Here is a 68,870-nt window from a genome sequence, read left to right as displayed (position 1 = left end):
AGCCCCATCACTTTTACTAAAATGTGAATCTTGGCTTCTTATGCCAATTTGAGAATTTAATTCTCTATTCACACATTTTGGGAGGGGGCTCTACACCCATGGCTCAAAAATCTTAGTATTCATTTCATATCTTTTATAAGCTCTAATTGGGTTGTCATCAATCACCAAAAAGGAGAGATCGAAAGTGCAATCAAGCCCTAATTGTGGGTTTTGGTGATAATGACCACATAATTAGAGAACCAATGAGATTTATCGAGATGACAAGCAGGGAATTTATATTCAAGAATGTTATACAAAACGGAGGAGCCCCCAATTATAAATGTTGATGGCTTAGAACTCAAAGAAAGTTTAAATTCTTTTATATTTTAAATTTGAGTATAAGAAAAGTCGTACTATAAAGGGGGACACAATGCTTAAGTTAACATATGCTACCAAGTGCTCAATCTTATACATACATCCTCAGTTACTCAGCCAAGACAGCCAACACTTCATTCTTACCCCTGCTGTCTTGCCTGGTGCGACAGTGTCGCACCTGGAGAGAGGCACTGCCGCACTTGAGCCATGACACTGTCGCGACTTAAGTGACCGTTGGGGCTAGGGGTACTTGTACCTTTCCTCTTCCTTTCCAACATCTCTCTTCTACTCCCACTCATTCAGCTCGTCCAAGAACAGAAGAGTGCCCTTCTCTCTCCTCCATTGGTGACCTTGAGCTTACAAGCATTCTTCCTTGATTTTCCCATCAATCCTTGAGAGAAAAAGGTCCCAAACTCAATCTGAGAGCAGATCCTTTGATTCCCCAACTCAAAAGAGCACTTAGTTCATGTTTTTACCGATGTTTGTGTTTATTACTCTTGGAGCTTTGCTCCTAGCCGGCTAGAGCGTCGGTCGTGGAGCTTGCCAACTTGTGTGACAGCCCGGGAGGTTTGTAACCACCTCTTGAAGCCAGTAAACTCACCCCTCATCTCAAGAGTTGAGTCTCTTGACTTGAGAACGAGGAAGAGTTGCAAAGCCCTAAGCCTTTGTGGCTCACCTCAACAACATGGACGTAGGCAAGCCTTGGTGGCGAGCTGAACCACGGATTAAATCATCGTGTCATCTTGTGCTTGATTTACATCATTTGCATTTTATATTGTTGTTGAGGTGATTTTTAGGATTTGTGGTCGATCTACTTGTGTGTTGTGTTCCCACCACTTCTAACTCTCGATCTGTGAATCTCATACCTGTAGAAAGCTAAGAAATTTCTCTGATTCAAAGTTTTCATTCACTGATTTTGAACTGTGACTCGAAGTTATCTGTAGGTGCGGCAGTGCCGCTGTTCTGGCCCGGCAGTGCCGCAGGTTGAATTTGATGAAAGTTTGAGTGTTTGTGTTGACAAGCCTATTCAACCCCCCCCCCCCCCCCCCCCACCACCACCACCCAGGTTAACCAGAGATCATACAGTACTGTAGCTTTACCCTACTAGTTCTTTAAGTAAAATTTAGTGTCCTTGCCTCTCTTTTTTTATAATAGTGTCCCTGCCTTGCCGGACCCTTTTTTTTGGGGGGGGGGGGGGGGTTCCTGCATTCTGCTGGGTTCTCATTTATAGCTATACGTGATATGTTTCTTTTGTTTGCATTCAATATATTGCTGCTATGTTTTCTTCACTTGATTCGGTAGTTACTAGTTATTGTTCAGCTATTTCTACAATCCAAACTTTCTTTCGTTGTGTCTACATTTCATCTATTTCAACCTTGTCTTGTGAATTGTGAAGTCTTCTGCCTTACAACAACAACAACAAAGTCTTTTGGTCCCAAATAAGTTGAGCCCCTAGTCACACTTCAATAACATATTTTTCTGTTTTGTATGCTCTTGTGGCCTTTTATCCTTTCACCATTTTTCTGGTGTTTCTGGATCAGAAATTTTGCAGTAAAAGGAGCGAAGATTTCACACAGCTTCATGAATGTTATTTGTCGTATTTTCTGATGGAAAGTCCTGTGCATTGTGCAACAACCGCCTAATTCAAGTGTTCATGGTAGATGATATTGGAAGCAGAGCTGATTTTGGAATTTTGGGTCAACTGATAAGTGATAAGTTGATCACAGATTATGTGAAAGCTGCTCCTCCTTTCTTTCACGTGTCCATCGATATTTCTGGTCTTGCATCTTACAATTTGCTGGTCAGTTTATGTAAGATTCCTAATGTTGTTTCTACATGTGTTGCACAATATATTGATCTTTCTTGCCATGTACTCCTTCCGTTTCTTCTAATTGTAAATCATTTTGGCTTTTCTAGATATATTTGGAACGGAGGGAGTACACCATTTTCTTCTTGTTTGACTACCCACGTTTCTTTAATGTCATTTTTTTATTGTATTATTGGCTTCAGACAGATTACCATGTCATAATTTCTTTCTTTTCCATCAGTGCTCAGGAAACCGGCTCCCACCGGTAGCTGTTGCATTGTCTTTTGTTGAACTACAGAAGATGGATTATTGTCTGTCCACGAATGCGGTATTATCCTTGGAGATAGTCTACTACCGCAAATGTGTTTGCCAAAATACTTGATTTGGAAAGGTATTTAATGGTTACTCTGTCACTCTAATTGCAATTAGGCCCTGTTTGGTTTCAAATAAGTCACCTACTTATAAGTTAAAAAATGAAAAAAGTGACTTATTTTGCCAAACACCACCAACTTATAAGTCACCTCTGCTTATAAGTTTTAAGTTGGTTCACCCCGGCTTAAAACTTATAAGTCACCCTTTTTCACGTGGAGCCCACACCTTTAATGAGCTTATAAGTCATCTACAACCAAACAAACATGACTTATAAGTCACTGGTTTTTAGTCACCTGACTTAATAAGTCACTTGACTTATGGAAACTAAACAGGGCCTTAGTCCTCTCTGGCAAGTGAGCAGCCAGAATCTTCTGCCACTGTTTTGTTTTCTCCTGCTACGCACAAAAATTCTGCGGTGCTAACCCTTCAATCAGTTCAAGAGCCATATGAACAGGTGAGCCACCCAACATCGCACCACAGCAATTCCTTCTCCCGGCCCTTTTCGCCTAGTGATGTTGCTTTCTCAGTACTTTAATGATAGAACATTACAATGCATCTCCCTCTCAAAACCTCTAATCTTTGTAACATCACCCTCGCCGCCAAAGTTTACACCCTCCAGCACCAGTTGAGACCTCAAAATCCGGTGAACTGGTTCTGCTGGTGGTGGTGCAGGGCTTGCAGTTCCGTTGCTGTGGGGCTGAGGCTCTCTGTCACGATGAAGTTGCTGTTACACGAGAAATGCATACCATTATTAGCCATGTCCATCTCTGACTTTTCCATATTATGAAATCTGAAAACAAGTGATTCTATCTTTTCAAAAACTAAGGAATACATGTAATTCAGACATGGTCAGGAACAGCCACAGTGCAGATGATCAACAAGAGAGTCTACTATTTGCAGTTGATCAAGTGTGAATCTTACTCGAGGGGACGGGAAGCCCAGAGGTTGCTGAGAGCTCTGAGGCGGCTGTAGTACTCCCCGATGGAGAGGAAGCACCGCGCAGCCTGCCGAGTGGTCAGGATCCGGCGCATCTGATGCAACGTCTGCTGCCTTAGATTGTCGGCCTGCAGTTGGAACAGCACAAACACATGAAAAGAAAGGTGAGATGTCACATTAGTGTTGTTTCTTGTCTTGGCTATGCATGCACATCTTGAATGACAGGGCATTCCCGGATCATGCAGATGCATCTATTCTACTGTCTTTCTGTCTTGTCCCAGATATATTCTAGTCTGGACAATTGCTGAAAGTTCCCATCTGCTGCTTAAGCTTTAATCTAATGAAATGTTGTTTTCAGAAAAATTTGGACTTTATATAGTGTAGCAATTTTTTCATACTGATGGTGTATTGTCCTTATCGTTTCCTTGTAGTTTTACATACTTCCAGAGCATGAAAAGAAATCTAATAGCAATAAGCAGCCTCTATCATGAAAAGAGAGAAAAAAAGGAGGGTGGTATATCATCTGTGATCGAGTTTATTGAAGTCTTTTTTTCATATGCATCATTATTGCAAGGCTTTGTGTGAAATGATTGCTCCAATCATGAATCTAGTAAATATACTCCCCCATCCTAAAATAAGTGCATTTCTATAATGTTTTGGAAACATCAACGCTACTATAAAATTACATATATATCTCTATCAAAAGTTGTTTCAATATGTAATAATTACAGTTCAGAAATAGAGAGTAGTAAAACCAACTAAAACTAGGTGGCCCATGATCTGAAGTGTACATATTCTGGAACAAATTTTAGCTGCTAAAAGTAAACTTATTTTACATCTGCCTTGTAGCAAGTTCTGTCTACAAAAGGAATCAAAGCTCAGGAAAGTTGAAAACAACCTAACAAAATGGAGGTCGCAATCAGCTTTTAACCCCCTGAGAGAGAAGATAATCCATAGAAAGGCATGATCATTTCTTTAACAACTTCTGATGGAACGGCAAGCCCCATCTTTATTTAGGCTTCTTGTTTGGCCATGGGACTGAATTTTAGGTGTCTGTGTCCTTTCCCTGACCACTATGCATGGATTGAACCTTGCAACTTTTGCAAGGCATGGAATGGAACACCATGAATGAGGCCTCTAGTAGTCTAGTATTTTGGCTGTGGGCCCTCTGTTCTGCAGAGGCACCAGCAAACAGAGAAGGGAGAGAATAAAAAGGACTTTTTTCTAAAAAAATGGAATAAAAAGGAGATGGCCGGCCCAGAGAAGACATACAAGGGGCATTATTTATGCACAGTGCCAACTGTAAGTATCCGGCCATTGACTTCCTGTAGAAAGATACAGGTGTGTACGTGTATGTACTGCCAGTACACATGTGTGGCCAGGAACAATGCCTCGCCAAATCTTCACTTAAAAAAAAGGTTCAAAGCCTTGCCCTCTTTGGTCCCTACCAACACATAGAAAACATACAATAATTGTCGCCCAGCAGCATTAGCCAGCCTGTTATTTGTTGTTTAATCACAAGCTAATTATGCGTGGTGGAAAGTGGTAATGATGCTTATCTGTTTATCTGCAGGTTTAAGCTAGCTTTCTGACAAAAGGTTGGCCTGCCTTCCACGGAGAAACAGCCTGTTCGCTTGGTTGTATTTGGCTTATAAGGCATAGCTTATCAACCAACGAATATTATTTTTTCTCACACCAAATCAGCCAATCGTACTTTCAGCCATGTCTTACCAGACGAGCCCAAACTATTAGGGCGAAAGCAGGACAGGACCCTGTAGCTTGGAGGACGAGGAACACCTGCATTGCTACTGTTACGTTGCTGTGCAGTTCTGACAGGGAAGGACTAGCGTACTTGAAAGTTTAAGCTAGCTTTTCCTCGCCGTGTAATTCTTTTTTTGGTTAAAAAAAGATTTACTGACCATGATCATGATCTACAGTACGAATACGATCTTAAGGGTGGCGGTGAATGATGCAGGAAATGGAGGAGAGTAAAAAGACGGTGACCTGTTGATAGAAGTTTTCGAGGCTGGCAAGCTTGTCAAGTGCGACGGCCATGATGTTCATGTAGTTGGGGGCGGCGGCGCCGTCGTTGAGCGTGCCGGCGGCGACTGTGTCGGCCAGGGACCGGTGCAGCTGATGCAGGCCCTGGGCGAGCGCCTCCTCCGCCTGATCCGACGACTGCTGCAGGTTGCAGATCCCGAGCAGCTGCTGCTCCGTTAGCGGGTCCAGCTGCGGTATCAGGATCTGCATGCCAAAGAAAAAGAGAAAGAGGCTCAGTACGGCGCGCGCCGCCTCTGACTGGGCGGGCTTGCACGGACGGACGCCATGGCAATGGCACGCAGTGGTACCGTACATACCTTGAGCAGCTCAGACGGGCGGAAGCCGCCCATCCAGAAGAAGCAGCGCTCGGCAGGGGTGGCCCAGGCGCCGGTGAGGAGGTGGAAGACATCGGAGCGCGCGAGCGCCGCCTTGAGCTCGAACAGCTCGTTGTAGTGCTGCATGCACTCCTCCACGATGAGTCCCAGGTTGCCGTCCAGCAACTGCGCCTGCAGCCCGGCCCGGAGCTCCGCCAGCCGCTTGCTGTCGTCGTCCAGCCACCGCGCGTACTCCATGTCGAACATGGCGGCGCCTGCATGCATGGGTACGTCGTACGGTAAAAACGGAGTTACTGGCTGGCAGGACACGTTTTTTCACGCCACTCGAGGCCGGCCGGCCGGCCATGCATCATCTCGGTGACTGCGCCTGAGCCGTGGCCTGCGGCGGCAGCTACAGCCTACAGGCCACAGCTGCTGCATGGCACGGTTAAAAAGCTCGAAGCTTTGGAGCAGTGGTACTATGAATGGAGAAAGCGGACGGCCGGTGCTGCATTACCAGAGCTCATGTCCCCGGCGGCGCTGCACCCTCCAACGAAAAGGCCCTGGACCACGGTAAACCCATGTCATATCAAAGCTCTGAATGATACGAACTTGGATCCGATGCAGACGTTTTGGAGTTCGGACTGGAACGAACCTGTGACCGTGCTCTCTGGAGCTCATGCTCGACCTGCTGAAGCCTGATCCTGCTAGTCTCGAGCTGCTGCACGTAAGCCTGCAGTGAAAGGACGAGTAGGTTACTCTCAGCAATCCCAGGACCATTCATTCATGCATGCGTTCTTTTCGCTGATTGATTGAAACAAAACAAAAATCACTGAGTTCATGGGTGGCACTGGCAGTGATTCTAGTGACGCACCTTCTTCCTCAGCCTGCTCTTCCTCGCAGCCTCTCTGTTCTGCGCCAGCCGCCGTTCCGTCTGCAAGGAAGGATTCACAGCGATTCGACTCAAATACTCGATGTTGAGTGGCAGCAAAACGAAACAGATAGATGCAGGTCCATGCAAACACCCTTTTCACTGGTTGGTTTCTGCTAGGCTTATTTAACTAGCCAACAATGTTTTCCTCTCACAACAAATCAGTACCAGCTAGTCTAAACCTAACCCAGAAACCAACCAGCGAACAAGCCGAAAGTGATGGAGTGGCCATGCATGCAAAGGGCAGAGAGCTATATATCCTACCTTGGCATCTACCAACCTGCCATCTTTTCTTGTGGATCCATGCTTCCTCTGTGCAAAGGACACCACGAAAAAGCCAGCGGAGTTAGAGCATGCGTGCACTGGTATAGTAGTATCCCCTATCCGTTCTCTTCTCCTACACATCAACACAGTGCACACCATCCATCTCGCCATCCAACTAAAGGCAACTACTACAGGGACGGCACAGAAAGAAACAAACCGCACGATGGAGCCAAAGCTCCTGTCGTCCATCGTCGACGGATGCAACAGCACCAGCGCTGCCACTGTCCATCTTCTCCAAGCACAAATACTAGCTTTTGGCTGTAGCTGTCCCCGAAAGCTCAGTGTGCCGGACAGACGCTGCTGTTGGCAGCCACGGCTCTGTTGCGGCAAGGTGCAGGGAGATAAGACGGATGGGGTTATGCTATCCATCCACCCAGCAGGGAGAGACAAAAGGGAGGTTAGGGATGACCCTGTTCATCGTTTAGCGTCCTCTCCGTAGGATTGACCAGCTGTCACTAGTCCAATCATCCAGGACTGCCTGGTTAATTTCCCCCAAGCATCAAGCAATAATGGACATGTCTGGCTTTCTATTCAGAGGCCACATGACATCTCCCGCGCAAGGAACACGCATGCATGGAGTGGAATGCCGTTGTGTTTAGAGGCAGGCCTGGCCCAGTGGGCCTCAACTATACTGTAAGATACTATGGCCATGAGGTAAGCTGCAGCAGAGTGGCTGCTGGGGTGTGGGGGTACCGTACACCACAGTGCTGGCTTTGCCGTACGTGCATCGCCTCGGCCGGCGTTGGTGTGTGTGTGTGTGACATGAAAGAACAGCATGTTTCGTACCACAGTGCGTACCGCGAGTTTTTCAACGATTCGACAGCAATATTCTGAAGAGACTGGTGAGTCGTGTTGGATTGGAGCTCTTCTCTCTCGGCGGCTGTAGGTTGGATGGAGCTGGGGTACTGGAACTAGCCGTCTACTCTACCTAGTAGGACTGTAGGAGGGGACGCTAGTACTACGGACGGGTGCATGCTGTGCCAGGAAAAGCCGAAGGGTGTGGCGCTGCGGTGCGCTGTGCTGTGGTGTGGTGCACTGGACACACTGGTGCGGCAGGGCAGGGCCAGCCGGCCAGGGCAAGTCAGGCAGAGGAGGACGCAGTAGTACCTTGTCATGGTCTCCCCCTCCGTCTCCGTGCAGCTGCAGCGGGAGCGGGTGGTGCTGCTGAAAGCTCGGCGGGGCGGCAGCAGCGGGCGCAGCGGCGAGGCCTGGCTTGTAGCTGTAATCATCAGTGGTCACCATCATGACCTCCTGCCGCGGCGCAGAGGAGGCTGGGGACACCAGCTCCATCTGAGACATTATTGTAGTCTTCTGAGCTGAGCTCGAGTCAGTGGTGCTCCCTACTGACTGCGAATTCCCCTGTTCAGCAATTACACAGCAACAGTGAGCGGCGGGTAAAAGGATTTATTATATTATGCCATGTCTGCTGCTAGCTAGTGCTGCTGCGGTAAAATCAAAAAACCGATTGGCAGCCAACAATTAACGGGCATCGCTCGCTCTCTGCCTCTCTCTCGTCTTCATCCTCTTTTACCACCCCTGGCTCGGCTCGGCTCGGCTCGCCTCGCCTCGCCTCCTCGTGGCTGCTGGCTGCAGCCTGCAGGTGCAGACCACATACAGAGAGCGAATCGCCAAAGAAACAGCCACATCTTTTCTTGGGTTCAGCGACGATCACGAGCCAGAGCCCACAGGAGAGCGAGAGGAGACGACGAGAGAAGCGAGGCGATGAGTGAATGAATGCGTGCGTGCATGCTGCATGCATGAATCACAGTGATCATGGGAGATTGGGAGGAGAGGAGGCGGGGCCTTTACACTGTGTAGCTGCTGTCGATGCCTCATTGGCCACGAAGGGAAGATCTCTAGCGTGGGGGGCCTGCCGGCGCCCGCGAGATATCCTGCCGCTGCTGCATGCATACATACAAAGAGAATTAACACGGGGGCCTTACCGAGTGTCGATTCCTTCCCTGTTCATGCATCTCTCTCTCCTCTCCCTCTCTCCATCCTCCTCCATGAGCTTGCACAGAAAGAGAGGGAGAGAGGAGAGGAGCTAAGGCTAGAGGAATGCAAACAGTAGGCGAGGAGAGTAAACGAGATCTTTCCATGATTGTGGCATCGGCATCGGGGCATCTCACCACTATATGCAGGTGCAGCTGCTGCATATGCACACTGTTTGCATAGGAATGGAAACCGGCAGGAACACAAAAGGCGAGGCATGTCTCTCCCTGTGCGGCGCTGTGCCCGTGCGCAGCCGAGCAAGAAACGAACGCGCCTTTTTGGCAAGTAGAGCCCAGGTCTGGACTCCGGAGACAGAACGAAGACGAAGAAAAAAAAGCTTACACTTCGCCTGCGCGACGTCGTTCTTGATGATCACGCCGGGATCGACGCCGCCGGCGTTGACAGCGCCGCCTCCGCCATGGATGAGGGCCTCCTCCAGCTCCCCGAACCCGAAGTAGGCAGCGGCTGCGGCCGCAGGCTGGAAGTCCCTGCCCAAGCAGTTAGGGCACACAGAACCCATCAGTCATCGCCCGCCCGGCCCCCTAAGCTTTAGCCCGCGACAGGCGAGGCGAAGGCGAAGCTAGTAGCAGATAAAAACTTTTCAAGAATGGAAAGGCCGAGACTGCGTAAAGCACGAGGCTTGTTGTAGCTGTGGATGTGGCTGGGGCGGCAGGCAGCAGATAAGGATGACAAGCCCAAAAGATGGTGCCGATCGATCTCGGTGCCCAAACAAATCACTCGCACTCGCAGGATTATTCAGGCCTTGAGCATTAAGAAAAAATTTGGTGCGTGGGCAGAGGTGTAATCCAACCAAAGTGGCACGGCATAAGCTTGTGGAATCGGTCTGTTATAAAGACGGATAAAAGGAGGGCGAAAAATACTTTAAACAAGTTGCGCACTCAAACATTTGAAAACACGGCAAGTGCTGGGAGCGGAGCGAGCTAGTTGCGAGTCTTGCGACGCGGAAAAGGTTGCAGGCAGCGGCAGAGCTCTGGTGGTCTTGCATGCGGCCGGTGGCTTCTTGGAATTGGGTTGGGTGAGGCGAGGTAGAAGACGACTGACAGATGGATCAAAGACAAACCGCGAAGTAACAAGTTGAGGGAAGAGAGAGAGAGAGAGAGAGAGGCTGAGAGGCAGTACAGGAAGCAGGTCGGCGGTGCAGCGGCGGTGGCGTGGGCTTGGACTCCATACGCGATCGCCTGGTTGAGAGGCAGCGCTGCCCTCTCCATCCTCCAAGAACTCTCCTCTCCTTGCACCATGGCCAGTGCTAGCTCTACGACCAACAAGGGACCAGCAGGAAGAGCTGTGAGCGGTGGCGATGGACAATATAAAAGAGAAGAAGGGAAGCAGACTGGCAGAGAGCAAGAGAAAGGAGATAGATGCTGCGTGCATACCATCCTTCTAGCAAAAGCATGCAAGCACAGAAGAGAGGAGAGCCCTCCTCTTTGTTTGTTTCTCTTCTCAGCTCTCCTCTCACACACTGCTTTCCCTTGTTTGAAGCACTGGCGAATTGAATCAACCTTGGAGTTTCATTCACTGTACTGCAAAGAAGATCTTGTCCTTTTGAACACGTCCTGCCGTCTCTTTTTTTTCACAGGCTTGTAACAGCTAGCTGTTGGGGACGGAGGGGAGATGCAGAGGGAAGGAGGGAGAGAGATGCAGAGAGAGCCGAGAGGGGTGGTAGGGCTTTTCTGTCAGCATTTCTGTCTCCTACTCCACTCCTTGTAACCACCTTTCACCTCTCATTGGCCGCCTTCTGAGACGGCAAGTACTCAACAAAAGGAGCATTGAATAGAGAGAAGATAGGCAGGGAAGAAAGGGGGGAAAAGAAAAGAGAATAGAGGGAGAAAGGAACACAAGCTTAAAAAGAAGGGGGTTGGGGGGCTTGAGAAGTTGGTCTACACTTCCATCCATCTCCTCTTCTCCTATCATGCGTGTTAAGAAGAGCGGATCAGAGAGGGAGGAAACGTTGCTAGGACTAGGAGAGACAGGGAAGTCGATTAGATTCGTCAAACTCTATGCCCTCACTCCATAATACATGCATGCATCTATAATTGCCACAAGCAACTATAGCTTTGTTTAGTCAGAAGCCAACCCTAACCAAAGCACCACAAAAATATGATATGGATACAACCTACAGTGTGAAAATATAAAATCCTAGGGGTATGGAACATACATAATTCTAGTAGGTGCTTGGAAATGGGCGTGTTTGGGATTATCCCTGTCTGCATGGGTCAACATCAGTGCATTGTCATTCACCAAATATTAAAAACGGTATTTCCTCAGGAAATTAATTCTTGGAGAAGCCCTCACTCTGGACTCTTGGCTGCCATCCCCCCCTCCTGAATCATGAGGTTATCCAGCCTGTTCGTTTCGGCTGGATTGCTCATATCTGGCTTATAATCCATGGTTTGAACATTATTTTTCTCTCACGCCAAACCAGTCAACAGTACTTTCAGTCATGGCTTATAAGCCAATCCAGCCGAAAACGAATAGGCTGATCGTGGATAAAATGCAGATATGGATCACACTAAACACATTGTGTGAGTTCTGGCCAAGTTACTGACTGGTCATTAGTGCCTAATCCTTTGCCTAAGTAGGGCCTCAAGCGCATCATAAACTACTCCAAAAGAAGTTGCATTTATACTCGCTGGCCAACTCCTCAGGTCACTTCACCAAATTGCTTAGGACCCGTTTGGAGGAGCTCCTAGAGGCTCCGGCTCCGACTTTTCATGCACTGTAGCACAGAGCCGGCGGAGCTCGAAATTGTGGCTTCGCCGGCTCCTCCTCTTTTCGGCTTCTTTTCAGTTCATTTTGCGCCTTGATTTCCGAAACGGCTCCTGCTACATTGTTGCTACAGTACCTCGAGGTGAGGAGCCGGAGCCGCCAGGAGCAGCGCCAAACGGGTCCTTAATAATCCATGCATGATCCGCAAAAGCCAAACCAAGCTCATTCTTCTCTCACTACCAGCAGTAGTTTCTTTATCACCTGTTTCTCTCCCTAGCAAGTCTTTGTTCAACCGGGTTCGGTCAAGGCCGGGCCTGTTTGGAACGCAGGAATCAAAAACACGGGAATCGGAAAAAAACGTAGGAATGGGGTGAGTGTGTAGTGGTAAAACAGAGGAAAGAAAAAACGTGGGAAATAACTATAGAAGGGGTGTTTGGAACACATGAATCTATAACATAGGAAAAACGCAGGAAATAACATTATTTTTTGTTTCTTTTCTCTTGCTCTCTCGGCTTTGCCTCGGGCTTCCGCCAAAACTTCAACTTGGGCTGGATTCTTTTATTCCTACGTTTTATGGACAGATGCCTTCCTTTCGAATGGAGAGCTGTGTTCCTAAGTTCCAAACGCATCTACAGTGTTCCTTTCCATAGGAATGCCAATCCTCCACAGTTCCTTTAGAAATCCTCCATTCCAAACATGGCCTTAAGCTAGAAAAGGCTTACCTGTTCATGTGCCGAATGCCAGACTCTTCAGGGAATCATTGAACAGTACGTACGGAGAAAGGGCCGCAGGAGGGGAAAAAATACTATACTGTACAGTGTTACCCCAGCCAGTGCCAGTAGAAGGTCGCCGGTCTAATTCGTTGTTCAGAGATTCGGTAGATTTTGCAAATCTTTTGGCAAGAATAGGCCTGCGCTGTACAGTCTCGTCTCCAGTTTTTTTCCTTTTTTTATTGGGCAGAGAACATTGGGGAATCAGCAAGTGAGCTACACGCAAGAAGAGGGGAGATGGACATGAAGTTCTGGCGAATCGTTCTCTGCCGTGTGCCGTCCAACAATGGCAAATTACAAGAGCGAAAACGAGAGATGGTAATTTTCAGTTATTATATATATGACATCACAGTTCGCAGCGACATCATAGTCTTGGATTGCACCACTTACATCTCGTTCTTTGTCTCCTAAATTTCCCTGGAACCTTTTTGTTTTGACATGACTTGCCAGTTGGAATTTCACGCTCAGTGGCCGGAATATGGATTAATCCAAATGCTTCCACGGCTTGCATCCTCTCTTTTTTATTTTTTCATCCACTAGACTTTGAGAGGGAAAAGAAAGATTTTGTGCTAGTGTGTTACTGGCTGATGCCAATGCCACTACGAAATTCTCGCCTCTAAACTTGTATAGCAAAGCAACTGCCGCAGAAAAAGTCAACAGTTTGAACTTTCAGATCAACACTGTGAGTTGTCTCATCATATTTTATGGAACAGGTGACAGGTCAACAGGGGAGGGGGGATCATATTTCAATAGAACGATTAGCATGAGATTCTCGTAATAGCAGCCAACGGATTAGTTTAGCAACGGTGTCGGTGCAAAAAGTGACCAATAAGTAAATATTTGTCGTTTTACCGTACGTTGTGATCGGATGTGGCCTACCCTCAATGACATAGGGTTTATACTGGTTCAGGCTACGTCCCCTACATCCAGTTTGAGTCGGTCGGTGACTTTATTCCTGAGTCCAGGTACTCGAAGTTTACTGTGGGGTTACAAACGAATGGGAATAAGATAGGGGTGTTAGAGGTCCGATCGGACTCTGGACTGAAGGGCTAAGAGTGACGGGAGCTCCTACGTGCGTTAAATATCGGAACGTACGCTCTATGTAGCTTTAGAGTTCTAGAGCCGTGGAGCTGTTCGAGTGCTCAGAACGTCTAAAGCTAGTAGAGAGAGAGAGAGAGGGAATGACCGTCTTTTTTGGAGAGGGCGCATCCCCTTTTATAGATGAAGGGGACGGCCTTACAAGTTCAAGAGAGAGAGAGAGAGTGTGTCCTAGTCTTGTTGCCCACGCCGTCGGGTACAAGACAGTTTGTCGGCGTCCACAATACTGTTGACACCTAGATGCATGTGGCAGGCTCTATCGTGTTCTTCTGGTATGGCAAATGTCGGCGCCTACCATAATGTAGGATAAATGTCGGTGCCTACAACACTGTTTATGTTCTGACATGTCTAGAAGGCTGTAAAGTACCCTTCTGGCATGGCCCGACAGTACTGCCCCGCAGGTGTGTAGGGTACGGTCCTCGGTATTGCGGTTGACTTGAGCGCCTTACCTTATCTGCTCCGCCTGATTTCTTGGGTCCTCACTGAGCGGACGTCCTCGGCCGGTCGTTCCCAGTCGGCTCCGACCACGTCGGTCGGAGAAGGGCCGTAAGCAGAGGTTCGGTGTATTCTCGGTCGGAGAAGTGGGTCGGAGTCAGAAGCGAGCATCGTCCCCTCCTTGGCCAGGCTATAGCACCTCTGGTGTTTTAAGCACTAAAATATGCCATGGCGTCATATGCATTACACATCATTCTTGTCTTAGTGAAAACTTTGATATGCATTCACTAAAATAAGTTTACTTTTATGATTATATGTGTTGATTTGTATAGATGAATCAAGTTCATAACCTTAGTGTTAAATTTGAATCCCAAAACCTTAATTTCCAGCATTTAAATTCTACCCTGGAAAATCTAATTCAAAATCTAAGCACATTTTGGGGTTGAGCCTAAAAGAAAAAGTGTAGAGCTTGTCAATGTGTACAAAGTTGGTTTTAGAGTTTTCAAAGTTGTTATATAAAATTTGAAGTAATTTGAAAGGGGGTAAATTCTTAAAGTGTCCCCTTTTGATTTCAAACTTACATTTTCAAATCTAGATAGAATTTGGGTATAGTTATTAAAGCAAAGTTGTAGAACTTTGAATTTGGAACAACTTTTATTTTTGAAGATTTTTGAGTTTCCATACAAATTTGAGAGTAATTTGAGAAATGAAGCGAATGGCAATTCGGTAAATACCTTGAACAGTGCAAGCAGGCACACTCATTGTCGGCGAGCTTCCACCGGCTTCCACGCGCGTCTGCGAGCGCCACCTCCAGCTTCGACGTGTTTGTGTTGCCGTAACGTGTCAAGCGCACCTCTCACCGCCGCTCTTCGCTCGCCGATAAGACTGATAAGCTTCCTCCTATCGCCCTCTCCTTCCTCTATTTTTCTTGTCATCGTCGTCCTGATCCGTCAAGCTCACGCCGGAGTCACAGAGCTCCCCCAGCCTCAATTGAGCATGTCACCGCTCCGCCTGAATTCGCCGGGAGACGCTGCGCGTCGTCTTTCTTCTTCGCAACCGGCCGCAACGCTGCCGACCTCGTCTCTCCGTGGCCAGCACTCTACGGTGCGTCTCTGCCCTTGCTTAGCATAGCTCCATCTTCTCCGTGTTGTCGTGATGCTCTGTGTCTTGTTGGTTGATCTGTTCATCCACTACAGCCACCGGAACGTCGTGCTTGCCATTGCCGCCGTCGCCATCAACGCTGACAGACGCGCCCTTTGTTGCTCGCAGTCAACCAAGCGCTCTAGCCCGATATAGGTGAGCCTCTGCTGCTATTCGAGTAGTTAAATGAAGCTCTAGCGAACTCTAGCATCTAGAATGCCATCGCGCCGCCATGCACGGCTCGGCCAAGCCGCCATGGCCAGCGTCGAGCTTGGACCAAGCCGTACTTGGTTCAACTAGTACCACCAACCGACGCGCCGTGAGGTGGGGAACATGATGGTACCCTCGCCGTCGCCGGCAACCTCACCGGCGGCGAGATATCAATGGTCAAACCCGCGGTCATCGCTGTTGAGCGTGGGGGTACTGTGCCGACATGGGTGACCCACATGTCAGTGGCCGTTTAAATGAAAATGAATTTTTCTATTTTGCATAAATGGTTAAATAGTGTTGTGATTTGTTTATTTTGTGTAGAAATAAATAGAGCTCCAACAATTATGAAAATTTTTGTGTGACCTCTCTGAGATGTGAACTATTTAGGAAAAATATTAAATGTTACTTTTCAGTACATTTTGAATGTGATAAAAATTGCTCAATGTAATTAATAAATGGGATTCCATGATTTTTCTAGGCTTAAATAATTATCCAAAAATTATGAAAATTATTTTTCCACTTAGTTATCATGTTATGAGTCTTCACAAAAATTTGGAGCTCATTTGGAAAAGGTTGATTTATTTCATAATTTTGAATTAATTAATTAATTAATTAAAATAGATAGTAAACCTTAATGACTTAAGTTTTGTTTGAATTTGGGATTGAGTGATGACCTCGGGTCATTAGCATAAAATGATCCTTGGCACTTTAAATAAGTGGTTGAGTTTATGATCAAGTTGTGATTAAGAAAGGTTAATCTAAGTAAACCCTAGAGAAGGTTTATTTAGTTGTTAGTTTGTAACTATATCGCGAAGGAAATTTGTATTCAAGCTATTAACTTTTGCATCCATCGTCAAGCATCATGCTTTATATTTCGCATTATATTAAACATGGCATTATTACCATGTATAGTGAACGAAAGTGAGAACGTGGTAGCCAATCAAGTTGTTGAGGAAGTCAACCCACCTGTTGAGGTCGGGTTTGATATCTATGGAACATCTCTAGAACCTGACTATTCCGACAATCAAGGCAAGCCCCGGATGCATTTAAACATACCTTGTGTTTTACAAATTATATCGCTTTTGTTTTTAAATGTTGCATTAAGTGATTATGAGTTGAGTGGAACCTAATTGGTGCATTACCAACCTTGTTTTTCTATATCAACCTTATTACCAGTTTCAATTCAAGAATGTCTAATTATGCTTAGCCATGCTTAGACCGATAAAAGTCGGGTGATTACCTGTTACCTGTGAGATATAAATGGATTTTTGGATACGATTGGTTATTTATGTTATCATGAGATATAATTGTGGAGTAACAAATCTAGACCGGGCGGACTCACTGTATGAGAGCCACAAGACATGAATGTCTTGTGAGCGGGTTCTTTCCGTCTGTGTCGGTTAAGAACCATCCGTTGTTGAATTGCATGAGGTGAGACTTTATAGTACTAGACACATACTCCGGTAAACCTAGACTCGGCTATTCTATTACAAGAATGGCTACTCACGCACTGAGAGTGAAGAGATAGCGAGAGTAGCGTGTACCCACGTGGCAATGGGCTAGATTGGTAGAGTAATGTGCTCTCAGGTGGCGCAAACCCGTTCTTGTTTTACAGAATCTGAGGGTAGGTTGGTATATGTAGGTCAGAGACCTGTATATGTTATGTGGTTGGGAACCCCCAGCTGGGTTATAATCGGTTCGAATCATCATTGCTCCTCGGTTATGGAGACTCAACTCACTGTTCATCATCGTAGTTAACAAATGAAACTTGAGTAGGATTTGAGAAAGAGTTTGATATGAAGTTCATGATCTCAATATGGATCATGTCAGCTTCATATATGATCTGTATGAAGATCTAAATGTTGAAAGAAAGAATCTTATTAGAGAGCTTTTACGCAAAAGAACTTTGATTCTTGCTAAAGCCTTACCTTGAATCCCCGAGCCCGCATTCCTGAGTTTTCTCCATTTTTACGTCGGTTAAGTCTTGTTGAGTACTTTGTACTCAGGGTTCTTTAACCCTTGTTGCAGGTGAGCCTCATGAGCAGGTCTGCTTTGGACCGTGCTGCATGATGGTTGTTCAAATTGAAGATGACAAGTAAATGTGTGGCCCTTGGGCAGGGCACTTTATTTGTGTGTTTTGTTTTATGTTACTAAAACTACTCCACTACTATGGTTTGTAATAATAATTGTACTTAGTTTGTAAGACTTGAAACAACTATTTTGTAACTAAGTATTGTAAGACTTCCGCTATGTCACTCTGATGTAAATTACTAAATAAACTGGTGTAATACTACAATGACTCTGTAATGGATCCTGCTCGAAAGAAATCATGGATGATTCAGGTTTCCTGAGGACACCCGACAGGCTTCTTAAGTTACCAGGAACATATGCATAGTCGTCAAGGGTCATTGGACAACGACAGGTGCATGTGGGCCCTATAATTTAGGAGGTTCTACCACACAGGCCTTCTGGTCGGAGAAGCGGGTCAGAGTCGAAAGCGAGCGTCGTACCCTCCTTGGCCAGGCCTTCCGGTCGGAGACTGGATCACTCTTCCGGCCTATCGTTAGGTATCTGGGCCGGCCCAGGAGTTGTGTGTCATTCGTAATGTCGTCTACCGGGCCGAGCTCTTGCTGGGAAGCGGGCGCATTAGGGACCCCGGGTTTATAAACCCGACAAAAGCCACCGAGCCCCCGGGCGATTTAGGTAGAATATTCTGGGGGATTTTTTGTTTTGCCAGCGGGTGCGTGCGAGCACACCCGATGGGTGTAGCCCCTGAGCCCCTGGACAATTTGGGTAGAATCGTCTGGGGGATTTTTCAACTTGGCAGAGGGTGCACGCGAGCGTACCCAGTGGGTGTAGCCCCCGAGCCTGCATCCAACTGGTGAGTTGGTTGGAGGCTGAGTATCTTGGTATTCTTTCCTAGGGCCACAGACTCCTGTGTTTCTATCGTTTGGGGTGTTTGTCCGTGTTTGTCCCACCCGCGACCTACGCGGTCGGTTGATTTCTCGAGTCGGCATCGGGCGACCTGAGCCCCTAAGCCCCGTTGGGTTCGGTAGGGGTTGGTCTAGTTCTATACATTATCCCATCCACGGTTTCCGCAATCGGAGGGGCTGAGCTAACATCGCTTGCCTCGATGGCTCGAGTGACACGCTCGGTGAGCTCACTAACGGGCACGTTCAAGCAGACTCTAGGTCTGTCGTTAGTAACGGGGTCAGCATAGCCCTCATGTGGCATTCCACTGCTCCTTAACCTGCCTCCCTGTAGATGCCCGGGTCGTTCCGAAGACCGACTCAGGTGGCCCGCTGGCCTCCCCTCGATGGAGATTCTGTGGGTATGGCTCGAGGTTAGGATCGAACAAGAAGGACGAGATAACCCTGTCTGCTTCTGAGCATATCGGGCGTGGGCCGCTAGGGCTCATCTGTGTTTTCTTTCCTAGTTCTGTTTGATGCGAGGCGGCCTCAAGCCCTCCGCAGGCCGGCCTTTGAACCCCGGTCGGTCGTTGCTCATGTTGAATGAGGCAACTACCGCTTCGTGACGCAACATGAAACGTTGTGATGCATTAATTGGATATGCGATGCTTTGGATGTATGGGATGAATGAATGTGTGAATGCGTGTATGAGAAAGGATGAATAAATGATCATGCATCAGAAAATAAAGTAAGAAGGTTTGGTAAAGATACCTTGATGACTCGAGTGATGGGTTTGAGGAGCTCTTATCGGATATGTCCGAATGGGATTCATGTTCATCGTTCGTGATGGAGTTGGCGTAGCCCGTATGGGGCATCCCACTGCCCCTTACCTATCTCTCGGCAGTCGCCTGAGCCATCCAATTGACTCAGGTAGCCCATTGGTCTCTCCTCAATAGAGATCCTATCGGTGGGCCCTTCTAAACCCTGCCTAGGAAGGCGGAGGGTCATTTGCATGCGATTGTGCCTTATTTCCTATGCCTAGGTTGTGGTAGTGGTGGGCCCAACCCAGGCCATGTCCCGCTTTAATCGGGTGACGTTTCGTTTAGGTAGGGTGCATCCCATCAGTCAGGACGCGTCCCATCGCATGCCTATTTGCATTTAAATAGGGGAAGGGAGAGGGTTTTCCTCCCATTCCTTTGCCTTTCTCCATCTGTCGCCTCTCCTCCTCCTTCGTTCTTGCCAAGCGCATTCATACACCGTGGCGGTTTCTAAGAGAGAGGATAAAGCGAGGGAGAGGAGAACTCATAGATCCGTTCGTGAGTCCGAAGCACGATGTCGAACTAGAGGCCATCCAACGTAGATGAGGCGGTGCTGGCCGCCTTCATCGAGAAGGGGCTGCTTCCATCGAAGGAGGTGGTGCGCTGGAGGGCTCCTACGCTAGGGGAAGCCATTCCGCGACCTCGGGCCGATGAGGTTGTCTCCTTCCTTGCCTTCCATGAGCACAGGCTAGGATATCCCACGCACTGGTTCTTGCGTGGGCTCCTCAACGACTGGGGCCTGGAGCTGCAGCACCTCAATCTGACTGGGCTGCTGCACATTGCCAGGTTCATCACCGTCTACGAGGCCTTCCTCGGGATAGAGCCGCACGTGGATCTATTCCAACAGATCTTCACCGGGAGAGCCTTGTTAGAGGGGAAGCCACCCAGGACCACACCGGTTGGGGGCTTCGCCTTGCAGAAGAAGCCAAGGCCATCGGGTCCTACCCCACATACTCCCCCTACAACTCCAATCAGCGGTGGCATGGGGAGTGGTTCTACATTAGGAACCCAGCGGAGGCGTCGTTCCCACCGTTCACCAAAAGAAGGCTGGAGAAGAAGGAGAGCTGATCGTGGGGTCCCTCTAGTCGATAGAACAAACTGGAGGTCATCGAGGAGAAGCTCTAGAAGCTGGTGCAGCATGACCTCGATGGGCGGCGGGTGTTCCACACCTTCTTCTACCATCGAGTCACCCCACTGACGGAGAGGAGGCGGCCGATGTGGAACTACTCTGGCCCAATAGATCCTGACCACGCGTTGTCGGAGGAGTTGGCGAAGGATGAGGTCTAGAGCCAACTCAACTGGGTGCTGCAACTGAGGGATAAGGAGTCCCTCGAAGGAAAGCCCGGACCTATCCATGCCGCGAAGCTATCTAATTTGGTACGCTCACCTCTCCTTATTCTGTGACCTTTTTTCTCTTGCTTTCCTTTGTTTTGACTTCGAGTTGTCCATTTCGTAGGGACTCTCTGGTTATAAGTCCCGGCCATATCTTCCGAGGGGGCTAGAGGGCATAGCTTGGCAAGCCGCTCTGAAAGAGGTAGTGGTTGCCAAAAAGAAGAGGAGAGCTGAGAAGGCTCGGAGGAGGAATGAGAAGGAGAAGGAGATCGCCCGGTGGGTGTGGCCTGGTGAAAACTAGAGCGATGTGGAGGTGGAGCTCGAGTCGGAGGAGGCCATAGAGATGGGTGGCAATGTGAGCACCTCTAAGGATGACAGAGATAGGGGTGTCGTCGTGACCTCGATGGAGCGTCGTGTGCCTACGGCCACGTTCGTCGGTGATGGGCAGGATATTGAGAGGCGTGGCGATGTTCCTACATCAAGAAAGCACGCCGTGGGCTTAGACGCCGCCGTTGAGCGAGAGGTGAAGCGAGCGCGGCCGCTACGCCCTTCGAAGGCATCGTTGGCTTCGCCCTCCTGCTCCGAGCATGGCAGGGCATGCTGGCTGGTCAGAGGAACGTGCTCATACCCCCGCGTCTTCGGGGTCGGTGCATGCGTGCAACCCACAACGGGGAGATGCCCTGTTAGTTGCCCCGGTGGGTGCGCCATAAGCCGGTGATCGCGGTGACTTGTGGGTCAATCGGGAACTGGCTGGGTCGGCTCCTCCCTCGGTCGATGTGAGGGAGCGTGGGTCACAATCTGTGAGCAGTCCTCGTCTAGCGGGCTTGTCGCTATCTGGTCGGGGCTTCAAAGCTCTGCCGCTTTCATCTAGGTATGCATCTTTGTTTGTTTTCGATCTCACAGTTGAGTTTTTTGAGCGCGACTGGCCTGTACTTTTTTTATAGCACCTAGGGCTGGGCATCGCCCCACCTCCCATGCGGAAGGAGTGGAGGCCCAGCCTGCAGCAAGTCACGACGAGTGGTGGGGAATCTAGACTAGCGGCGGTGCGACCTTCCCTTCTAGGGTTGCACCCTCTCGGCCGACCACGAGTACGATGGTGATACCTGTGGCAATGGCGGAGGTTGGGTCAGAGGTGACCCTTGTGATCCCTCCCACAACAGCCATAGTGGAAGAGAGGAGGGAGACCAGGCTCCCTGCCTCACCTGGTGGAGGAACACACGGCTCGCCCTCCTGGTCAGAGCTAGAGGGGTCAGGAGGAGACGCAGCCAGGCCAGAGGCAGAACATCCATTGGTGGGCCACGTAGTCGAGATAGTGGAGATACCATGCTCTAGTGAGGCAGGCGCTAGGGTGGAGCCGCCGACCATCCTGCCGTCGTAGGAGCTAGCGGTGGTCCGGTCATCGCACAATGTTGTGGCAGCTAGATCTTCCAGCGGGTTGGGGGTGACCCACAAGCTAGTGTGGCCCTACCCCAGTGACCCGAGAAAGGCTCGGTTCATCCTTCACGACGGGGAGGAGGTGGCGCTCTAGCACTTTCTGGAGGAGAGAGGACCGTCGATGGAGTCCGACCTTGCCCAAACCAAGGCAAAGCTCAAGGAGGCCTTAGAGCGGGTTGAGCTCGTCCATCAGGCGGTCTCAGTCGACCTACCACGTGTTGTTGTGGTAAGCCTTCTGTGTTTTTAGTGTTTGTCCTCAACTCCTTGGTCTTCCACTGGTTGTCTCAGTGTGCTTGCTTCTTGCTTTACAGGAGTTAGAGGCGACGTCGATCTGTAAGTCCCGTTTCCTTCGGGAGGAACATGGTCGGATGGAGCGGGAAGCCGCGATGTCGCGGCGGGTCGACAAGCTTGAGCGCTAGCTGGAATCCGCTCACCACGAGTCCCAAGACTAGGCAACCAAGGCGACGGGAGCGTGGGCGGTGGAACTGCTCATTGTGGAACGGGTGACTGCTGCCAAGCGGGGACTCAACGCAGCAAAGGTCCACCTGGTAGAGACCGAGGTGGCGCTCTAGAAGTCTTTGGTGGCTCTAGAGATGAAGCAGAAGGCTCGGTCGGAGGCTGATCGAGAAGTGCTCGAGCACCGAGGGCAGGTGCTTGGGGTGGAGGAGTCGAACGCCTGACTGCTCGAGAAGGTCACCCAGCAAGAGGAAGGGCTCTCCATCCCTGAAGGCACCTACCTTGGTATGTATATGTTCTGCCTTTGGTTGATGTCTTGGTTTTTCCTTTCCCTTGCTTCTGAGCTTGTCGTCTTTTTTTTAGAACTAGGTAGAAAAGTTCGTTCTCTAGAGCGGGAGCGGGAGATAGCCAAGGCGGTGATTGGTCAGAGCATGGAGGCGCTAGCCAAGTCTCTCGAAGAGCGATGTGCTCTCAAGGGGGAGCTCGACCAGATCTGCAATGTCGCCCAGGTGGTTGTTTTCGAGGTGTTCGGGTCAGCGCCGAGCACCAGCACGCCCGCTGTCCAGCTAGCGGAGGTCCCAAATGAGGTTTGGGCGCTCATCTCCGATGGGATATTCTACACGACATCGGGGGTGCTGACCTCAGTGGCGAGGGTACGCCGACGACTAGAGCATGGATGCCATCCATGTACTCGGGGAGAGCTTGGTGCCATACGCACAGTTGGTTGCCGAGCAAGTTTCCACGCAGTAGGTGATGGAGGCTCGCTGTTCGAGCATGGCTGAAGGCGGGCACCAAGAAGACGTCATCCAGCATGCAGACGGAGTGGAGACCGGGTCAGGAGCGAGTGTTGTTCCACCTCCGACTGAGCCAAACGTCGTCCTATCGGAAGGCGATCAGCCCCTATCCTCATCGATCGAGCCATTAGCCAATGCCACCGGGCAGCCACAATAGTTTTTTAGAGTAGAAGCAGTTAGTACATGTAAAAGTTAAGTTCATGGGGAAGCCCTCGTATGAATAGTTTTTTGTATTCATGAATACTTTGATTTTGTTTTGTGATGGAATCACTTCGTAGGGGAAGCTTGTCCCATCCATTCCTTGTCTTTTCCCTAGCATAGCTTTGTTTTTTATCCTTTCTTTTTTGCACCTGCCTGTTTGACCCATAGGCTGCAACCTTAAGAACCCGGGCGTGGCCCGCGAGGCTCAGCTGCTCGTAACCGTAGGTCATGGCGGGGTGTGATCGGTTGAGAGTTTAAAACAAAGTTATGTAGGGTAATTAAAGGTACAGACTACCATTTTGTTTGGGTAAACAGTATTTACTATATGATAGTAAAAAAGAGAGGTGGTATCGCATCGTCGTGGAGCCCCCAAGCGACCCAGGCCAAGAGTGCTCGGATTAGGGTGCTTGTAGGAGCAAACGTTGAATGAAACAAAGCGGTAAGACTGAATTTTTAGGGGAACAAACGACGTAATTGTTCGATGTTTCAAGTGTTGGTGAGAATGTTGTCGTTGTCATCCTTCAGTCAGTAGGCGCCTGATCGGATCACCTCGGTCACCGTATAGGGTCCTTCCCATGGTGGAGAGAGTTTATATTTCTCCCTAGTTGGTTGGGTTCTTCAGAGTATGAGGTCTCCGACCTCGAGGATCCTCCCTCTGATTTTTCTTTCATGGTACATGCGGAGAGTTTGCTGGTAGCGAGCGGAGCGGATGATGGTCGTCTTGTGAGCCTCCTCGAGTAGGTCAACCATGTCCTACTGAGCCTCCATGGCTCGGTCATGGTCAAAGGCCTTTAATCTTGGGGCGTTGTGGTCGAGGTCATAGGGTAGCACCGCTTCAGCTTCGTAGGGCAAGAAGAAAGGTGTGAATCCTATGGATCGATTTGGGGTCGTTCTTAGGCTCTAGAGGATCGCTGGGACCTCTGCAACCCATCACCCGGCATACTTATTGAGTCGGTCAAAGATGCGTGGCTTGTGTGCTTGGAGGACCATGCCATTGGCCCGCTCAACCTGACCGTTAGTACATGGATGTCCGACCGAGGCCCAGTTGATCCTGATGCCGTATCCATCATAGAAGTCCAGGAACTTCTTCCCGGTGAAGTTAGTTCTGTGGTCAGTGATGATGCAGTTAGGAACACAAAAAATAGTAGATGATGTCAAGGAAGAACTTTACCGCCTCTTCTGAGCAAATGTTGATGATGGGCTTCGCCTCTATCCACTTACTGAATTTGTCCATCGCTACGAGTAGGTGAGTGAAGCCGCTCGGACCTTTTTTAAGGGGTCCTACCATGTCGAGGCCCTAGACCACGAATGGCTAGGTGATGGGGATGGTTTGGAGCTCCTGTGCCAACAAATGAGTTTGCCAAGCGTAGAACTGGCATCCCTCACACCTATGGACGATCTCCTCTACCTCTCATAGCACAGTAGGATAGTAAAAACCTTGTCAAAAGGCTTTTCTAACCAGTGACCTCGGGGCCACGTGATGTCCATAGATTCCGGCATGGACCTCGAGGAGGAGATGTTTCCCTTGGTCGGTAGGGCTGCACTTCATGAGTATTCCTGATGGACTTTGCTTGTAAAGTTTGTTACCGAATGTGACAAACATCTTAGCATGTCGAGCGATCCGTCGCGCTTTAGTCCTTTTGGGTGGGAGAATCTCCTTGAGGAGGTAGGTGAGTAGCGGCGCTCGATAGTCAACTTGATCGAGTGCTACCACGGTGATGCCGACGGGCGACGTTGTCATGGAGGCACCGAGGTCGGAGCCCCCGAGCGCCAGGTTGACATCAGGGCGTGTCTAGATCGGACCTTCCAGCATGTGGGCGAACAGCTCGTGAAGGTCGTTGATGAAGACCCTATCTGGAGACGAAACCCGCCTGGCAACCAATTTTACGAGAAAATCGGTTGCATCGTTGTCCTTTCGAGGGAACATGATGTAGTTCGATCCCCTAAAATTTGTCCTCAAGCATGCGCATCTCCTGGCAGTATGCTGCTATGAGGGGGCTTTTGCAAGAGGACTCCTTCATGACTTGGTCGACAACCAACTCTGAGTCGTCATGGACGTACAGTCACATAGCACCGAGCTCGATGGCGATGCGCAGTCCGTTGATGAGGGCCTCGTATTCCACAGCATTGTTTGAGGCCAAAAAAGTGGAGAGGATTGCGTAGCGGAGCCTGCTCCCATCTAGGGAGATCAAAACCACTCTAGCCCCCGAGCCGAGCGCCATCACTGACCCGTCGAAGTACATCCTCCGGTACTTGTGGGTGATGTCTGGGGTCAGAAGCTAGACCTTCGTCCATTCAGTGATAAAGTCTATGAGAGCCTGAGACTTAATAGCAGTGCGGGGGATATACCTGATGTCATGGCCCATCAGCTCGAGTGCCCACTTGGAGATTTGTCCCACGACATCGTAGTTGCGGATGATGTCTCCCAGCGGGTATGAAGTGACGACCAAGACTTTGTGGTCAGTGAAGTAGTGTAGGAGCCTCTGGGTCACCATCAGCACGGCGTATAGAAGTTTCTGCACCTAGGGGTACCAAACCTTGGCATCGGTGAGTACCTCCCCAACGAAGTATACGGGTCGTTGGACCTTAAGGTGGTGTCCCGGCTCCTCCCTTTCAATGACTAGGGCGGCGCTCACCACGTGGTTGCTTGACGCGACATACAGGAGGAGGGGTTCTCCCCGTTCAGGAGTGACGAGGATCAGAGCCAATGTCAGTGACGCTTTGAGGCTCTCCAAAGCCTGCTGTGCTTCCTCAGTCCACACGAACGCGTTCGTCTTTTTGAAAAGCTTGTAGAGAGGCATCCCCCGCTCGCTTAGCCGAGAGATGAACCGGCTCAGGGCGGCCAAACAGTCGGTGAGCCTTTGTATGCCCTTGACATTGCGTATAGGGCCCATGTTGGAGATGGCCGTGATTTTTTGGGATTGGCCTCAATGCCACGTTCGGACATGATGTATCCAAGCAACTTCCCTTTTGGAACCCCGAAAACACATTTTTTTGGGATTCAATTTGATGTTGAACCTTCAGAGGTTCGCGAACGTTGCGGCCAAGTTCACGATCAGGTCGCAAGCTTGAGCCATTTTGACCACTATGTCATCAACATAGACGGTGCTTGTTGGTTTTGGCCGCTCGACTTCATCAGGCTGGTTGAGCGGGTCAATTTGATCGGTGAAGCATTGCTGCATGCACCGTTGATAGGTGGCGCCAGCGTTCTTCAGACCAAAAGGCATGGTTACGTAACAGTACGAACCATACGGGTTGATGAATGAGGTTGCAAGCTGGTCGAACTCTTTCATCGTAATCTAGTGATAGCCTAAGTAGGCATCCAGAAAGGAGAGGATTTTGCATCCTAAGGTGGAGTCAACTATCTGGTCTATACGTGGCAAAGGAAAATGGTCCTTCAGGCATGCCTTGTTGAGGCCAGTATAATCAACGCACATTCTCTATTTCCCAATTTTCTTTTTAACAAGAACAGGATTGGCTAGCCAGTCGAAGTGGTATACCTCCTTGATGAATCCGGCTGCCAGGAGTTTAGCGACCTTCTTGCCTATGGCCCTACGCCTCTCGCCGTCAAAGTGATGCAGGCGTTGCTTGGCGGGCTTTGAGCCTGGGATGAGGCGTAATGCATGCTCGGTGACCTCTTGTGGTATGCCTAGCATGTCAGAAGGTTTCCATGCAAAGACATCACAATTGGTGCATAGAAAGTCGGCGAGCTCGCATTCCTATTTGGCCAGGAGCTAGGTCCTGATCCGCACCATTTTGGTTGGGTCGATGGGGTCGATCCCCACTGCCATAGTTTCCTCGAGTGAGTCGAAGGCAGAAGAGGAGGTTAGCTTGTTGCAGTCCAGGACTGCTGGGGTCATTGATTCTTCAAGCCGAGGGAGCTCGGCTGAGTTGATGATGGCAGTGACAAGCTCGTAATGCTCGTAGTCGCACGTGTAGGTGTGCGAAAAGGTGCTACCCACAGTGATGACACCGTTTGGTCTCGTCATCTTCAACTTGAGGTTGACGAGCTCGTAATGCTCGCAGTCACATGTGTAGGTGTGTGAAAAGGTGCTACCCATAGTGATGACGCCGTTCGGTCTCATCATCTTCAACTTGAGGTTGGTGTAGTTGGGGATGGCCTTGAACTTGGTGTAGCATGGCCGCCCCAAGATGGCGTGGTAGGACCCTGGGAAGTCCACCACCTCGAAGGTGAGGACCTTCGAGCGGAAGTTGGCTCGGTCGACAAACGTGATGGGCAGGTCGATCTGTCCGAGCGGGTATGCCTGCATTCCCGGGATCACGCCGTGGAAGGGAGAGCTCACTGGGCGGAGCTCCAACCGGGGGATGCGCATGGCGTTGACGGTGTCGATGTAGAGGATGTTGAGGCCGCTACCTCCGTCCATTAGCACCTTGGTGAGGCGCTTCTTGCGGACAATGGGGTCAACGATGAGCGGGTAGCGACCCGGTCTACTGATGTGAGAAGGATGGTCCCTCTGATCGAAAGTGATCGGAGATTCTGAATAGCTAAGGAAGGAGGGGACGACCGTTTCAGCGACGTATGCCTCTCTGTAGCGCACTTTGTGCTGGCGCTTGGAGTAGATTGCATCAGATCCCCCAAAGATGATGAGGCATTCCTTAGGATTAGGAAAGTCGTCCCCATCGTTGCCTGCCATGCCTCCTTTCTTGGTCACTGCCTCCTTGCCCTTTCCTTCTTTTGGTCCACCGGCCTGTCGCAGAAAGCGCTTAAGGAGTTTGCAGTCCTTATAGAGATGCTTGATAGGGTAGGCGTGGTTGGTGCATGGACTCTCCATGAGCTTGTCGAAGTGGTCAGGCCAACCCTGCTAGGGCTGCTTGCCTACATGATCGGCCGCGGTGACCAAAGCAGAGTTGGCCGGTCGGTGATGATCCTTCTTGTTCTTTTTGCCCCTTTGCGTGGAGGGGCCATCGTCTTGGTCCTCGCGCTTGGGCTTGCCCTTGTCCTGGCCTCCACTAAAGACTGCTCCAAACACCTCCTCACCGGAGGCGTGGTTCATGGCGACATCGAGCAGGTCACGGGTGGTCTAGGGCTTCAGACAACCGAGCTTGTGGATCAAGGACCCACAGGTTGTCCTAGAGAGGAACGCGCTGATGATGTCCGCGTGAACGGCATCAGGAAGGTAGTTGTATCGTTTTGAGAACCTACAGATGTAATCCTACAGGGACTCGTTGGGCTCCTACTGGTAGCTCTTGAGGTCCTAGGAATTCCTAGGACGAACATACATCCCCTGGAAATTCCCGATGAAGATCCTCTTGAGATCCGCCCAGTTACGGATGCTGTTAGGCGGGAGGAATTCGAGCCATGCTCGAACATGTTTCCCCACACAAATGGGGGTATTGAATGATGAAATGGTCATCATCCACTCCTCCGACTCGATAGGTGAGTCGAAAGTCTTCGAGCCATATACCGAAATTCGTTTCAGCGATGTATTTGGCGATGTTGGTAGGCGGTCAGAAGCGCTCTGGGAACGACGCTTTCTGGATGCGACGACCAAAGGCCTATGGTCTCGGGCCATTTGGGCTAGGACTCCAGTCGTCTGGTCGGCGACCATGCCTGGGGTGTGTTTCCCCGCTCCCCTCGATGGTTCAGGCGGGGCCCGTGCCGCCTGCTCTCACCGCCCCATGATGGACATCATCATCACGCCGGGCTTGACGCTGATTGTTGATGACGTTGTGAGCATCCCGGTTAACCCGAGGCATTCGCGCACAGGTGGTCGGTGTGGAGCGAGCGCTGGGTCAGGCCGTGGTGCAGCTACGGCCTCCTATTCCACGCTCGATGACTGTAGTGGTGAGCGGATGGAGTGATTCGACTGGTGCGCCCCCATTCCCCCAGTAGGGAGAGAGGCCGCGAGTCGGTGTCGTGACGTGGAGCTCTCCGCCTATTCAACGGCGCCGATTTCTACCAGCGCCCGGAGGTTCTGGTGGATCGCCTGCTCCTAGGGGTCAACAGGCTCTGGAAGGCCGCGCAGAAGCATCGCCGCAGCGGCGATGTTCTGGCCAGCCCGAGTGAACTGTGGGGGATCGTTCCTCCGTCAATGATGTTGCGCTGGACCTGGCGGGAGCGACCCCGGGCACTACTCATCGGGTTACGCGTGTGTGGCTTTGCCGTCTTTGTCGTAACTCCTCGCCGTGCTCCTGTGCACGTGCGAGGGCCTCCGCACGAGGGTCCAGAGGGGTGTGAGTTTGTAGGGACTTTGCTACCACCGACGGCTATCCCGGAGCATCCGCCATAGCGCACTCCCGGGACAGAGGGTGGCTAGGTGCCACGATGTCGTCGATGCTGGAGCCATCGCTTTCAACCTCATCATTCATGAGGTTGTAGAAAGAGGCGGGAGCGTAGTCCGCCATCCCCACGAATTTGGATGTGAGAGGGGGCAGCGTCAGCATCTTTTGGAGCCCCCGTGCGTCCACGTCCGCGGGGTACGCGAGGCCGTAGGGGAATCGGTCGCATGGCGGTCGCGGTGGGGACAACGGGGTCCCTCTGGAGAGCCGGCGGAAGATATTAAATAGCGAGTAAAGAACAATATGTACGTTACTCACAGTGGGGTTTGAGCCCAGCGTGGGCTCAGAGCGAAGGGCAGGTGTCTCGTCGATGAGGCCGCTGGGTGGCCCGGAGCCGACGGAGAGCACTCCTCCTCCGACAGGCGCCGGGACAAGTGCCTCCTCTCGAAGGCGAAGCACGCCGAGCTGGTCGGCGATGAAGTGCAGGCTTCCGAAGAGGAAGGTCTAAGACGGCTCGAAGACGGGAGGAACCCACATCCCAACAGGTGGGAGCATGGGAAACTCCAGCGAGCCAAAGCGAGTCGTATCGCTTGAGCCCATCATGATGAAGATGGCAGAATGGTGGGCCATCCGATGACCAAAAGCGTGAACGTACAACGTTCTCCCCACGGACGGCGCCAACAGTCGGTGTGAAAAGTGACCAAGTAAATATTTGTCGTTTTGCCATACGTTGTGATCGGATGTGGCCTAGCACTTAATGACACAGGTTTTATACTGGTTCCGGCAACGTGCCATACGTCCAGTTTGAGTCGGTCGGTGACTTTATTCCTGAGCCCAGGTGCTCAAAGTTTGCTGTGGGGTTACAAATGAGTGGGAATAAGATGAGGGTGTTAGAGGTCCGGTCGGACTCTGGACTGAAGAGCCAAGAGTGACGGGAGCTCCTACGTGCGCTAAGTATTGAAACGTACGCTCTGTGTAGCTTTAGAGTTCTAGAGCTGTGGAGCTGTTCGAGTGCTCAGAACGTCTAAAGCTAGTAGAGAGAGAGCCGGAATGACCGTCTTTTTTTGGAGAGGGCGTATCCCCTTTTATAGATGAATAGGACGGCCTTACAAGTTCGAGAGATAGAGAGTGTGTCCTAGTCTTGTTGCCCACGCCGTTGGGTACAAGACAGTTTGTCGACGCCTATAATACTGTTGATGCCCAGATGCATATGGCAGGCTCCATCGTGTTTTTCTGGTATGACAAATGTCGGCACCTACCATACTGTAGGACAAATATCGACGCCTACAACACTGTTTGTGTTCTGACATGTCTGGAAGGCTGCAAAGTACCCTTCTGGCATGGCCTGACAGTACTGTCCCGTAGGTGTGCAGGGTACGGTCCTTGGTATTGCGGTTGACTTGAGCGCCTTACCTTATCTGCTCCGCCTGATTTCTTGGGTCCTCACCGAGCGGGCGTCCCCGGCCGGTCGTTTCCAATCGGCTCCGACCGCACCGGTCAGAGAAGAGCCATAAGCAGATGTTCGGTGTATTCTCGGTCGGAAAAGTGGGTCGGAGTCGGAAGCGAGCGTCGTTCCCTCCTTGGCCAGGCCTTCTGGTCAGAGACTAGATCACTCTTCCGGCCTGTCGTTAGGTATCTGGGCCAGCCCAGGAGTTGTGCGTCGTTCGTAATGCCGTCTGCCGGGCCGAGCTCTTGCTGAGAAGCGGGCCCATTAGGGACCCCGGGTTTATGAACCCGACAAATGAAGAGCAGATCAGGGTGGAACAGAACTTAAGCAGTCCATGTAGAATGATAGTAGAACTGATTCTACCCAAATAAATCAGGAACATAATGGTGCAACAGAGATTTTGTCAACCCAACCCAACCCAAACAAATCCAGCATTCATCTAATGTTGCAACTTGTTAAATGAAAATTCGTGAATAGCAAGTGAACCTGCATCAATAGTAAGAAGCATCTATTGGCAGGCCAGAGCGGACCCATAAATTCGATATGATCCGCCATGGAACATGTTCTGTTATAAACAACTGTAAAACGAAAGTTCAAATAGAATAACTGCACAAACACTGATCCTAGATTTCATAACAAACCCTATCTTGGATAACTAGGATTAGGCAGTGATGCTGCCATGTGGGGTAATTATCAATTTAGCATGGAATCCCTTGGAGTGGAATGTCAAGGTAAAAAGTGGCAATGGTGAATGCCGAATTTCCCAGGGGAATCAACCATACACTTTACTGCGAGCATGAAGTTGTCAATTTACACTTTTTCTAAATAAAATACTTTACAGTATTTGAAAGAATTTTGATTCAAAATTAGTCTCACGAATAGATTAAAAGGTTTTGACATCATGTGGCATGGGGCAATAAATCTCAACATAAGCAATCCATTCTAGTTGATATAATGTAGAAAGGGGAGGATTTTGTTCCAGAAAAGGAGAGCATTCCGTTCTGCAGCCTCTACTGTAATGCATATGCCATGCAGACATCTGTGAAGAGATCAGCACGAACTTTCTTTAACAATGCAGATCTGACATGCACCCGAGCTGACATTTACAACACCAGTCCTCATGATGTAGAAACAGAAGCAAATCTGCCAAATGCATAAAATGAAAAGGAAAGTTATACGAAGGGCAGTGAAACATAGTACTATTGCTCTTAAGGTTGTGCTGATAGACGCTAACAAGACTCAACTGTATTAATAGACCTTAGACCTGTGAATACAACAAAACTTGTATTATAGCTCTATCACTGACTCAGTGTATACTTCCACATTTCATATAAAATGACAACATATAAGCAGCCAAATAATTGATATATTGTGAAACTAGTAAAGCTAACGCCAGAAGCCCAAAACTGTCATGGACCTTTTAAGTGCTGCGATATGTCATGCAAAATTGACAAGCAGACTGTAATAACGACTGCAAGAGCTGCAGCAGGGGGCGGGGGGGGGGGGGGGGGGGGGGGGGGGGGGGGGGGGGGGCAGTGTGCCAGCCACTATAAACTTTGTTGTTGAATAATGAATATAAGAAAGGATGCTTGAACACGGTGGCAGACACACTATCCAGGAGCAATGAGCTAACGACACTGCTGCCAGCCACTATAAACTTTGTTGTTGAATAATGAATATAAGAAAGGATGCTTGAACACGGTGGCAGACACACTATCCAGGAGCAATGAGCTAACGACACTGCTGCTACCTGCCTCGCCGTCTCGACACAGTCATTCAACCTCCTCGCAGCATACAAGCAGGCGACCACAACAGACCCAGCATTGCAGGCCGTGCACGACGACATCATGGCTAGAACTCGTGGCGCACCTTGGGCCCTGCTGGATGGCCTCGTTATGTTTGGCGGGCTGCACTCACCTTCTGGTGATCTTGGCGGCAGCGCATGACGACGCCCATGAATGGGTACAATACAACGCCTCCACCGCAATTTCAATGTTCCACAAGAGCGTCGCATCGTCCAAGACTAACAAGACGGAGACCTTGGCCCCAGCTGGCTTGCTCCATTCCTCGCCATTGCTCACTGCCATATAGAGCGACATCAGCCTCAAGCCCTCGACTTTGACGGTGGTTGATCACCTATCCATGTACCCCCACTTCATCCTATGAGTCACCCCTACTCCACTGAATCAGTGGTGCGCATATTCTTCGCCGAGATCTTCCGCCTTCACAGCGTTCCGACCTCCATCTCCGATCGCAGTCCGGTGTTCACTTTTGCATTTTGGCAAGTCCTGTTCCAGGCGTCGGGCTCATGAGACCGGCTTTACATCCCTAGTCCGACAGCTAGACGGAGGTGGTCAACAAGATCGTGATGTACCTCTGGTGCATGACCAGCGATCAGCCTCTGAGACCGAGTACATCTACAACACGTCCTTCCACGTAGCGCTCAAGGAAACCCAGCCCAAGCTGTTATATGGCCACGACACCCCTCCTGCCTCGCTCCACTCCTACAAGGCGGTGAATGTTCATGACGCCGCCGTGGCACCACAAACCTTGGCAGAGTGTGCAGAGTTCTTGGAAGATGTCCGCTTTTAATTGGAACAAGCTCAGGTCAAGACCAAGAAGATGTATGATTGAGGTCATCATGCCTTGTCCTTCCAAGCGCACATATAGGCGACAGAATAGGAAGGTTTAGATTTAGTTCAAATATTCGATTGGATAGCAAATATTTTCAATAGATTGGATTAGTTAAGTTTAGTAAGTTTGATAACTTGTGCAAGGGGCAATTGTAGTCCGGCCTATATATAAAGCCCTTGATGTAATATGGAAAAGGCAAGTAATAGATCAATCTATTTCTCCCAACTCTTGTTCACCCAAAGCGCAGAGCAGTCGGGGCTTGACCCCAGCCCACTGCCGCCATTGTTGTCGGCAGGAACTCCTACCTATTCCAATATAAATGGTACAGCCAAGCTGACTCTTAAGCAAAATCATGAAGAAAAAAACAGTCAATTACAGTATTGGGATCCTTTCCTAAAATTGCTTAATCGCTTGCTGGCTACTATTGTTCCATTATTGAGTTGCACCAAAATCCTAAACACCTGGAACTGAATAGGTTGTTTTGTAAATTTTTCTTTGGTGCTAAGGATTTTGCATACAAAGTAACACTCTCACAGGACAGACATTAGACCCAAAACAAACCATTTATAAAAAGCCAGTGACACAGAGAACAGAAAACTGTAATAAGACCATGCTGAATAAAATATTTTGAAGCCACAAGAAGCAAAAGGTTACCTGGTGGCACGGCTTCAACTGAACAATGGCAAGATGCCCAGCAAACCTAGTAGATGTCACTCATACTCAAATTGTACATCGACATGCACATACTTCCTCATGAGGCAGACTATGAATGAGGTAAAGCTTGCTAACATCTGGCGCTCCTCTCGCGTTTTTGCCTCAGAAAGAACACCATGAATAACAAGTTTCTTGAGATTTGGACACCTTCCAATCATACCAAACACCCAGGGTCCGAAGTGCTCACTTATTACTGTCCAACCAAGTTCCAGAACTGAGACATTCTCCAGTGGTGATGATCCCTGAAGGCTGTAGTGAAGTAACCCATCTCGTAATTCATAACTCAATGAAAGATGCCTAAGAAGAGGAAATGAAACAGCTATAGTTTCTGAATCCACAATCTCATCCTCGTCATCAAACACAACACCCCAAAATCGTAGCATACGCAAATTAGATGCTCTGGATATCATGCTATAGAATTTTGGCCACACTATTGTGAAGTTGCTCACGTCTACTGCCTCCAAATGATCAGTATTGTCCCCAATATCCAAATGAGTAACACTGACATCATCAATCTTAAGATGCTTTAGTGTTCCTTTCCCGTTAAGCTCAAACAGATCAAGATTTAAAGCATTCAGGTGCAGAACTTCCAAATTATCTGCATCAAGTATGATCTTATCTACACCTACCGATTTTGCAAAGAGACTTTTCAATGTATGGCTTGTGAGCTCCATCGTAGATTGTGAGTCTGAAGTGACAACCTCAAGGACATCAAGTGCTAATGACTCTATTCTCGGGCAAGCAGCAACTAAAAGGCTCAAATCCAAGGCCGAAATGCTGACATGCCTCAGGGAAAGGGATTTCAGACAAGTGAGCCTCTGATAGCTTGGTTCAACACCTGTGATGGTGCTATGATCCAAATCTAGCATTTCGAGCTTCTGTCTGCCACACTTTTCAAGAATGTTTACATTGGGTATTGTCCTGACATTGTAAGACAAGCTCCGGAGTGTCTCCCTGGTATACATGAGCCATGCAATCACTGGTGCTGCAGAGAACTCATGAGTGTTATCGATATGAATCGAAAGGCATTGCAGCCCCATAGTCTGAAATATAGTTTGTGTGATGACAATCTCCAACTGACGGGTAGTCATGTCCCGTGGAAAGTCATCGGAGTTGAAGGACAGTGAACGAAGGTGCCTCCTGCATGCATCTCGCCACTTGCGGCATACCGCAGAGGCAACCATGACATCACGTGCAACACCAAGATGGGAAAGAATGTTGCCAACGACTTCAACAGGGAGAAGCTCCATTTTTGGCGCTCCACACTATCAACTAAAACCTAATGAAGAATTTTCTCCAACACAACCAATACAGACTTCTAGCATGGAGTTGCATGCATTTTCATATCCGCATATATCAATCACGTTTTAAGGCCTCATCGCCTTCGTTCCCTGCAAAATGGCAATGATAATTAGCAATTACTGTCAATTACTCCTATTGAGTAACATCAGTCTGTAGTCTCTAGAGACTATGTCAATGTTCAGGCCCAGCTACGAGGATACCAAACTGTTCAGTAGCCATATGATCCACCCAAGCAATTTTTAACTAACCGACACGAGCAAAAGCATAGTTGGCCATCATTGAGCGATTTCCCAGCAAGAAAATCCCTCTCGACCAAATCTAGATCAAGATCAGCTCGCTTAGACGTAGCACTGAAAACTATATTACGCAGTTCTTCGGTTGGACCGCAGAAAGGGATCACAGGAAGATTGAATCTAGATAATTCAACATATAATTCTTCAATTCGAAGAGGGCGTGCAATTTCAAACACGATAAATAAGAGAGGTGGGGGCGAGAAAGAAGGAGCCAACCTTCGTCGCAATGGCAATACGAAGACGATGAGGCCAGTGAAACCGGCAGGACCGGGGGTTGGCTGCGCGCTTTCGCCGGATCTACACAGCACAAGCCGGTTCGTCGTGGCGGCACCCGAGATCGACTTCACACAAGAACCCGCGTCCGAATGATCTGTGTCCCTCGACTCCGGCTGACGCCTGATCCGAGAACAAACCGTCTTCTACGAAGGACCCGCGTCGCCGACGCACCGGCGTGTAGGCACCAGCTGAAGGCCGGGAAGAGGTCGGAGAGGTGGCAGCGCAAGTCTCCACAACCGGAGATGCGGCGCTGACTCCTGATTCCTGAGGGGAGGGAGGGGCCTCGGGCACGGCGCTGAATCGCGACCACGGCCAGCGTCGCGGCGAGGAGAGGAGGCGCTGCGCCCGACGAACACCCACGGGTAAAAGAAAAAAACGGCTGACGAGCCGTGGGCCGCTGGGAGAAGCGGATTGGGCCTAGCAATTTCATGGTTCAGAGCTTAACCGAACGCGTGTCTATGACGGGCTCACAAGCTCAGAAGCTCTTCGTAACCACGAAAGATCCACAACCGGCCCAGCCCACGGTATAACCCTAGCCCCAAGGTATTTAACTCCCAGCGGCAGTCGGCCACGCTCCCAGCCGGACGCCGCCGCCGCTCGCTCTGTCGCCCGCTATCCTCTCCCGACCACAGCCCGAAGGTGAGCCCCAACTTCCCGCCGTAATTCACGGAATCAGGATTTGAATTCTGTAGTAGTGGAATCAGGAGATCTCAAGGTCTGTTTGGTGCAAATGGCAACATGTTCTAGATGCGAATTTGTTTCATGCGCATTGTCAGCAATGGTCTAGATGACTAGGTGTTTAAGCAGAGTTGATGCGTAATCAAACTGTATATCTAGTTCGTATCTTGTATCCTGTATCCGCAATTTAGTTCCGATCTGATCTAAATTCAAAGTGTATACAATATTATGCGTATTAACTTCGATTTTTTTTTGGGGGGGGGCGGGGGGGGGGGGGGGGAAATCGGATGTACATGTGTACACACCCATGCCAAGTGACCACACCATTGCAGTTGTTCCTTTAATCTCACCCCATACTCATTGCGACCATTGCAGTTGTTCCTTTAATCTTACCTTGTACTCTTGCTCGTCTCTTTGCAGGAACGTTGCTCGCACTTCCGGCGGCGGCGACATGAGGTACCACTACACTGCTCTTTTGTTTCACTGTGGATGTGTGCTGCTTTATCTGTTGAACATGTGAATATCTCTGTAACGTGATGCACTCGTTGCATTTTTATAGTTGCCGATATGGCTAGCTCTTCATAGTAGTTACCGTTTCTTGATTGGCTATGTGAGCCTCTAATGTATTATGTTGTTTACCAGCTATGTGTAGATTTATATAGATGTTTGATGGTATATTTTCCATTCCCATTTTCATTATTAGTTTGTTTCGTTGACCTGCCCCAAGATTTCAATGTCACCATAGGCAGCGGATCAGATTCTGTACATTTTACTATGTTGTAGAATTTGGCAGATTGAAATTAGTCTGCTGGGTCTTTTGTATGACTTAATGTGATTTCTGGAAATTAGCATGCTAGCAATTCTCTTAGTGCTGGTTGGTTCCTTAAGCTGTACCTATGTAAATGTGGGGATTGGGGGAATATCTAACTTGTTAATCTTAGTAGTTGGAGTTTTCAGGGATTTTTCTGTCTTATTAGCCCATTGCTTGCTGCATTAGATTAGACTATTATATTCTGCAGGTTCAGTTTTGTAATATACTTCTGTTAGGTAGCTAGTTCTTTCCTGTTCCTTTTGGTTTAACCTTGTGCAATCATCTGTGTTCCCTGGAATTGGTTTCTTAACAAATGTCATGTCAAAAGATATATGTAAATCTAAGACACTTTGCTATGCACATGTTAGACAGTATTGTTCGTAAAAAACCCCAAGGGCCTTAATGCATCATGCAATTAATTGTTTCATCTTTCCTTGTTTCAGTAAGCTGCAGAGTGATGCGCTGAGGGAGGCGATTGCCTCGATTACCAATGATTCCCGTGAGAAGCAGCGCAAGTTTGTTGAAACCATTGAGCTGCAGATTGGTCTCAAGAACTATGACCCTCAAAAGGACAAGCGTTTCAGTGGTTCTGTTAAGCTGCCTCACATCCCTCGCCCTAAGATGAAGGTTTGCATGCTTGGTGATGCTCAGCACGTTGAGGAGGTATGTTATGCTTCCATCATTGCATCCCATGTTTTTGTGTAAAATTATTTGTTCTCAGAATTTCAATTGTTTGCTCTTCTATATTTAAGTCGTATGCTTATATATTAGTATAACTCTCCATGACATCAACAAGTTTTGAATTGCTGAATAGAACCATACAAGTGTCCTTCCAGACAAGTTCATTGGTAATGCCTTGTTTGGCTTTGTTCTGATATATCTGTTCTAATGTTGGTACTATGCTGTATGTAGGCCGAGAGAATAGGTCTAGACAGTATGGATGTGGAAGCCCTCAAGAAGATGAACAAAAACAAGAAGCTAGTCAAGAAGCTGGCAAAGAAGTACCATGCTTTCCTTGCTTCTGAGGCTATCATTAAGCAGATTCCTCGTCTTCTTGGTCCTGGTCTTAACAAGGCAGGCAAGGACCTCTTCCTTTTCTGTCTGTTGGATCTATAGTCTGTTACTATGCTATTAGTTTTTGTATTTAACTCAATTACCTCTGCATTTATTTATTAGTTTAAGCTAAATTGGTGGCAAAAATGATTCTTCAATCTTGAGCCCTATTTTGCTCGGATCTCATAATATTACATTTTTTTCACCCTTATCTACTGAACTGTATCTTGTGAGCGTGCACACTATTATTGTTCTTGAGGAGTGTATTGTAATTATGTTTCAAAGGATGGTTGTTAATTGTAGGGTATGCTAGTTTGGATTAGGATGCAGCTATCTTGGGTGGTATATTGGTATAAAGCATGGTGATTGTCGCAGCTCTGTGTTTGTACATTGTTTGTAGACCTATTCATTTATCTTATTCCTTTTTTCATGGGAGCCATCAGCAATCCTAATGAGTTGTTAGTTTTTTATTCTTGTTTTTATAATGCCATCTTGAATGGCCATTGCCACTATAATAACTTGTGAGCTACGATGTTGTCTATGTGTAGCATAAGTGATGGCAAAAGTTGATTTCCTTAAACTTCTGCAGTCTGCACTAATGATCTGTATCCATTTTCAAATTGTAACTTACTGCAGGAAAGTTCCCTACATTGGTGACTCACCAGGAATCCCTTGAGTCCAAGGTTAATGAGACAAAGGCTACAGTTAAGTTCCAGCTAAAGAAGGTGCTTTGCATGGGTGTTGCTGTTGGCAACTGTGGTATGGAGGAGAAGCAGATCTTCCAGAATGTGCAAATGAGCGTCAACTTCCTCGTGTCACTCTTGAAGAAGAATTGGCAGAATGTATGTGTCTCAATGTTCACATGGATAGAGTTCATGCTTATGCGCGTATATGATTAACCTCTGAGTAACTGGCATCTTGTGTGTTTGCAGGTGAGATGCCTGTACCTCAAGAGCACTATGGGAAAGGTGTACCGGGTGTTCTAAACTTTCCAATTAGGCTTGTAGGATTTCCTGGAGACTTGACTGCTTGGGAGCTTTTGCTATGTTCCCTATCAACCAATTTCTTGTGCTACTATCGACGAGAGTTAAAACCCTAGTTTTGTACGAGATGTTTTGGTTATTGATATCGAACTTATGGTATTATCAAATTTCAATGGTTTGTCATCTGACTTCACTCACAGGCTGCAGGCTGTTTTTGAGGAAAAAAGGTCATTTATTTTCTCGCATCAAATGGAACTGGTGCATTTTAGCGCCTCTTTGGAAGTTGGAACACAGGGTTTTTAAATCATAGGAATAGGAAAAGGGTAGGAGTAGAATGTAAACATTTTGATTCCTATGGATTGAAAGAAAACATAGGAATTTGCATAATGTTTTAAATCTTTTGGTAGAATTTATTCAAAATTGTTGTAGAATAAGCATTTCAATAGTAATTTTATATGATTTATAGGAACATGATCCTTTGTTCCAAAGGGTTCCAATAAAACATTTTCTTATAAGAATCCTCTCAAATTCTTTCATATTTTCTTTGTTCCCGAAGGGCTAGTATAATGGATTCAGGTTTGACCTAAGTCAAACTATGCAAAGTTTAAACAATTTTATAGAGAAGAGTATTAATATATATTACATAAAAATGTAAATTATGAAAAATATATTACATAATGTATCCAATAATGCTAATTTGTTGTTACTATTATATAATTTTTTGTCAAAGTTATCCGACTTTGAAACCAGATAAACTTCTATCGCCCTGCTTGTTTGGGCTTCTTTGGCTGATAAGCCATGGCTGAAAGTACCGTTGGCTGATTTGATGTGAGAGAAAAATATTGTTTATTGGCTGAAAAAGTACGGCTTATAAGCCAAACAAGCCCAAACAAACATGGCGTATCTTTTGTATTTCAGGACGTGAAGGAAGTACTCTCTCTGTCTCAAATTATCTGTCACTTTTGGTTTTCGTGTCGCAAGTTTGACTCGATTTTTAGAAAATACATGCTACATTTGTATCTCCAAATAAATTTATTAAAAAAACTAGATTCAAATATCTTTTCAACGATACCAATTGTGTAATATATATATATATATATATATATATACACACACATGAAAACAACAGATATTTTAGGAATGAGGGAGTAGCTGATTTCTTCCAAGGGGTATCGAGTAACAATTAGCTGACTAGAGGCCGTGGTTGAAATAAAAGAATTTTAGTGAATCCGTGCAGGGACGATGAAATATCCCGAAGGATATTGTTTGGAGTTTTTGCTCTGCTTTGGTTTCTCCATAGGGCTTGGAGTTTTTGCTCTGCTTTGGTTTCTCCATAGGGCTGCTTAGTATTAAGTTTGAGCTCCAATCTGTAAATGTAAATTGTATTTCTTGAAATTATTATTTTATACATATTACAAATAGAATTGATGCGACTGCAGATTGTCTAGTAAGAAGTCCATGCAATACCTCACCTTCACACACCTCGACAACATCGCTTGCTCCACACACCTGCAAAAATTCACAAATTGACATAGCCCAAGTACACTAACCAATGTCTCTGGTGCACAAAGACATAGTGTAATATCCGAGTGAGAATCCCCAATGAAGTTAACCTCGATAGAAAAATACATATATATACGATTAGTAAAGAAAAACAATCCTTGGCAATTAAATTTTCTCTGAATTGTTCATATAGGAGAGAGGTTACATACTTGTCAAAGTGTTAATCTACGGTTTAGGAAGAAGTTTATGATTTTCAGAGAACCGAAAACAATTCCTGTGCAACCTTGCCATTTCTTTTCTTTCATTCCAACATTGCAAACCCTAACCTTGTACCTCTCGGCCACACTCCCTCTCTTTTTTCTTGTGGTGATGACTGGGTGACCCTTACCCCACCTTGCTGGTGCTCTCTCCTCCTCTCATGATGACGACTGGGTGATAGTTGTTGCCGCCCTACACAAAGTGACAAGGTGTTCTTACCCTTTCACAGGTGACAAGCACCACTAGATACGCCCCACCCCACTTCTTTGGCCATGTTCGCTTCGTTAAAAAGTCATGGCTGAAAGTACTGTTCGTTGATTTGTTGTGAGAAAAAAATATTGTCTATTCGCTGAAACAGTACGGCTCATAAGATAAGCGAACAGAGCTTTGTATTCGTCTTCCTACCTGTGCGATTCGAGCACCCAAATTTATGTCTGATAGTCATGCATATTTGGACTTGAGAACGTCGGTTTTTAGATCCGGCAGACATGGCACAGGTGCAATTCTATCCCTACAGGTTGTGAGTTTTGGGCTCCAAATCGGGTGCGGGTGGGTTTTGATTCTTTTCCCCATGGGTGTTACGGTCTCTGAAATTGGAAGAAGTCCATCTGACCTCCCTCATGCACAAGTCTAATTTTACCAGCAACCAGAAATTTTGGACTTTTAGACCCCTAGTTTTTACAGCCATCTGATTTACCTCCATCGACAGTTTTGAAAACGGTTTCACTGATGTGGCACCACGTCAGCCACGAGGAAGGTAAATCGAACATTCACGATAGTTCAGGGAGGTTAATTAAATTTTGTCAAAATTTTAGTTTTTTTAAATAACCAAATATTTTTTTTAAAAACATAAATTTGAAAATACTAAAATATCATGTAACCTAAAAAAATCATAGAAATCTGTTTTGACTTAGAAAAAAATATGGAACTGGTTTCGTATTTTTCATAAAATCATGCTCTATGTTTTTATGAGTTAGGATCCATAATAATGTAAAGCATGATTTTCGAAAACACATGAAGTCCGACATCTCGAGACCATCCAAACTATCTTCTTGTTCGATCATGTGCTCTTAATGCATGCGCAGACCTAACTTCGGCGACAAATAAGGAATCAACATGTCCATCTAGATTTTAAGTATTTGTGTTGACTAAAATTTTCTTAGTTAAAAGTTTTTGTGCATAATTAGTTATGCATTTTCATATTTCTATAAAGACCGCTACTAGCTTGATATAACTTTTAGAGGAAGGCACCGATAAATGTCACAGCCCACATGGGCGGATTTAAGGGTATTCCTCAGTATTCCCGGGAATACCCAACTATTTTGGTACACTTTTTATGTATATATGTGTATATACATATATATATATGTATAATGTATAATGCTATAATCTGTAGTATTTTTGCGCTTTTGAGCCCAAAACAGTAAAAAAAAACTGGTGCTTTATGTTAATCTGTATTATTTTCACGCATATCTTAGAGTTGGCTAGCTCAACAATTTGTCATTTGACTATCTTGTGACTCTAATTATTGGTAACGTACTACTCTAAATTATATTTTAAGCCTATGGATTCGATTTTTTTTATGATATAGAAGTGGGAATACACAAGTTTCAAATCCTGGCTCCGCCACTGACAGCCAACTATTTACAACATTGTTTTTATATGATTTTTTTGTGCAAAGTCGTATTGATGAGAAAATGTTGTGTGCAGTTTGCACGGTGATTCACACTACAGTCACAAATGATTTGTCTTGGCCTGCTTCCGCTTTATATTTGGCTTAGTTTTATATTTTTATAAGACCATATAAGATTCAAATAATTGGAACAAAAACGTAGAGCATGGTTTTATAAAAATATAAAACTAGTTTCATATTTTTTGTGTTAAAACAAATTTGCTATGTATTTTCTAGGGTTAATTAAGGTTTTAGTATTTTTAAATACATATTTATAAAAATATTTGGATATTTTTTTAAAAAATATTTCTTTAATTTTTTGATAAAGCTTGATTGACCTCACTGACTATCGAAAGTCTGGTTTAACTAGCCTTACGGCTGACATGGCGCCACATAAGCTAAAACTGTTTTTAGAATCATTCAAGGAGATAAATCGAATGGTTTTAAAAGTCGAAAGTCTAAAAATCTAGTTTTATGGACTTTTATGGTTTTTTTTAGCAACACCACTCTCCATTATTTAACTAGAAGAGTTGTAAGAGGTACATACACCATCTGGTGGACTTAAAAACCAAAGAGTAAAATGCACTGTAGGTCCTCAAACTATTGGCTTCTTCCCATCTACGTCCTCAAACTATTAAACCAACTATCTAGGTCCCTGATCTATTTCCGCGGCACACGCAGTGTCCAGATGCAGCCACGTCAGCCACATAATCCACCGTGGTCGTGCCAGAGTGGCAGATGAAGGACGAGGTCATACCAATTTAGCAGAAAAGCCCCCGCCAATGTTCTGTTCATTAGTTGGTACTCCGGCCTTCTCTTCCCCAATCTTCTTTAGGCTGCTCGCCGCCCACGTCCGCTATCTCCGGTCCAGCCGCCTGTGCCCGCATTCTTCGATCCGCAGCGCCTCCACGCAGTCTGCGATGTCGCTCGGCAGCTCGTCATCCGCGTAGAGGGTTGGGCCCCTGAGATTGGGCGCGCGCACTAGGCTACCCCTTGTGTCGTGCCCTAAATGCGGCGAGGAGATCCTCGAGCTCACTTCGGGTCCAGGATCTAAGGTCCCGGAGGCCATCTTCTTCAAGTGCCGGCTCCATGAGAGAGATGCAAGTGCCGACCTCTTCAATTGTTCCCTCCCTGTTCAACAACGATGATACTCTTGTTGTAGTCTTACTGTACAAATTGCAGGACTCTACAACTTGCCCTTGATATTTGTTTCCCGACAAGTATGAGAAGCTGCTGATTGCCAAGGGATTGGTGGAGAAGAGAGGGACTGCTGATGCCGGCATTAGACAGGAGGATTCCATGAATGAAGTTGAGCAGATCAAGATTGCAATTGGACGCTTAGAGGGAGTAGTGGAAGCAAACAAGACTGAATTGACACCTTTGCTTGCTGATATAGTGTTTCCAAAGAATGGAAGTGATAGATAAGGATGGCAACGGGTATATACCCGTCGGGTATCGCTGGAACATTCTCTTCCCCGCTACGGAGAATTTATCCTGTCCCCATCCCCATTAACTGTCTCGGGTATAGATTATTGCCCATCCCCGTACCCGTCGGGTATCGGTCGGGTAACAGATACCCGACGGGTATTGCATACCCAATAAACAAGGACACTTGGGGTCGCAGCTTTGCAATCGGAGACGTTTCTTCTTCACCCGGGTATAAGTGTCGGAGTCTCGGAGATGCCGAGGAGAAGGAGCGAGGTTGCGAGGAGGATGAGCAAAGGTGGCAGAGAGACCGAACTGAGGAAGCGAGGGGCACGAGCGCTCGTGAGACAGGCGTGCTTGTGCTGCTGGCGGAGATGGTGAGGAAAAATTGAACGAGGGTTCCTAGAACACACAAATTATATATATGACTGTTCAGATTTGGACCAAAATATCTATGTTGAGCTTCTTTGGGCCTAATACTCGCATGACAGCTCAAATAGTCGGGTTCCCCAACGGGTAACGGGTACGGATAAACAGGGAACGTTCCCGTACCCGCTATGCCCGTCGGGTATGGATTCTTGCCCATTTAGATGCCCGCGGGTAAAGATATGATCCCATCCCCGTCCCCTAATGGATCAAATACCCGTCGGGTATCGGGTATCGGGTCCCCGTTGCCATCCTTGGTGATAGAGTAGCTGAAAAGCTACAGAAGTTGGTAGACCTAGGAAAAATTGTAGCAGTGTGCCTTGTAGTTGCTGCTGTTTTTCTTGTTCTAGGTGTAATAACCATGTTTTTCATGTAGAAGTGGCAGCTTAGTACCTCTACTGAACCATGTGTTCAAGTATGTTTCAGTTTACAAGCTGTAATAACCATGTTCATGTTCAATGAATGGAATATGAGTTTGTATCAATGCAAGTATGTTTCAGTTAGCTTTTATGCAATTCTCTTGCACCAAATGACAGAAGTTGATAACATGGTGACATAGACCAGATCACTGGAATTTCATTGTCAATTCAGTCATTGTAGTTACATATCATAGCTTAGGCCATTAGTTCTTTGACCATCAGTCACTGCGGTTACATACCATAGTTTAGGCCATTCCTTCTACCACCCTACTGTTTGCATTGCAAATGATCTATATATCTATGATCACTGCACAAAAGGCAAGCTTAGCTGCTTAACAAAAGGCAGCCATTGCTGCTGTACAAAAGAAACAGTAGCTGCTACACAAAAGTAAGACACCACACTGTCTTCACTTCTCTCCATTTGTCCCTTTCTTGGACTTGGATTTGGCCTTGGCTGCCTTCTTCTTCTCTGCAGGTACCTTACTGGCTCTCACAATCTTGGATGCTGTTGTAAGTGGCATGTGTCTTGCTAGTGGGAGATTGGAGCTGATGTAGGCACAATCTGGAATAGGTTGCCTGACTGTAGTTTGCCTCACAGCTTGGGCAGCCTGCAACAATGGGATCCAATTATTAGTCTTACAAAGGAGAAAAAATAGTGCTAGGAGCTAGGAAGAAGGTGTTGCCTCATCTTGCAGTTGTGACACCATTGGGTTCTCCAAAGTTGACATAAGTAGTTGTGTTACACTTTCTTGCAGGTTCATCTCCTAAAGAAAGTTACAAATGAGTTTCATATAATGTCATCCAATTAAGCATTTGGCTGGTTTTGCACAAACCTGGACAGTGGTAGGTTGTTGGCTGGAATGTTGATCTGGCACAGATGGACTAGCTTTCTTCCTTGATTTTTTCACTGCTGGTTCTCCTGCTTTCTTTCTCTCACAGGTTGCTGAGTTGTGCCTAGGTTCTCCACAGTGACTACAATGCATGGTTACTCCATGTTTGGTTAGTCTTGGCCCATTTGGTCCACCAACTTCATGTGTTGCTTTCCTTCTAGCTTTAGGTGGCCTTCCAACCCTTTTTTTCATACACAGGTGGTTGAACTTGTGGGCCACCAACCTTTTCCCAAGTGGACTTGTCATTGCATGGGTGAATGTAGCATCCATATGCCTTCTTAAAAGCTTCAGTATAGTAACACCAGGGCAGCACTGACTCCTCAGGTATCCTCTGAAAGGTCCTAATATGGCTAGAGGGGGGTGAATAGCCTATTTAAAAATCTATAAATTAACTAGAGCAATTTGATTAGTATGACAAATAGCGTAATGTAAACTTGCTCTAGCTCTATTAGGGTTGCAAGCCATCTATCCAACAATTCTAGTTGCAATGATTACTTAGGCACACAAGCTTGCTAGTCTAAAGAGCTCAACTAGATGAATGTAAATAACAAAGCAAGCTCTCAATTCTAATTACACTAAAGAGCTTGTATCAACTAGTTTGCAAGAATGTAAACAAGCAAGTAAGGTGATTATATCGCCATAAAGGGGATGAACCAATCACAAGATAAAGATCAATCCAATCACCGGGAGAATGCAAATGACAAGAGACAATCGATTTTTCTCCCGAGGTTCACGTGTTTGCCAACACGCTAGTCCCCGTTGTGTCGACCAACACTTGGTGGTTCAACGGCTAAGAGGTGTTTCACAAACCTCGTCCACATGATAGGACACCGCAAGAACTGACCCACAAGTGAGATAACTCAATGACACGAGCAATTTACTAAAGTTACCTTTTGGCACTCCGCTAGGGAAGGTACAACTCCCCTCACAATCACCGAAGGCGGCCACGAACAATCACCGACTCGTGTCGATCCTCCACCGCTGCTCTAACCATCTAGGTGGTGGCAACCACCAAGAGAAACAAGCGAAATCCGCAGCGCAACACAAATACCAAGTGCCACTAGATGCAATCACTCAAGCAATGCACTTGGATTCTCTCCCAATCTCACAATGATGATGGATCAATGATGGAGATGAGTGGGAGGACTTTGGCTAAACTCACAAGGATGCTATGTCAATGAAAATGTGCAAGAGTGCTCCCTTGAGTCGGCCATGGGGCTATAAATAGAGCCCCTATCAAATAGAGCCGTTATACCCCTTCACTAGGCAAAATGCGCTCTGACCGGACGCTCCGGTCATACTAACTGGATGCTGGCCCTCAGCGTCCGGTCGCTCGATGGACGCCACGCGTCACCAGCTTCAAACGCTGTTCGTCAGATTTCAACGGCTACGAAGCTGACCGGACGCTCCGGTAAAACTGACCGGACGCTGAAGCCCCAACGTCCGGTCGTTTCTAGTAAGCTCCCCGAGGCATATTTTTTTGACCGGACACGTCCGGTCCACCTTGATCGGACATAGACCGGACACTGTGTCGTCTGACAGCTCGACCGGACGCAGCCTTTCAGCGTCTGGTCGCTGAGTGACCCAGCGTCCGGTCAGTAGACCGACGCCAGCATCATTTCGACCAACTCTATTTCAACTCTAACTTCTTCACCCTAGTTCAAATATGCCAACCACCAAGAATTTTGCATCCGACGCAATAGAAAATAGGCATTTCATTTTCCCGAAAGCGCCAAATCCCAAACCCATCTCAACCCTGCAAACACCACCTCCTTTGTAAATGTGTCAACACCACCAAGTGTATCACCTTGTGCACAAGTGTTAGTGTATTTTCACAAATATTTTCAAGGGTGTTAGCACTCCACTAGATCCTAAATGCATATGCAATGAGTTAGAGCATCTAGTGGCACTTTGATAATCGCATTCCGATACAAGTTTCACTCCTCTTAATAGTACGGCTATCTATTCTAAATGTGATCACACTCACTAAGTGTCTTGATCACTAAAACAAAATGGCTCCTACATTTTATACCTTTGCCTTGAGCCTTTTGTTTTTATCTTTCTTCTTTTCCAAGTTTAAGCATTTGACCATCACCATGCCATCACCATTGTCATGATCTTCGCCATTGCTTCATCACTTGGAGTAGTGCTACCTATCTCATAATCATCTTGATAAACTAGGTTAGCACTTAGAGTTTCATCAATTAACCAAAACCAAACTAGAGCTTTCATCCTCTCATGCCTTAGGCAAGAAATTGCATGACTGCAGGGTATACCTGTCAAGCTCCACCTCTTGCAATCGCAATGCCTTCCTCCAATGTCTACATTAAATTGCCACTCCCTGTCATGAACCTCAAATACACCACCCCCACTTGGTATTACATAGCATGTGTTGGCCATCTCTGCATGTCTTGCCAATTTCTTCTTGATCTTTGGACAGATCAACATCCCTCCCCATTTCTCTTGCACTTCTTTTTGTTTGTTGTAGTGCCTGGCCATGAGCTGTCCCTTGATCCTTTGCAGCATGCTTAAGATAGGAAGTTCTCTAGCTTCTAAAATGTACCTGTTAAACACTTCACATGTATTGTTCAGCAAAATATCACATTTTGGGTACTCACTAAAAAATGCCCTAACCCAAGTGTTTGGGGCCATTTTCTCTAACCAAGCATGGGCATCTTTGTTGAGTAGTTTTATTTTGTCCATCTCTTGATTCCATCTTGGCACTGTACTTGCCCTTGCACAAGCCCAAAGCTGATTCTTCAGGTTTTCCCCTTTGAACTGCCCCTAGAAGTTGGAGTAGAGGTGCCTAACACAAAACCTATGTTTAGAGTCAGGAAAGGTTTACTGAACAGCAGGGATTAAACCTTTCTATTTATCTATCATGATGGTCTAAGGTGTAGTATTTTCTATTCCTAGATCTTCTTTCAAGTGCTCTAGGAACCACTTCCAAGAAGCAAGACACTCCACCTCAACCACTGCCATTGCAACAGGAAATATACAATCATTAGGATCTATTCCTACAGCAGTTAGCAACTGACCCCCAAATTTAGTCTTGATGTGGCAACCATCAAGACATATAACAGGTCTGCATCCACTTAAAAATCCCCTCTTGCATACATCTAATGAGAAATACAATGAACTAAAACAACCATCAAGTAATTTCAAATACAAAGTGCTTCCTGAATTTGTCTTCCTAAGTTCCTGCCCATAGTACCACAACTTAGTGTACTGCTGCACTTCATCTCCATATATCAAGTTCCAAGCCAGTCTTCTAGCTCTAGATAATTTGTTCCTGGATAGGGTCAAATTTAACTCCAGCTACACTGTCTTTGCAAAATTTGACAAACTCATCTTCTCATCAGCTCTGAACCTCTCTACATATTTGTTGGCAAGCCATTTTGCAGTACATCTTTTCAATACCCATTTTTTCTGACATGTGTGAGTCCCAACATAAGTCTTGATGACAAAACAGTCCACCCTTTTGTCTTCTGAAGCATACAAGTACCATGGACATTCTTCATCACAATGAGCTTTGATTCTAGTCCTATCATTCTTGGGCATCTTTATCTCCACTCTATTCTTGATACTATATTCAGTAATTACCTTTCTAAGCATCTCTACTGAATCAAACTTCATGCCAACTTTGAAAATTGGGTTCTGCAAATCTTCAGGTCTAAAACTTCTCATGTTCTGCCCAGCCCTACCCTCTTCACCAGATTCTGGTAGCTCTAATTCTTCTTCATTAGAGTCCAACTCATCCCATTCTTTGCCTACTGGTTCATTGTCTACTGGGCCAAATCTTTTCCTCCCTGCTCTGACCATTATCCCCTTTGCAGCACCCTCATCAACCACACCTTCATCAACATCATCACAAAAAAGGTCATCATCATCATCTCGAACTGCATAGTCACTGTCAACAAAATCAACATCTAAATTGTATTCACTGTCATCACCATCAGCACATTCTGTCCTAGCAGGGGCAGGCACCTTTGAAGGACTAATCACTTTGGGTAAGGTTGCAATTGGGTTGTACACAATGTCCTCCCAGTTGTTGCCATCAACAGTATTGTAATGGTCCATATAAAGCACATAATTCTTGACCTTAAATGCAACTTGCTTCATTATCTGTGCTTCTTTATCTGATGCAATCAAACGCAAACCGGTTGACAAGTCCTGCTCAGGCAACAACCACCACACTGGAACACCCATATCATAACCTAGCACCACTGATATCTCATCTACTGCATTAAAAGACCAATACTGCACTTTGATATTGTCGAACCAATCGACATTGCCATCGAGGTACACTCGATCAACACCAGACCCATAGAAAAATCCATTATGATGCACTTCCATAGAAAACTCTTCATCGTCAGGCCCTAAAGAACGAAAAACAACCCTAAAATTAAGCACCGAATCGGAGCATATCAAGCAAGCCTACCAGACCAACTATTACGCCTCCAAATTGATCTGGCACAGATAGCATTGAGTATAGGATACAGCTCTAGGGCACTTACCATAGGTTGGAGCCAGCTCCCCTTTCAATCGTCGACGCCCTGCCATGGTGCTGCCGCGCCGCAATTTGTGCGGCCCGGAGTTCGCCTCAGCCCTGGCCCACCCTCGTGATCTCTCCCTGCCCGCGAGTTCGCCGCCGCCCCGGCCCGCCCTTGCCTTCTCTCGGCTGATAGAGATTGGGGGAGAGGGTGGCTGCAGTTGAAAGTAAGGAAGACAACGTTTGCGGGGGGGGGGGGGGGGTTAATAAAATGCGATGACCTCGCCCTTCATCTGCCACTCTGGCACGACCACATCGGATTATGTGGCTGACGTGGCTGCATCTGGACCGTGCATGTGCCACGGAAATAGATCAGAGACCTAGATAGTTGGTTTAATAGTTTGAGGACGTAGATGGGAAGGAGCCAATAGTTTGAGGACCTACAATGCATTTTACTCAAAACCAAATATGTCGACCTATGTCAGCCTCTACGAGCGATGTTATGAGCCTTGACATTGGACTCCCTCTTTTCATGCACATGCTCAACGCTTCTGAAGGCTGCCTTCCTCACGCTGATCTCATGAATGATTTGCCCATATACTCCAAGATTGCCTTGTAAAATATTCTTCACGACATTCAGGCAATCACGGGCCACTCTAAAACTCTTCACTCGTAAGTCAAGGCTAGGGTCATACCTTCTCTGCAGGCAATGGATTCTATCACCTCTGGTCCCATAGAATCAGAGCCAAAGCTCCCATGAACTGACCAGCCTTGTCCCTGACAGTCGCCGCTGTCGAAGCCTTCAACTCATTGGCTCCGTTCGTGTGCCTTTAAACCCGGCTTATCCGCTTCTTTTTCCATCCAGAACAGCATTTTTCTCTCACAAATTTCTTCAGATTCCTTCAAAATTCCTCCAAGCGAACGGGGCCGTGCTTGAACACTGCATCCACGGTGATCTTGACAACACCCGTGGGGGGTTTTAATTGAGGGAGTTTAGATGGGCCTTTCCCCCAAAATTGAAGTATAGCAGATATCAACTTAGCCCACGAAAGAGCCACAGCCGGCCCAGCCCACGGTATAACCCTAGCACCCTTGGTATTTAGTTCCCAGCAGCAGTAGGCCACGCTCCCAGCCGCACGCCGCCGCCGCTCGCTGCTCGGCCGCTCTCCTCTCCCGACCACAGCTACACCGCGCCACCGGCAAGTCTGCACTTTAGGTGAGCTCCAATCCCCCACCGCAAGTCACAAGATTTGAATTCTGTAGCAGTCAATCAGGAGATCTCGTGCTCTGTTTGGTGGAAAGGGCAACATGTTGTAGATGCGAATTTGTTCCATGCACATCCTCAGGACTGTCAAGGCGCCCATCTGGTACTGTATTGTCAAAACAAGGTGTTTAAGTTGAACTGATGCGTAATGGAACTGTATATTCTAGTTCCTATCGTGTATCTGCAATACTACTGCATTTTTTGTCATTTATGAACAATCCAATTCGTGCCAAACCTTGTATCCGGATCTTATATATTTATAAGTGTATGCATGTATTATGCCTACCTAACTTCGATTGTTTTGCAAAAAGTATCGGGTACTGGGTCCGCCATTGCCAAGTTACCGAACCATTGCAGCTGTTCCTTTAACCTCGCCCATTACTCTTGCTCGTCTCTTCTCAGGAACGCTGCTCGCAATTCGGGTGCCGGCGCCATGAGGTACCGCCGCGCTTCTCTTCTGTCTCACTGTGGTTGCGTGGTGCTTCTCTGTTGAACATGCGAATATCTAACGTGATGCACTCGTTGGAGTTCACAGAGTGCACATTGTATTGTTTATAGTTGCTGATATGTGCAGTGTGTGTCTTCTGTATCATGTTGCTTACCCGGCTTTGTGTAGATTTATGTAGATTTTTTATGGCATATTTTCCATTCCTATTATCGTCATTAGCTGTTAGTTTTGTTAACCTGCTGCAAGGTTTGAATGTCACCATAGGCAGCGGATCAGTTTCTGTATATTTTACTATGTTGTAGAATTTGGCAGATTGGACCTGGTCTGCTGGGTCTTTTGTATGACTTAATGTGATGTTTGGAAATTAGCATGCCAGCAATTCTCTTAGTGCTGGGTGGTTCCTTTAGCTGTACTTATATAAATGGGGGGATTGGTGGACTATCTAACTTGTCTATCTTAGCATTTGAAGTTTTCAGTGTTTTGTCTGTCTTATTAGCCCATTGGTTGTTGCGTTAGAATAGACTTGTATTCTGCAGATTCAGTTTTGTAAAATACTTCTGTTATGTAGCTAGTTGCCCTGTTGTTTCCTGTTCCTTTTGGTTTAACTTGGTGCAATCATCTGTGTTCCCTGGAATTGGTTTCTTAACAAATGTCATGTCAAAAGATCTACTTAAATCTAAGACAAATTTTGCTATGCACGTGTTATCAGTATTGTTTGTCAAAATATATAAAAAAACAAGGGCCTTAATGCATCATGCAATTAATTGTTTCATCTTTCCTTGTTTCAGTAAGCTGCAGAGTGATGCTCTGAGGGAGGCGATTGCCTCGATTACCAGTGATTCCCGTGAGAAGCAGCGCAAGTTTGTTGAAACCATTGAGCTTCAGATTGGTCTCAAGAACTATGACCCTCAAAAGGACAAGCGTTTCAGTGGTTCTGTTAAGCTGCCTCACATCCCTCGCCCTAAGATGAAGGTTTGCATGCTTGGTGATGCTCAGCACGTTGAGGAGGTGTGTTATGCTTCCATCAGTATGTTCCATGTTTTTTTTGTGTAAAATTACTTGTACTCAGGAATTCAATTGTTTGCTCTTCGAGCGAAATATTAGCTTAACAAAGTTCTTGAGTGAGGGGCTGTTGTATATGATCAAACTATTTAGCAAATGAATCGACTTTAGTTCCTTGCCTTTCTGCTTATGTGCAATGTTATCCTGTGCTGTTAAAACGCTTGATATTCAGCATAGTACAATTTGCTATGTATATTTATATTGTAGGCTTATATATAGTATAACTCTCCATGACATCAACAAGTTTTGTACTGCTGAATAGAACCATACAAGTGTCCTTTCAGACAAGTTCATTGGTAATGCCTTGTTTGGCTTTGTTCTGATATATCTGTTCAAATGTTGGTACTATGCTGTATGTAGGCAGAGAGAATAGGTCTAGACAGTATGGATGTGGAAGCCCTCAAGAAGATGAACAAAAACAAGAAGCTAGTCAAGAAGCTGGCAAAGAAGTACCATGCTTTCCTTGCGTCTGAGGCTATCATTAAGCAAATTCCTCGTCTTCTTGGTCCTGGTCTTAACAAGGCAGGCAAGGACCTCTTCCTTTTGTCTGTTGGGTCTACATAGTCTGTTGTTATGTTACTAGTTTTTTTTTTATTGAGTTTAACCTCTGCATTTATTTGTGTTAAATTGGCGGCAAAATTGTTTCTAGAATCATGATCCCTATTTTCCCAAGATTTCTTAATAATATACTTTTTCATTTTTGTTAATCAAACTGTGCTCATATTGGTATATCTTGTGAGGAGGGTGCACACTATTATTGTTCTTGTGGAGCGTAATCTAATTTTCTTTCAGAGGATAGTTATCGATTATAGGGTATGCTAATTTGGAATAGGCCACAATGGTCTTGGGTTGTATAAAGCATGGTGATCATCACAACTCCATGTTTGTACATTGTTTGTAGACCTAGTCATTTATCTTGTTCTTTTTCATTTGAGCAACCAACAGTTCTGATGAGTTAGTTTTTTGTTCTTGATTTAATAATGTCAACTTGAAGGCCATTGTTTTTATAATAACATTGTGAGCTGCAACGTGAAGGGCGGGCCTGGTGCCTGGTGCAAGCGGTAGAGTCTTACCGCCTGTGACCGGAAGGTCCCGGGTTCGAGTCGCGGTCTTCTCGCATTGCACAGGCGAGGGTAAGGCTTGCCACTGACACCCTTCCCCAGACCCCGCACAGAGCAGGAGCTCTCTGCACCGGGTATGCCCTTTATTATGAGCTGCAACGTGGGCTGTGTATAGCATAAAATGATACTATAAGTTGATTTCCTTAAACTTCTGCATTAAGGATCTGTGCTCATCTTTCAAATTGTGTTCTACTGCAGGAAAGTTCCCTACCTTGGTGACACACCAGGAATCCCTTGAGTCCAAGGTTAATGAGACAAAGGCTACAGTTAAGTTCCAGCTAAAGAAGGTACTTTGCATGGGTGTTGCTGTTGGCAACTGCGGTATGGAGGAGAAGCAAATCTTCCAGAATGTGCAAATGAGCGTCAACTTCCTTGTGTCACTCTTGAAAAAGAATTGGCAGAATGTATGCTTCTGAATGTTCCTCACAGCTGTATAAAATTCATGCTTATATGTACTAATATATTATTAACCACTGTGTTAATGACGTCCTGCCTGTTTGTGTGTTTGCAGGTGAGATGCCTATACCTGAAGAGCACTATGGGAAAGGTGTACCGGGTGTTCTAAAATTTCCAATTAGGCTTAGAATTTCCAGGAGACTTGAGTGCTTGGGCCATTTTGCAATTTTCCCTACCAACCAATTTTTTGCGCAACTACTATCGAGGATTAAGTAGTTAAAACCCTGGTCTTGTATGGATGTTTTGGTTCTTGATACCGAACTTGTGACATTATCGTATTTCGATATTGCTGTCTTCACTCACGGGTACAGGCTTTGATGGTCTTTTATTTTTTAACCCTGATTGCTTTATCGCATCCAATGGAATTGGTGCATTTTATCGTTGCTCTGTTTCAAGTCACGGTATGGTCGGTGCCGGCTGGCAGTGGTGATTTTTATGCGTTCCCCATTGGACAGAAAGAATCTTGGTGTATCCTTGTTGGGACGTTGGACTACCCGAAGAGTAGCTGTTTGTTGTTTCGTTGCGTTCGGGTTTCTCCATAGCTAGCTAGCTGCCAAGTATTAGTTTCGGCTTCAATCAAGCTGTAAATGTAGATTCTTGTACAACTACACGGAGTAAAACTAGAATCGATCTACACGTACCCGTCACTCACGCGTCATCTAACGCGTCATCTATTGCGTTTCTCTGGTAATGTATCTTGTTGGGACGCAGAATGTGGCGCTATGACTATCTCCAACAACAACACCTAAAATATAAGATCCATTTAACATTTGGATAGTGCTACAAATACTCATTCGACATCTTCTCCAACAATGAGACCTAAAAGAGAATCTTTTCTGTAAATAAGTTTTCAGAAGAGATATACTCATATTTGGGTTGTGCCTCTCAGACAACCTAAAATGAGTCTTCCGTATGGATACTCTATTGAAGGCTAATTTTAGGTCTTCTACTTCATATTTTGAATTTAAATGTCCATATGAGTCACCTATTGCGGTCAGTCTGACACTTCAAGCTGGACGATACAGGAAATCCGCTATTTTTTGTCGCATGTGTTGTTGTAGTTCAGTTTTGAAGTCACCTCCATGATATACGTTCACATATAACTATGCGTGATCTTAATCGACGCAAAAAGAAAATGTTTATGCATTGCCGTTGTTACCCATGCCAAACCAAGCTATAAAAAGGAGACCTGGCTAAGCAGACTTTCCATCAACTATCACCACTGAGAACCAAAACAAAATTCCTAGTAAGTGGTGGGTACGCTGAAGCCATGGCAGGCCGAGCTCTCGCTCACATTCACTTCCAGCTCATTGCCACCATCCTGGTGGCGCTCGTCGCCACATGCCACGCCGGCAGCATCGCCGTGTACTGGGGTCAGAACGACGGCGAGTCGTCCCTGTCCGAGACGTGCGCGTCCGGGAACTACAAGTTCGTCATCCTCGCCTTCGTCTACAAGTTCGGCAAGGGCCAGACGCCGGACCTGAACCTTGCCGGTCACTGCGTTCCCTCGTCGGGCAGCTGCAAGTTTCTGAGCAAGGACATCCACTCGTGCCAGCGCCGCGGTATCAAGGTCCTGCTCTCCATCGGCGGCGGCGAGGGCAGCTACGGCCTGTCGTCAGAAAGCGACGCGCGCGAAGTGGCCGCGTACCTCTGGAACAATTACCTGGGCGGCACGTCGTCGTCCCGCCCCCTCGGCGACGCCATCCTTGACGGCGTCGACTTCGACATCGAGCAAGGCGGCGCCAAGTTCTGGGACAGCCTCGCCAGGTAAACTCTCGGAGGCTCAGAGCCGCGATCCGTCGTCGTCGTCGTCGTCGTTGCACTGCGCGCTCGTATTGAGTACACGATCCTGACATGGCTGCACGACACGCATGCAGGGACCTCAAGAAATTGGGTAAGAAAAAGGGCAGCAAGGGGGTGCTTCTGAGCGCGGCGCCGCAGTGCCCGTTCCCGGACGAGTGGGACGGCGGCGCGATCAACACGGGGCTGTTCGACTTCGTGTGGGTGCAGTTCTACAACAACCAGCCGTGCCAGGTGAGCGCTGGCCGCGGCGCGTTCCTGGCCGCGTGGAAGAGGTGGCAGTCGGTGCCAGCGGGCAAGATCTTCCTGGGTCTGCCCGCCTCCAAGAGCGCGGCGGGCACCGGGTTCGTGCCCGCCGCCCAGCTCAGGTCGCAGGTGCTGCCGCTCATCAAGGGCTCGCCCAAGTACGGCGGCGTCATGCTCTGGTCCAAGTTCTACGACAAGGGCTACAGCGACGCCATCAAGAAACACGTCTGATATTTCCCGTAAAATGCGGGCGCTGCTGGCTGGGTGCTTTATGTTCGTGTCACAACGTCTTACAGAGTCGCGAGACAATGCTCTCTGTAGTGCAGTGAATTTTCCTGTACCATGTTGGGTTGTGTTGCAGATTCATTTGTTTCTCACATGTATGACGTATTACACACACAGTTGAATAAAAAAGGCATCAAGAAATTGTTTTTGTGCTATAGTTCGCATATTGAGAAAATCTGTATTCATGTCTTACGCTTCTCAAACTGGCCACTTAAATTTCTCTTTATAATCGACTACATTTTTTTTAAAAAAAACATATAGTTCTAAGTCTGATTTTTAGCCATCCATTTTTTAACATTAGCTCAAATTTAGAGTGATTTTGAGTAATCTAGTGTTGATGTAGAGACACGGCAAATGTCGAATAATATTTAAAATTCATAAATAAATGGCTTAAAAGCTTAAAAATCTCGCCTTCATCAAGACTATTTCTAACCTAAGTAACTTCCTCTAAGGAAAATAGAGCATTTTATAACAGCATAAAAATGTAGAGTTTAAAGTAAAACAAACTCCTTTCGAAAAAAAGTAGCTGAGACTAGTTCACTTCTTTTTCAATGTCTTCACATTCTGACTTCTTCGTTCTTAATCTCCATAAACAACCAATCCTTTCTCATGTTCAGGGGAAGGTCCAAAAGTGCTTTGAAAACTCGATCATCATGATTCATCATACCATATGCTTCCAGATAATTATCATGTCTCAAATCTGGTATTTGGTCAAGTGCATCAAGGATCTCATGTGAGAAGTAGGCTTTAGTAGTTCCACACTTCATAGCAGAGGCAAATGATGTTTAATGTCCAAAGCACTCTGTGTTTTTATTTTAAAAAAGGCAGACATGATGACCAATGCATACAATTGAGTAAAACAAAACCATTGCAGTATGATACTTTTCCCAGAAATCAGCTGGTAAATAAGAAAAACGAAGGACTGTTAGCATTGTGAAAAATTCAGCTCTTGTTGTAACATGTCAGTGTAAATCTCCTCTACATATCGAGAGAATGTGTAAATGCTAACAGTTTTTACTCCATACAATAAGCATAACAAATAAAATAAATTAGCATACCTACTATTACTGATCAATCATTAGGGGAATCACTGGGCACTACGAATGCAAAAACCATCAACGATTCATGACACCCGCTGAAAATGCAAACCATGTATGCAGGAACCAGAAAAGGAGCAATTTTTGTCGCATGTTTGTGGTTTAGTTAGTACGGTGATTATCACATTTGAAGTCAGCTTCAATGATTACATTGATCATCACGGAATGTAAACTGCACATGGGATTACCGTGCGTAAATAAATAAAACTTTACTTAACCGCAACCACTTCGAGGTAAATTCACACAGAAGTGCAAACGAACCACGGCACGAAACCTACTCAAAGTTCTCTCCACGGCGTTCATATTGCTAACGCAAACCGTTATAAAAGGAGACACGAATATGCACACTTCGCCATCCCATATTCCCATCTCAGCTCTACTCACTACTACTCGTAGAACAACTTCCTAAAGTTAGTATCCAAGTTGGGCACGCTCGATCAAGCCATGGCAAACCGAGCTCTAGCTCCATTCCTGCTCGTGGCCACCCTCTTGGTGGCTCTCCTCGCCACATGCCATGCCGGTGGCATCGCCGTCTACTGGGGCCAGAACGACGGCGAGGCGTCCCTGTCCGACACGTGTGCGTCAGGGAACTACAAGTTCGTCATCCTCGCCTTCGTCTACAAGTTCGGCAAGGGCCAGACGCCGGAGCTGGACCTCGCCAGCCACTGCGACCCCTCATCGGGTGGCTGCACGGGGTTGAGTGATGACATACGTTCGTGCCAGAGCAGCGGCATCAAGGTCCTGCTCTCGATCGGCGGCGGTGACGGCAGCTACGGCCTGTCGTCCCAGGGGGACGCGCGGGACGTGGCCGCCTACCTCTGGAACAATTACCTGGGCGGCACATCGTCGTCGCGCCCCCTCGGCGACGCCGTTCTTGACGGCATTGACTTCGACATTGAGCTCGGCGGCTCCAAGTACTGGGACAGCTTGGCCAGGTAAACTCTCGCAGCCTGCTTCTCGTCGTGGCACGCTCGGTCGTGTTGGTTAACTCCGCGTTTGCTCACCGCCTCCACCCCGGCCGCACGCCGTGCAGGGACCTCAAGAACATGGGCAAGAACAAGGTCGGCGGCAAGGGGGTGCTCCTGAGCGCTGCGCCGCAGTGCCCGTTCCCTGACGAGTGGGACAACGGCGCGATCAACACGGGGCTGTTCGACTACGTGTGGGTGCAGTTCTACAACAACCCTCCGTGCCAGGTGAACGCGGGCCGTGGCGCGTTCATGGACGCATGGAAACAGTGGGAGTCGGTTCCGGCGGGACAGATCTTCCTAGGCCTGCCGGCCTCCAAGGACGCGGCCGGCACCGGGTTCGTGCCCGCCGACGATCTCAACTCTAACGTGCTGCCGCTCATCAAGGGATCGTCCAAGTACGGTGGCGTCATGCTCTGGTCCAAGTACTACGACGACCGTGCAGGCTACAGTGACGCCATCAAGAGCCACGTGTGATAATTAGACATATGCAGGATGCGCCTGCCTGTGCATACACATATGCTTGGTGTTAGCAGATCTTTCATATTTATGCGATTTATTGTACTTTGGGTTGTTGGTAGTCCTTCAGATTTCATTGTTCGTCACATGTAGAATGTATCAGGCAGCTGAATAAAAAGGAGAGATCTTTTGTAATGGGAAAGCACCGTTTTCTAGTTTCAGGAGATATCAAAGCCACCCAATGACCGACCCAAGATTTCAAAGTTGGGTATATCCAAGTAAAATACAAAGAAGCCTCTAATTTAATTATGAAAGAAATTAAACTGAGAATTTGAGATGTACGCAGGCTTCCACCTTCCTGTGTTGTGGTCGTATTGGTTAGCCGATTTTTTTACTTTTTAGCTATTTTTTTAAAGTTTCTCACAAATAGACTCCTGGAGGAAAGATTTCAGAATATAGACCCTTAGCTCGGCGCCAGCGCCGTAGACGTTGGCGCCGAGATCTGGTCACTGGCTCATCACGCGCGCTGCACGTTGCCTTTGGCAGCTCCCACGTTGCCACACCAGAAAACTGACTGTCCAGTAGTGGCGTGTACTAAAACCTGACGGTGACTACAACGACGTGGGAGCGCAGCGCAGCGCAGACAGCGGCGTGGTGTGCGGCCGTGCTCGTGCGTGCATGAATGAGTTGCGAGGTTCGAGCAGGGGGACGTCGACGCGGCAGGCAATTATTATCTGCTAGTGTATATATATATATATAGCACCATGTCCTTTTGAGCTTTGTATATGGATGTAACTTTCTTGGCCCTTTATCAAAATAATAATAAACTTTCCTGGACATTTTTATATTATCGTAAGATTAGTTGAAAAACGAAGAATACGGCAACCTTTTTATTCTTGCCGAAAGTTGCTGGACCTGCAGTCATATGTAAACCGAATATAGTTCACTGCTCTTCTTCTTTCAAAAATCGATCAGCTGATTGCCACGCAGACTGTCATTCTTTGGGGGAAAGGTTCTGGATGGTGATGTTAGGCTAGCTAACTGTCATTTTGTACATGTACGCCAATATATTGCTACCCGCCCCTAAGAAGAATCGCCAGTGTATTACATTACTTTTATGATGATTGATGACCACAGGCATGCATGTATGCCAAATTAAAGGTGATATGCTTTACACACCAGCAGAAAATTAAAGAGGCCTCTTTAGAAATTGCTTATTTTAACCACTTGTCACTGATTAACAGAAAGTGAGTTCTCGTTCACACTCCGGCACCGGTAATTACTGCACCAGAAGGTTCATACGAAGTTCTCGTGGTACAAATCCTGAGGCTATTACTAAACTGAAGCTAATGAACACTACTGGTAAGGCTGGCAAGTAGTCACAAATGATCCTTCTCTGGGCGTACCTTTGCATCAACATCGGCTAGTACCAAATTCGTAGAAAAGGATAATGTACTTAGCTACAAATTTGACTAAGCCGGGGACAATTCGAGCCATCTTCATCTCAGTATCAATGAAGCATGTATATTACTATTACTTTTTTTTTCTGTCATCTTTGTTTACCGGAACTGCATGCACTATGTCGATCCAAAGAAAAGGACGGCAGATATTCACGAGAACACAGAAGGCTGCTTCCTAACGTCATTTGGCAGTTTGGGGGAAACCTTGTATATTTATAGATCGTATAAACACGACTAAGAAACAACGGCGGTTAGCGTATAATAACAAAGGAAAGCATAGCCATCTACATCCAAGAAGAGCAGTGAACTATATTCGGTTTACATATGACTGCAGGTCCAGCAACTTTCGGCAAGAATAAAAAGGTTGCCGTATTCTTCGTTTTTCAACTAATCTTGGGATAATATAAAAATATCCAGGAAAGTTTATTATTATTTTGATAAAGGGCCAGGAAAGTTACATCCATATACAAAGCTCAAAAGGACATGGTACTATATATATATACACTAGCAACTAATAATTGCCAGCCGTGTCGACGTCCCCCTGCTCGAACCTCGCAACTCATTCATGCACGCACGGGCACGGCCGCACACCACGTCGCTGTCTACGCTGCGCTCCCACGTCGTTGTAGTCACCGTCAGGTTTTAGTACACGCCACTACTGGCCAGTCAGTTTTCTGGTGCGGCAACGTGGGAGCTGCCAAAGGCAATGTGCAGCGCGCGTGATGAGCCAGTGACCAGAGCTCGGCGCCAGCGTCTACGGCGCCGAGATGTGTTAGCTCGGCGCCAACATCAATGGCGCCGAGCTAAGGGTTCATATTCTAAAATCTTTCCTCCAGGGATCTATTTGTAGGCGCCGAGCTCAGCGCCAGGCGCCGAGACGTGTTAGCTCGGCGTCAGTATCAATGACGCCGAGCTAAGGGTCCATATTCTAAAATCTTTCCCCCCGGAATCTATTTGTAAGAAACTTAAAAAAAAACTAAAATGTAAAAAATTCGGTATCGGTCAGCAACTGGCGGGGAGGGGGATGGTGGCAGCAGAGGCTGAGTAGCAAGCGCTGCTGCGCTGGATGGACGAACAGGCGCCCCTATTTGTTGGTGGATCTGCCCATAGGGCAGTAGGGTGCCAATGCGCGGGGTGCTACCGTGACGAGCGGTGACGGCTTGGGACGACAATGCTAGCCACTAGGGTTTCTGGTTCGGTGGTTCCGCCTCTTGCTGTCTCGCAACCTCGTGGTGAGGGAAAGGCCAGATGACACTAAAGTCTGGGCCATGAGGTGTGGACAGTGGGCCGATGAGTAATGAGTGGTTGGATTATCCAGGCACGATATAGTAGGTCCAGCCCTGAAGCCACCATGCCTCTAATCATATGATGAGACCTGTACTCTACTACTAACCTACTTCATCAACAATAGAAACAAACATGAATTAAGGTGTCAAGTAGATCTGATCATGGTCATGAACCACCCCATCTGACCTGTTCGGGGGGGGGGGGGGGGGGGGGGGGGGGGGGGGGGCAACTCGATCCAATCTAAGAGCATCTCGGCTCTTCGTTTCTTAGCGGGCCTCTTCGTTCGTTTAGCGAGGCTCTTCGTTCATTTAACGGGCCTCTTCGTTTTGTTAACGGGTTTTTTTATTTTACCAAGTTAAAAATACCAAACTCTTGGAGATAGATTATTTTTTTACTTGGCATATAATTTTGGGAGTTGGCAAATCACAAGATTTGCCAAGTAAAATTTGACAAACTCTTGGAGATGCTCTATCCCAATAGTGCATCGAATCAGGATTAGGATATACTCCCTCCGTACTAAAAAATAAGTCATTTTGGATAGCGACACGGTCTCCAAAGTATAACTTTGACTACTTATTTTTATAAAGATATTTATCAAAAAGTGATATACGTGAATTTTTGTGAAAGTATTTTTCAAGACAAATCTATACATATGGTTTTCACATTTCCAAACTCAACAACTTAAAAGTTATGCATGATTTATATTCCCAATGTTTGAGTATGGAGGGAGTAACTTTCAACCTATATACCCGACCTCACATGATAAAATCAGGACCAAGATAGAAAATCCCAAAAAATTGACTGACCTGCCACTGCGTTGGATTGAGCTAGGATCAAAGATTTTAACCCAATATTGAGGATAAGCCAGCACGGGGCAACCGACCGCGCTGGCACATGACGGGCTGGTAACTCGAGGCACGAGGGACTCTCCCGGTGTGATTGATCGATTCACTCGTACATGCATGCTACAGGATCATCAATCATCATGCGGCACACTTCCGACCTGGTCGATAGTCAATCAGCCAGCAGCGTGTGATTACAGGGTTTCTCGCCAAGTGGACTCTTAAAAAAATCGAAGAGAGCAGTTCTACGTTTTTACTGTTTTATTACCACCTTACGAACCTGCTCGAGTATGCATGTTTTTCTGCAAACAACAAATCCATTTGTGACGTTCCAAGGGCCAGGCCTGTAGGCTGTAGATATTGTCAGTTTCCATATGAAGGGCGGTCTAGTATTCTAGTACCGCACTCCTTAAATAGCTCCCAAGCAGACAAGCAGTATGTCTTAGACGGCAATCACCATGACTGCAGGGGGATGAAGAATGAATGTTGCTGCACCTGACATCAACCGAAATGTATACTTATTTTTCACGAAGCTGAAACTGAAAGGATTGGTATATATAGAAATGGAACAAGCCAAGGAGCACGCCTACTTCGTTCGGCCGGCTGTCCACTCTTCCGTCCACGAGCGCCACCGTGATATGCCGGACCAGTTACTATCTACAGGCCCATCCCGTGAGTCCGTGACGATCACATTGCTAATGCCATTGCTAACACTGGCAAACAGCTATAAAAAGGTGACATCGATCACATTCAGTCATTCACACTTCACAAGCCACAGCTAACCGAAGCTAGCTCAAAGCTAATCCTTACTAGCACTAGCACACTGTCTTGGACTAGGCTAGGCATAGGCTTAATTAGTCGCTAACTAGCTGGTTAACCATGGCAGGTAGACCTCTCACTCCCTTCCAACTCACTGCCATCCTCTTGCTGGCGCTCCTCGTTACGTGCCACGCCGGCGGAATCGCCGTATACTGGGGCCAGAACACGGAAGAAGCAACCCTGTCCGCGACGTGCGCATCCCGCAAGTACCAGTTCGTCATCCTCGCCTTCGTTTCCCAGTTCGGCCAGGGCCGGGCGCCACAGCTGGACCTGTCCGGCCACTGCGACTCCTCGTCGGGCCGCTGCTCCGGCCTGAGCGATGACATCCGTTCGTGCCAGCGCCGCGGCGTCAAGGTCCTGCTCTCCATCGGCGGCGGCGTTGGCAAGTACGGCCTGTCGTCGGCCGCGGACGCGCGGCTGGTGGCCGCGTACCTCTGGAATAGCTACCTCGGCGGCACGTCGTCGTCACGTCCGCTCGGCGATGCCGTCCTTGATGGCATCGACTTCGACATCGAGCTCGGCAGCGCCAAGTTCTGGGACAATCTCGCCAGGTATACACTACTTTCGCAGCCGCGCCTAACACTCGTCCTCGTCGCTGCATGGTCGTTTCGAGTTCACATATATACTCATGCTCTGATCGGACACCACTGGCGCAGGGACCTCAAGGACATGGTCAAGAATAATGGCGACAAGGCGGTGCTGCTGAGCGCGGCGCCGCAGTGCCCATTCCCGGACGAGTGGGACAGCGCCGCGATCAACACGGGGCTGTTCGACTTCGTGTGGGTGCAGTTCTACAACAATCCGGAGTGCCAGTTCAGCTCGGGGCGCAAGGCCTTCCTAGACGCATGGAAACAATGGGAGTCGGTGCCGGCGGGGCAGCTCTACCTCGGACTGCCAGCCTCCAAGGACGCGGCAGGCACCGGGTTCGTGCCCGCGGCCCAGCTCACGTCGCAGGTGCTGCCGCTCATCAAGGGCTCGCCCAAGTACGGCGGCGTCATGCTCTGGTCCAAGTTCTACGACGACCGCACGGGATACAGCTCCGCCATCAAGAGCCACGTCTGAATGTCTGATAGACCGATAGGAAATTGCAAGCGTGCGTGTACTGTATGCTTCTGTGAGTGCGTGTGGACGGTGCATGCAGAGTTGTGGTAGATAGTTTATATTTCAGCATGTCGTGTTCGATCTTGTCTCGATGTGAACCGTAGCTGGGAGACTGTTATAGTGTTATGTAGTAGAGCAAAACATCAGCTCCGCAATTTTCAGTCACCATCCTAGTAGGCCCTTTATCAACAAATAAAGCAAAGACCATTCGTCACTTTTGTGATCTCTAGTCTGTGACAATACAGCGCACCCTATCCAGCTAACCTCAAACTAACAACTTATATTCCTTGGCTTGTTTTATTTAGGGATTTTCATCAAAATCCTAGTATTCTAATTGAATATTTCCTTGGAAAGATTCATTTCATATTTTGTGAGCGAATAATAAGTCAACATAAGTATGAGCTTGCTAAAAAATATACTATGTCGGTCGCAAAATAAGTTTAATTATAGGATTTCTTAAACGGATTCATAGTCTTATGAAATGAATTTGGTGCCCCTAATTAAAACCGTTAATGAATATTGCAAAGGAAAAGGATCGTCCAACTGAATACATCAGTGCGTGAGTTATACGCATAGTAACAGCCCAATACTAATGAATGTAATCAAGATTTTCGAGTTGTGTTAGAGAAGATTTTCTTATACTAGACCATAGAGATGACCACATCCAACACAATATAGGCCCCGTTTACTTCGCTGAAAAAACAAGCCGAAACACTGTTCCGACTGATTTATTGTGAGAGAAAAACACTGTTCTACCTAAAAAAACAAACTGAAAAAATGAATTATCAGAGAAACGAACAGGACCATAACCGATAAAAAAATAATCATACTTTGCTCTTAAATGTGCAAGACAATAAAACACTAGCATGTTGCATATATTAACATTGGGCTATGTTATAGTGCATGAGACCTCATGCAGGTTAAGACTAGTGCAGGTAAACAATCACAACCATAGCAACACCCATCGGGTCTAATGCAGGCTTATATTATGCTGTAAGGCAAGACCTCTCATCCTATAAATATAGAGGGTCACGATTAATTGGCGCACACACACAATGGATCAAACCAATCTATGCATCTATGTTGTTTACCTTCAAACCCCAATTCCTCTTCCGAACCTTAATATGTTGTTTATTTGGCGACTATAGGTGCCTTAGATTTGCTAGTTAATCGAGGGCAACCTTATTTTTCAGGGTCACATGCTCCGACGGGGTCTCTTTTTTTTAAAGGAAACAAGAGAGGTCGGGACTAATAGGAATTTAGGTATTTTTATGTTTAATTTAATCTAAAAAAATAGCAGTAAATTCGTGACAATAAATATGTGCATGTGTGAACTACTAGTGGCAACTATGATGAACATACTGATCATATTTAAGAGCACAAAAACCATACTGAACGTAGAGACAGTAAAATTAGAAGTATACCTAGCGGAGGGCCCCATGCTTAAAGCACCGGTGGCTCCATTCACACGAGTCGGCATTGTGTGTTGCTCGAAGTAGCGGACCACAGTCAATGCAGGACGATGTTCGCAGTGCAGTCCCTCGAACGTCCACCGGGAAGTAGACGATGCAAGGAGGAAGAAGAAGACTTCGGCAGCCGCAAAGACGCTCCCCCAAAAACCTGATCGCCCTGTGTCGCTATGCGGACGACGGTTCCAGAGGCCTGCTCTCCCAACACTCCGTTGCCCGGAGGATTGGGACGGGGAAACTCGGGAGCAACTCAACAGAAGAACGATGGTGTTGGATGTGTTATTTCTCGTCCGCGCAGCCAGCGGCAAGCGCTCCTTTTTATAAGCACGGAAGGTAGAGGATGAAGTGGAGAGGATGAACCTGGACGACATGAAGCGTCTATCAATTACTAGTAACCTCTGCCATAAACATGGAGTTACCAGTAACTATAACCATAACCATGGGAGTTAATAGTAACCACAGCCATAACTATGACCGTTATATGTTCAACCATCAACTAAATTCAGCCCACCATTTTATTGCACCTAGCATCTAATATGGTCTTTGAATTTATTTGATTTAATTATTAAATAAAATATGGGTCAATCCCACATCGGGACCCCTACTGGATAGGGTCTCTTTTGGGAGTCTTCCTACGATCTTTGCTAGTTTACATGAAAACTAGACCCTGTTCCTTTCGCTGAAATTTGGCTTATGCTGAGGCTTATACTGATTTGTTGTGAGAGTAAAGCACTATTTGTTCGTTGAAAAGTATTGTCGAAGTAGTTCTGTGTCATGTAATCATGATATTTACCATTTGTTAGTTTCCTTATAAACCTAGCTGTTCATCATCTCCAAGCGTGAGTTATCTATCCTTCTCGGACAAGCCATTACAACAAGCCCAGGAATACTGACTGCACAACACATCCATACACAGTGTTTGCAAGCTCTTTGTACACCTTGCTTCTTCACATCGCATCAGTGTGTGAGTTATACGCATAGTAACAGCCCAATACTAATGTATCAAGACTGCTGAAAGTTGCGCTTCTCATGTTAGAATTTCGAATTGCGGTGGAGCCTCCTCTGCTAGTCTGCTTGGCATCAGCACGTGAACCACCGTCTCTTGTTTTATGTCGCCGGTGTGGCTGCGCCTAACATCAATAGAACTGTATTTTTCATCAAGTTGGAAGTTGGAACTTCAAATCAAAGTACTGCTAAATCTGAAAGAAGGCTAGGAGCAGGCCAAGTTGCTTCGGACGGCTGTCTATTCTTTTGTCCAGCTGTCCAGGGGCACTACAATCTTGAACCAGTCTCCTTGCGTACGTGCTGGCCCGGTTAATCCTTTGGATCTGCGACAGATTTGGGTGGTTTTTTGGCTTTTCAACCGAGTAGGACGAAGATACGTGACTGTCATGACGTCGCTCTGCTCATCAAACAGTAACCGAGTAGGACGAAGATACGTGACTGTCATGACGTCGCTCTGCTCATCAAACAGTTCCCATGGGCTCGTCCCCTTTGCTGTCTGATTCGGCGCAGGACGGCAGGAAGATGATTATTCTCGCTATCCGGACAACCAACCGAATCACCTCCGTCACCGGCAGAATCGCATCGGATCTCCGTCGTGTGCTCGGAAAGTTGCAGACCTTGTGGTCCTGGCTGCCCGTGCAAATGGACAACGATTCAGCGAACAGCTGAGTCACCTCTGACTCTGATTCTGAGAGTAGCACCGAGGCCAACTTGGTTGAGATTAGCAGCGCGTGCGGTTAATGCGCATGATCGCGTCAACGGAAGAAAAGCACT

At 47.1% G+C, this 68,870-nt stretch overlaps 7 protein-coding genes across 12 annotated transcripts; 5 read left to right on the top strand and 2 right to left on the bottom strand.

Moving 5' to 3' along the window:
• Positions 1–2,691: 2,691 nt before the first annotated feature.
• On the bottom strand, positions 2,692–10,630 carry LOC136453610 (transcription factor LG2-like). Of its 3 annotated transcripts, none has more exons than XM_066454166.1 (13): positions 10,465–10,630; positions 10,211–10,343; positions 9,413–9,558; positions 8,888–8,979; positions 8,186–8,437; positions 7,019–7,066; positions 6,698–6,757; positions 6,479–6,556; positions 6,341–6,386; positions 5,827–6,098; positions 5,474–5,713; positions 3,455–3,597; positions 2,692–3,257 (listed from the first exon to the last, which is right to left on the bottom strand). In XM_066454166.1, exons 2-13 carry the CDS (start codon positions 10,327–10,329, stop codon positions 3,167–3,169), a joined length of 1,587 nt encoding a protein of 528 aa, XP_066310263.1. In that variant the 5' UTR covers positions 10,330–10,343; positions 10,465–10,630; the 3' UTR covers positions 2,692–3,166. The 3 variants fall into 3 exon arrangements, with proteins under 3 accessions (XP_066310263.1, XP_066310264.1, XP_066310265.1); XM_066454167.1 differs by having other exon boundaries at positions 8,888–8,976; XM_066454168.1 differs by lacking the exon at positions 7,019–7,066.
• A 21,116-nt stretch (positions 10,631–31,746) lies between these two features.
• Positions 31,747–36,673, bottom strand: LOC136453608 (F-box/LRR-repeat protein At1g67190-like). Its single transcript, XM_066454165.1, has 3 exons — positions 36,241–36,673; positions 34,370–35,820; positions 31,747–32,224 (listed from the first exon to the last, which is right to left on the bottom strand). Exon 2 carries the CDS (start codon positions 35,677–35,679, stop codon positions 34,426–34,428), a length of 1,254 nt encoding a protein of 417 aa, XP_066310262.1. The 5' UTR covers positions 35,680–35,820; positions 36,241–36,673; the 3' UTR covers positions 31,747–32,224; positions 34,370–34,425.
• A 142-nt stretch (positions 36,674–36,815) lies between these two features.
• On the top strand, positions 36,816–40,018 carry LOC136453607 (large ribosomal subunit protein uL1-like). Its single transcript, XM_066454164.1, has 6 exons — positions 36,816–36,939; positions 37,399–37,434; positions 38,233–38,452; positions 38,702–38,867; positions 39,479–39,684; positions 39,775–40,018. Exons 2-6 carry the CDS (start codon positions 37,430–37,432, stop codon positions 39,826–39,828), a joined length of 651 nt encoding a protein of 216 aa, XP_066310261.1. The 5' UTR covers positions 36,816–36,939; positions 37,399–37,429; the 3' UTR covers positions 39,829–40,018.
• An 11,987-nt stretch (positions 40,019–52,005) lies between these two features.
• Positions 52,006–55,563, top strand: LOC136453606 (large ribosomal subunit protein uL1-like). 4 transcript variants are annotated; one of them, XM_066454162.1, is made up of 6 exons: positions 52,006–52,126; positions 52,577–52,612; positions 53,411–53,630; positions 54,045–54,210; positions 55,004–55,209; positions 55,317–55,563. In XM_066454162.1, the coding sequence occupies exons 2-6, from the start codon at positions 52,608–52,610 to the stop codon at positions 55,368–55,370; spliced, it is 651 nt and encodes a 216-aa protein (XP_066310259.1). In that variant the 5' UTR covers positions 52,006–52,126; positions 52,577–52,607; the 3' UTR covers positions 55,371–55,563. The 4 variants fall into 4 exon arrangements, 3 of the variants coding, with proteins under 3 accessions (XP_066310259.1, XP_066310260.1, XP_066310258.1); XM_066454163.1 differs by having other exon boundaries at positions 52,042–52,126; positions 52,486–52,612; XM_066454161.1 differs by lacking the exon at positions 52,006–52,126 and adding an exon at positions 52,190–52,277.
• Positions 55,564–56,500: 937 nt separating this feature from the next.
• Positions 56,501–57,738, top strand: LOC136450789 (acidic endochitinase-like). Its single transcript, XM_066451405.1, has 2 exons — positions 56,501–57,028; positions 57,139–57,738. The coding sequence occupies exons 1-2, from the start codon at positions 56,532–56,534 to the stop codon at positions 57,536–57,538; spliced, it is 897 nt and encodes a 298-aa protein (XP_066307502.1). The 5' UTR covers positions 56,501–56,531; the 3' UTR covers positions 57,539–57,738.
• A 1,385-nt stretch (positions 57,739–59,123) lies between these two features.
• Positions 59,124–60,268, top strand: LOC136450788 (acidic endochitinase-like). The gene is made up of 2 exons (XM_066451404.1): positions 59,124–59,624; positions 59,723–60,268. Exons 1-2 carry the CDS (start codon positions 59,134–59,136, stop codon positions 60,129–60,131), a joined length of 900 nt encoding a protein of 299 aa, XP_066307501.1. The 5' UTR covers positions 59,124–59,133; the 3' UTR covers positions 60,132–60,268.
• Positions 60,269–64,486: 4,218 nt separating this feature from the next.
• On the top strand, positions 64,487–65,822 carry LOC136450790 (acidic endochitinase SE2-like). The gene is made up of 2 exons (XM_066451406.1): positions 64,487–65,072; positions 65,178–65,822. The coding sequence occupies exons 1-2, from the start codon at positions 64,582–64,584 to the stop codon at positions 65,581–65,583; spliced, it is 897 nt and encodes a 298-aa protein (XP_066307503.1). The 5' UTR covers positions 64,487–64,581; the 3' UTR covers positions 65,584–65,822.
• The last annotated feature ends 3,048 nt before the right edge of the window (positions 65,823–68,870 follow it).

Source organism: Miscanthus floridulus, chromosome 5 (genome assembly GCF_019320115.1).
Source record: "Miscanthus floridulus cultivar M001 chromosome 5, ASM1932011v1, whole genome shotgun sequence".
Lineage (NCBI taxonomy): Eukaryota > Viridiplantae > Streptophyta > Magnoliopsida > Poales > Poaceae > Miscanthus > Miscanthus floridulus.
Note: the sequence above shows the minus strand (reverse complement) of the source record. Positions and strands in the feature narration are given on the sequence as shown.

Excerpts from the sequence above, each read along its gene's own strand:
- LOC136450790 (XM_066451406.1), top strand. The coding sequence starts at position 64,582 with ATGGCAGGTAGACCTCTCACTCCCTTCCAACTCACTGCCATCCTCTTG. Across the intron at positions 65,073-65,177 it reads TTCTGGGACAATCTCGCCAG|GGACCTCAAGGACATGGTCA; the intron begins GTATACACTACT and ends CCACTGGCGCAG.
- LOC136453607 (XM_066454164.1), top strand. Across the intron at positions 38,453-38,701 it reads ATGCTCAGCACGTTGAGGAG|GCCGAGAGAATAGGTCTAGA; the intron begins GTATGTTATGCT and ends TGCTGTATGTAG. Across the intron at positions 39,685-39,774 it reads TGAAGAAGAATTGGCAGAAT|GTGAGATGCCTGTACCTCAA; the intron begins GTATGTGTCTCA and ends GTGTGTTTGCAG.
- LOC136453610 (XM_066454166.1), bottom strand. The coding sequence starts at position 10,329 with ATGGTGCAAGGAGAGGAGAGTTCTTGGAGGATGGAGAGGGCAGCGCTG. Across the intron at positions 8,438-8,887 it reads ATCGACAGCAGCTACACAGT|GGGAATTCGCAGTCAGTAGG; the intron begins GTAAAGGCCCCG and ends ATTGCTGAACAG. Across the intron at positions 6,758-7,018 it reads GCAGGTTGGTAGATGCCAAG|ACGGAACGGCGGCTGGCGCA; the intron begins GTAGGATATATA and ends CCTTCCTTGCAG.
- LOC136450788 (XM_066451404.1), top strand. The coding sequence starts at position 59,134 with ATGGCAAACCGAGCTCTAGCTCCATTCCTGCTCGTGGCCACCCTCTTG. Across the intron at positions 59,625-59,722 it reads TACTGGGACAGCTTGGCCAG|GGACCTCAAGAACATGGGCA; the intron begins GTAAACTCTCGC and ends CACGCCGTGCAG.
- LOC136453606 (XM_066454161.1), top strand. The coding sequence starts at position 52,228 with ATGCGAATTTGTTCCATGCACATCCTCAGGACTGTCAAGGCGCCCATC. Across the intron at positions 52,278-52,576 it reads ACTGTCAAGGCGCCCATCTG|GAACGCTGCTCGCAATTCGG; the intron begins GTACTGTATTGT and ends GTCTCTTCTCAG. Across the intron at positions 55,210-55,316 it reads TGAAAAAGAATTGGCAGAAT|GTGAGATGCCTATACCTGAA; the intron begins GTATGCTTCTGA and ends GTGTGTTTGCAG.
- LOC136450789 (XM_066451405.1), top strand. The coding sequence starts at position 56,532 with ATGGCAGGCCGAGCTCTCGCTCACATTCACTTCCAGCTCATTGCCACC. Across the intron at positions 57,029-57,138 it reads TTCTGGGACAGCCTCGCCAG|GGACCTCAAGAAATTGGGTA; the intron begins GTAAACTCTCGG and ends ACACGCATGCAG.
- LOC136453608 (XM_066454165.1), bottom strand. The coding sequence starts at position 35,679 with ATGGAGCTTCTCCCTGTTGAAGTCGTTGGCAACATTCTTTCCCATCTT.